We start from the raw sequence: 72089 nt of genomic DNA, 5'->3' as shown, positions 1-72089 counted from the left end.
GATCTGCTTGATTGCCGCTTGGATTAGACAAAGAAGTGCTGGTGGAATCTGTTGTAGTTGTTGCTTTTTCAGATGATTTTTTCTTCCAAGGCCAACTTCGACGATCCATTTTCAGCTAATGTAGCCTATAAAATGCTTTAAAAGTCAAAACTATTATGACCATCAGCACATCAGCTAAATAACAGAAATGAAGACTAGAAATATCGACCAAAAGAGTCAAAATAATTGGTGATGACAGTGAAGCTACAGAATGTCTAAATGAAGGAAAAAGAGAACTCCGAGTTTTAAATTTATTTTTCCAAGGACAGAAACAAAGAGAACTATGAAACATTGCAAAACAAGTTCTGAAAATTATATTCATATTCTGCTTTTTTACAGTAATCATAAAGGAATTTATAGAGTGTTGTGAGAAGATATTGGTCATTAAATGTAAAGTAGAAAATTAGGAAGAGTGGAGCTGCAGCTTGTCTAGATGAGGAGGAAAAAAGAAACCTCCAGCTCCAAGTTTATCACTTCTGATGACAGAAACAAGAAAACTATTATCATAGACAAAAGAAGTTGTGAAAATCTTTATTTATATCCTTATCATGGTTTTACAATAATCATAAAGGATTTACCGAGTGTTGTGACAGTTTTTTGCCTCCATATTTCAAATATAAAATTAAGAAGAAATGAACGCCGTGTGGGTTAAAAATGTCCAACAAACCCCAAGTTTCGATAAAATGTTGAAATTCACTGAATGTAACTTGGAAAAATGAATCATGCACCTAAACTGACATTGTTAAACACAAGCATGAATTATTTCCTATTTTGGATCATCCCAAACAAGAGATCAGTAAATCAATTAAGTTAAAATATTTATTAAAAATAATTGAAGAAGATAAGCAGTAAAGAAGTGCTGACAAAAAGTAAACATGGTGAAAGGTAGTTGCAAATCTTTAAGACTAGTGGGGCAAGGAGCGTTATGACTTGCGTAAGCCATCAAGTGATTACTGACTGTTAGCAGTAACCATCCATTGCCCAGTCCACTCTGGTTAATGCCTATCTCAAGGAAGAGCTTGGAATTACTATCCAGCGGATCGAAATCTTACTTCTAGTAGCAAACTTTGTTCGTTACCATAAACTGCCACTGCCAGAGCAAAAGCTTGGCAGTGGAACAGTAAACCAAAGTTTCCGCGATCCCGAACCACAAATCCAGAGCAAAGTTGGAAGAAAACATAAATGGAAAGAAATAAAAATGGAATTCTAAGAAGAAAACAAGGACGCAGAAATCTCAATGACGATGATCGCACAATCTATTCCATCCGACAGATCGAGTGCATCAATTATTGAGAATTACTCAAAAACATCACCGAAGCATCAGATCGATAACCTCATCGTTTGGTTGTGAAAAGGTCAAATAACAAATCAAGAAACCAACAATAATCAAAGAGAAAGGAAATTTTTTTCAGCAACTATTTAAGATCTCCACAATGTGAAACATCTGATCAACTAGGACTAAGAATCCAATCAAACCTCACCGTATCAATGAACCTAAAACGAACAATGGATCAGCCAAAACGATGATGTCCTCGAAAAATCCATGCCACCACCATCTGAACTTCCTTAAAAAAAAAAACAATAATCTTTCATCGCCAACAAAATCCAGAAAGAGCCAATCATCGGCTTAAAACCTTGTAAATGCCGGCCGAAAAATCAGAAAAAGACAACAATACCCCGCAAAATCCTCCCAAAAGCCAATAAATTTTGCCCCAGAAGAACCAATTAAAATCGCCCGCGTCTAAAACCAAATAAGAAGAGAAGAACGAACGAATAGGCCCGAAGTCTCTCTTCGACTCGCATTCGAAAACGCCGATACAGAGATGGAAGGGACAAGAGGCAATGGTAGCTTACCAGATGGAACGTCCTGCCGCAGATCTGGCAAGTGCTATACCAAATCTCTCAGAAGAAAAATGAGTTCATTGCTATTTTTATTCCATTTTCTCTTTTTTTTCTTTAATTTCGATCTCTCTCCCGGTTGTGAGGTAGATATAGAGAGAGAGAGAGAGAGAGAACGAGAAGAACGTAGTTATTACTCGTCCTGCGCTCCTTCTCTTTCTGTTTCTCTCTCTTTTCCTTCTCTCATCTTCTTCGATACTCTGCTGTCTACTTCGGGCCGAGAGAAGGGCACGGCAAGGTGGCGGTGGGTGGAATAGAGGAAGAAGAGAGCCAGAAAAGAGAGCAAAAGGGCGAGCTGGAGCCGCTCCTGGGTAAAAATCCTTGCGTTAGGTGACACTTAAAAAGGCAAGGCGTTCTCGCAAAGGATCCAAAGATGCCCGCTTTGTTCCCATTTTTATTTTTATTTTTTCGTCCCATTGACACGTATTATATCCACTTCAGTCCCCCGATTTTATAAAATAATATAAGACTTTTCTTTTTAAAGAAGAAAAGAGGAGGGGAAAAAAAAGAGAGAGAGACAAAGATGGCTCACTGAACGGGGGTTCACGATTTGGACGGTGGTGATTGACGCCGCCTGGAAATAGAATCTCCCGATCCATCAGTCGGTTGCGACGTCCCTTTCCCCCCTTGCGTTGTTTTTTCTTTTTTTCTTTTTTTTTTTTTTTTTAACAATGGCTGCTCATATCACTTTAGTATAGGTGCCGGAAGAGAAGATGGCGGAGCGGTAGAGGAGCAGTTCCTGACATAACCAGAGAACCTCTTCAAAATATTGGACAGTAAAGAAAGCGAACCAACCAGCAGCCTTGTTCGTCTTCTGGTATATATCTTGTGTTGTTTTTTTTGTTATTTTCTTGATACTATATAGCTTTTCGTATATGGCGTCATCACACTCCATCGCCACCGTCTGATCGGTGCTCCCATTGCATCCATGGGGCTGACTTTGAGAGCCACGGCACCATGGGTGTCACACCGTTGGGAGAGCGGAATGGAAACACCGAATTTTTCTCGAGTTTTCCTCCTCCCGGCGTGCGGCACTTGACTGTTTTCCTGCAAAACAGCAAGTCAGCCTACCTTCTTCTTTTCTCGGGCCAGGATCACGCCCAAGACTCCTTGGCTTGGCGCTGCAATGCCTTACCAATTTCCTTCCAGCAACGCTCACACATACACACAGAAACTTGGGGAAAGAAGCTTCATTGATCTCATCAATGGAAATCCCTCACAAGCCGAGGGACATAGCCTTGCAATCAGCCTACTTCCAAAACCCCAATGCCACCCACACACAGTGGCTCGGCCAAAGCCCCTTTGGCCGAATGGATCACTCACATACAATGACCCAAATCCTCACAGCATTCACTCAGCCTTTTCCCCATGGAATCCCCTTTGAGCCCACACTCAAGAACTCCTCTCACGGTGGGGAATAGCCTCCAGACTTCAGCTCCAGAATGCCCTCTAATGAGCCTCCCGTTTTGGCTTCCCTGCAGCCTTTTTATACTCTGCCCAGGTGGCAGCCACAGTCCAAATGGCAGCCCATCATTGGCTGCTGTCCAACTGCCCTTGCCATGTTGGCAGCAACTGCCCAACTGCCCAGCCAATCAAGTGCTTGGCTGGCCAACTGTGCAACCACCTGATGAACCACCTTGCCACCTGGCCAATCGTCCCCAAGTGACATGGCGTCCCTGCTGGAGTCCTGCTGGCGCCCATGTGGCTGACAGCACATGTGCTGCTGTCGGCTGACCTGGCCAGCCACCGTCTGGCCTGTGGTCCGCGCGCGCGCCTACCCGCGCGCCGTGCCATCTGCGCGCGCCCGCTCGCGCGCCGTGTCCTCGCCCGCGCACCGCCGCGCGGCACTGCCAAGCGCCTGGACGTGCGCCCCAGGCTGCGCACCGTCCCGCTGAATGCGCATCTCCCGTGCGCAAAGCCCCGCGTACCCGCCTGAGCCATGCGAGGTCTTTGCCCAATGTGTGCCCATCGCGCACACTGTTTCATGGCTTGGTGCCGCCCCAAGCCAAGCCATGGCACTGCTGAATGCCTGTCCGTGTCGCGCGCCCACGCGCGCGTGGCTCTGTGATGCGCGCCGCCTGCGCGCTACCGCATCCGGCCGTCCTGGCCTGCTGGCCGTGCGCGCCGTCCTCGTGCCCGCACGGCCGCGCATATGTCCTGCGCGCGGTGCCCGGCCGCACCTGGCCGCGTATGCTGCCGTGCATGATGCCTGGCCGCGCGCTCCGCTGCGCGCGGCTGCTGCTGAAATGGCAGCGTCCCAGCTCGCCTCCGCTCATGGGCTAGGACCTGTCCATAGGGTGCGCGCCGCCTGCGCCCACCTCCGGCCTGACCCTGCTGCGCCTCCTGCGCATGGACAGCGCAGAGTCAGCCCACTGCGCGCACGCCCCGCGCGCGCCTAGGCCGAGGGGTGTGACAATCCTCCCCCGGCCGAAGATGTCGACGCCCTCGTCGACTCCCCCTGCAGATAAGAGAGGATCTGATCCTCAAACTGCCACAAATTCGCTGCTTGCTCCCAAGTAGCGTCCGCCACTTCCTCGCCTTCCCATTGAATCAAAAATTCATTGGTTCTCCCCACCTTGCGCTTCCCAAGTACTCTTTGAACTTTCTTAGAGTATACCTTGCTGACAGTGGGTGGTACCCTCCTTGGCACCGGTCTACTTGCGTCTCCTGATTCATAATAGGGGCGCAAGAAACTCACATGGAAGGTGGGAAAAATCTTCAGCCTTTCCGGCAACTTTAGCCGATATGCCACAGTCCCAACCCTTGCTAACACCTTGAAGGGTCCATCATACTTTGGCATCAGCCCCCGATGGAGCTTAATCTTCCCCATCTTCTTCCATAGTTGTGGTGTGATCTTTAGCAAAACAAGATCACCCACTTGGAACTCTAAAGCCCTCCTCTTGCGGTCTGCAAACTTCTTCATGCGGCTGATAGCCTTTGCAAGACTCTCCTTGGCCTCTTCAATGAGTTCCTCCTTGTTCCGAAGCAAACGGTGGGCAGCTGGGCAAGTGTCCCCATCTCCTTGGAGTGCCACCTCCAAAGGTGACATGGGCTGAAACCCCATGCTAAGCTCTGCGGGAGTCTTGCCGGTGGAAGAGGATCTATGGACATTGTAAGAGAATTGAGCCACCTCCAACAAGTCTACCCAATTTCGTTGGCTCGCTGTCACATAGTGTCGCAGAAATTCTTCAAGTAGCCCATTGATCCTTTCCGTTTGCCCATCAGTTTGCGGATGGTATGCTGTGGAAAACAGCAATTCCGAACCCATTAGCTTAAAAAGATGAGTCCAGAACTTACCAGTGAACCGTGGATCTCTGTCACAAACCACATCAGCTGGGACTCCAAAATACTTCACTATCCCACTGAAAAACAGGTCTGCAGCCTTCTCTGCTGGGCAAGGAAATGGTGCTGCCATGAAGACAGCATACTTAGAGAACCTGTCCACAATCACATACACCGAACGCATCCCCTTCACCTCCGGCAAACCAGTGATAAAATCCATGGAAAGGGATGTCCATGGCTTCTCCGGAATGGGCAGCGGCTGTAACAATCCTGCCACCTTTCTGCGTTCCACCTTGTCCATTTGGCAAATGTGACAAGTCTTGACATAGTGCTCAATGTCTTCCTCCATCTTTGGCCAATAATAGCTTCTAGACAACAAAGCCATCATACGCTCGGCCCCCGGATGACCTGCCCACTGTGGGTCATGACTCTCTTTCAGAAGGGACTGCCGAAGACCAGCTCCATTTGGTACAAACAGCCTCCTTCCTCGTGCATACAGCAATCCATCTTCAGTCCAAAATCTGCGCGTCACACCTCCCTGCACATCCTGCAGAATTCTTGCATACTCCTTATCATTAGCAGCAAAATCTTTAAGTTTAGCTAGGAAAGTGCTTTGGAAAGAAGTCAAGGCAGCAACATAGCCTTCAACAGTCTTCCTACTCAGCGCATCAGCCACCAGGTTCTGCTTGCCTGGTCGGTGTACCCAGTCAAAGGAAAATTCAGCCAAATATTCCTGCCATCTAGCTTGCTTTGGGGACAATTTCTTTTGGGTAGAGAAGTAGGTATTGGCCACATTATCAGTGACAACTCTGAAGTATGTACCCAGCAAGTAATGGCGCCATTTTTCCAAACAATGGAGGACTGCAGTCATTTCTTTTTCATGGACTGAATACCGCTGTTCAGTGGCATTGAGCTTTCTGCTTTCAAATGCAACAGGATGTCCATCCTGTGATAACACCCCCCCAATGGCAGTATTAGATGCATCAGTGTGCACCTCAAAAGGGTTATCAAAATCTGGCAGCTTGAGTACAGGTTCAGTTGCAATTGCAGTCTTCAAATCAGCGAATGCCTCACTGCATGCTGCCGTCCATTCCCATGACTTGTCCTTCTTCAAGAGATCAGTGAGGGGACTTACCATCCTTGAGTACCCTCTTATGAATCTCCTGTAGTAATTTGCTAGACCTAGAAAGGCCCGCAACTCACCAACTTTGGTAGGGATCGGCCAATCTTGAATTGCCTCCACCTTGTCCTTCTCCATATGGATCCGGCCATGGCTTATGAGATGACCCAAAAAGGATATCTCTTCTTGGCAAAATTGACACTTCTCTTTTTTGATATACAACTTGTTGGCTCTTAGGGATGAGAATACAAGTCTTAGATGTTCTAGATGTTCTTCAAGACTTTTACTAAAGATGACAATATCATCTAAGTAAACAACAACAAACTTGTCTAGAAAAGGGTAAAGAACATCATTCATAAGGTTGCAAAATGTAGCCGGAGCATTTGTAAGCCCGAAGGGCATGACCAAGAACTCAAATGAGCCATACCTCGTAATGCAAGTAGTCTTGGCCTCATCCCCTTCAGCAATCCTTACTTGCCAATAACCCGATCTCAAATCCAGCTTTGTAAAATATGATGCCCCTGCCAATCTGTCAAAGAGATCTGAAGCATTAGGTATAGGATATCGGTTCTTGACCGTTACCTTGTTAAGAGCCCTATAATCAATGCACATTCGAAGGGATCCGTCCTTCTTCCTTTGGAACAACACCGGCGCTCCAAAGGGTGCCTTAGAAGGTCGGATCAGCCCAGCCTCCAAGAGCTCATCCAGTTGCTTGCGTAACTCAGCCAGCTCCAAAGGTGCCATGCGATACGGTGCTTTTGCTGGCGGTATTGAGCCTGGCAGCAGCTCAATTTGATGGTCCACCGGTCTTCTAGGTGGGAGCTCTCTTGGCAAATCACTTGGCATAATGTCCAAGAAATCAGCCAACAGTTTCTGCACCGATTGAGGGATTTCTTGCTGCACCTCGGGCTGAACTTCCCTGACAGCAGCAAGGAAAGTGTTTTCCCCACACTTCAGTCCCTTGCTGGCCTGCTTAGCCGTTATCATCACCCCCTTGCCCTTAGGCTTAGGAGCACTTGCTTCAGTCTTCACAAAACAAGGGGACCTTTCATCTCCGATCAAGATGCCACCCAAGAAAGGCATAAGGCTCACCTTGGCAGCCACAAAGAACTCCATACCCAGTATCAAATCAAAATCATCAAGAAGTACTATCATGAGAGTACATTTACCTCTCCAAGAACCGAACTCAAGGGTAACATCAGCAACTCCATTCACTGGTGTGGCCCCGGAGTTGACAGCCTTGATCTTGCTTGGGCAATTGGACACCTTCAAACGCATGCGCTCAGCTTGGCGTTGTGACATAAAATTATTGGTTGCACCCGTGTCCAACATTGCCCGCACTCCTTCCTTGTTGATTCGTACCATGGTATACATCAGCCCTGTGTAGAGAGGAGGGACCTTTGGCTCTGCAGCCATTGCACTTACCATTTGCAAAGGATTGACACGAGTTGTGCCCCCTTCCTCCCCATCAGGTGCTGCTGCTTCTTGCACCGGCAGCACATTAAGAGTCTTCTTCTTTGGGCAATTTCGGGCTAAATGGGGTTCACCACATATGAAACACCCCCAAGAACTCTTGCCCTTCTCTTGCTGTTGCTTCTTGGACTGCAGAACAGCAGGTTTCTTTTTCTTAGGATCGCCATTGGCCTTCCTTTTCTTCTGCCATCCTCCCTTGGCCGGCTTGCCATCTGAAGGCTTGGACTTAGCCTTCTGTCCCGCACCCTGATTGCTGGTGCGGTAGTCCACCAGAGCTTCTGCTGCAGCCATTGCCGAGGGGATATCCCGGACCCCTTGGCGTCGAAGCTCCGTCTGCGCCCATGGCTGCAAGCCCGACAGAAAATTGAAGAGCTTGTCTTCCTCGGACATGTTCGTGATGTCAAGCATGAGGGAAGAAAACTCCTTGACATACTCACGAACAGCCCCTGTTTGGCGAAGCTTCTTGAGGTTTTCCCTTGCAACCCAAGAAGTGTTGCAGGGAAGAAACTGATCACGAAGGTCCTTCTTCAGGGCCTCCCACGACTCCACATGAGGTCGGCCAGCACTCATATCATCTGCCACCCGAGTCCTCCACCAGAGTTTTGCATCACCATGCAAGAACATGGTGGCCATACTCACCTGATCACCATCAGGCACCTTTGCAGCCTTGAAGTAATTCTCGAGATCCCAAAGGAAATTCTCCAATTCCTTAGCATTTCTTGTACCACCGAAGGGTTTGGGTTCTGGCACCTTAACCCTTCCTCCACGATCGGCATGGGAAGAAGACGCTGCTGGAGCGTTGAGCATGTAACGCTTCAGCAAACCTACCTCTTCCTCCAAGGCATGTATCCGGGCTGACATGCTCTCCACCAAACCAGCTTGCTCCGCCCTTTGGTGTTCAGACCGGACCTCCACATCTTGGACCAGATCTTGATGAGAAGCCTCCAATGTAGTCAGCCTCTCTTGGTGCTCAGTGGATATAGAAAGCAAATCAGGGAACTCATCTTCCCCTGGGTTACCCACAATCTCTTCCAGCCGGGTAACTCTGTCCGCCAACGTCATAGTGCTGGGAGCCCACCAAGATCACTTCAAGAACTCACCAAGAACAGCAAGAACGCTGCTCTGATACCTCCTGTCACACCGTTGGGAGAGCGGAATGGAAACACCGAATTTTTCTCGAGTTTTCCTCCTCCCGGCGTGCGGCACTTGACTGTTTTCCTGCAAAACAGCAAGTCAGCCTACCTTCTTCTTTTCTCGGGCCAGGATCACGCCCAAGACTCCTTGGCTTGGCGCTGCAATGCCTTACCAATTTCCTTCCAGCAACGCTCACACATACACACAGAAACTTGGGGAAAGAAGCTTCATTGATCTCATCAATGGAAATCCCTCACAAGCCGAGGGACATAGCCTTGCAATCAGCCTACTTCCAAAACCCCAATGCCACCCACACACAGTGGCTCGGCCAAAGCCCCTTTGGCCGAATGGATCACTCACATACAATGACCCAAATCCTCACAGCATTCACTCAGCCTTTTCCCCATGGAATCCCCTTTGAGCCCACACTCAAGAACTCCTCTCACGGTGGGGAATAGCCTCCAGACTTCAGCTCCAGAATGCCCTCTAATGAGCCTCCCGTTTTGGCTTCCCTGCAGCCTTTTTATACTCTGCCCAGGTGGCAGCCACAGTCCAAATGGCAGCCCATCATTGGCTGCTGTCCAACTGCCCTTGCCATGTTGGCAGCAACTGCCCAACTGCCCAGCCAATCAAGTGCTTGGCTGGCCAACTGTGCAACCACCTGATGAACCACCTTGCCACCTGGCCAATCGTCCCCAAGTGACATGGCGTCCCTGCTGGAGTCCTGCTGGCGCCCATGTGGCTGACAGCACATGTGCTGCTGTCGGCTGACCTGGCCAGCCACCGTCTGGCCTGTGGTCCGCGCGCGCGCCTACCCGCGCGCCGTGCCATCTGCGCGCGCCCGCTCGCGCGCCGTGTCCTCGCCCGCGCACCGCCGCGCGGCACTGCCAAGCGCCTGGACGTGCGCCCCAGGCTGCGCACCGTCCCGCTGAATGCGCATCTCCCGTGCGCAAAGCCCCGCGTACCCGCCTGAGCCATGCGAGGTCTTTGCCCAATGTGTGCCCATCGCGCACACTGTTTCATGGCTTGGTGCCGCCCCAAGCCAAGCCATGGCACTGCTGAATGCCTGTCCGTGTCGCGCGCCCACGCGCGCGTGGCTCTGTGATGCGCGCCGCCTGCGCGCTACCGCATCCGGCCGTCCTGGCCTGCTGGCCGTGCGCGCCGTCCTCGTGCCCGCACGGCCGCGCATATGTCCTGCGCGCGGTGCCCGGCCGCACCTGGCCGCGTATGCTGCCGTGCATGATGCCTGGCCGCGCGCTCCGCTGCGCGCGGCTGCTGCTGAAATGGCAGCGTCCCAGCTCGCCTCCGCTCATGGGCTAGGACCTGTCCATAGGGTGCGCGCCGCCTGCGCCCACCTCCGGCCTGACCCTGCTGCGCCTCCTGCGCATGGACAGCGCAGAGTCAGCCCACTGCGCGCACGCCCCGCGCGCGCCTAGGCCGAGGGGTGTGACAATGGGAGAGGTAGCCCATCTGTCACTATAGGATAATGAGCGATTAATACGACGACAACCGCCTCTTTGTTCCCTTCCGGTGGACCCAATCGAGGGAGAAATAGATCAACGAGGGCCGTCCGATCGGGCACGGGATATTTTTTAACAGTGTTAAGAGAGATCGGTGTACCTCGATCGATCAGACGGTCGCTTTCGGCCCCTCCTCAACCTCCACTTCCATCATATGGACCCTACCTTTTTAATTCCGCATGATGGGAGCCGGTCCCCCACCTTCTTTTCCTAATAAAATCCTCCGTATAAAGGAAACGGAGACAGTTTTTACGAGATTTAACTGTATACCACACATATGGTGACTACACAGACTGCCTCGAGATTCGTGAAGTGCTGGCGTCTAGCCAACGGGACGGTCGTTGGATTGAGAGGATTCGAACGTTACGGTTGTCGTTTTGGAGCTCCATTTTTTCTTACCGCGAGCTCTGGGTGCGGCTTCCGTCGAGGGAAAACAAACGAGCGGATTCCCGCGTGGGGGCGGCGGTAGAACCCGATGCCCGGGGGCTTTTTCGTCGAGACAAAAGATAAGCCAATGCGCGTCCCCTTGGGCCCCAGGCCCATCTGTAAAATCTGGGCCAGACGTCCAAATGACCAAAATACCCCTATATATTTAAAGAGATAATGTATTTATTTATTTATTTATTTATTATAATTGGCTCACACACGACGGGTATGGGTGTAGCCAATAAAATCAGAAAAGAAAAGATGATACAGAGGATAAGGCACAGACACGTGATCTTTCCAAGTGAGGCCTTCAAAATGGTGAGCCGTAAAGGAGGCTACCCAATCAGCAGTACTATTTGTCTTCCTGTAAATATGTATAACCTAATAGAGACTATACTCATCTAAAAGTCTGGGGACGTCGTGGAGCAGGGGCTTAGAACCAACGTTGCGTCCCTACCCATGAATCCACTCGATCATCGTGGCCGAGTCTTTCTCAAGGAGGATACGGTTCACACCTAACACATGTCTCGCATAGATGATGCCCTCTCATGCAGCTCTGAGCTTGGTACTGACTACAGACGTGTCGAAAATCCATCAGCCCCCAGCCGCTATCAATTTGACATTATGATCTCTAATAATGAATCCCACACTTTCAGAGCTCTCATCCCTCGCCAATACTATCGTCGAAGTTCATCTTGAGAAATTCAAAAAATAGAGGCTTTCAGAAGACTAGCATAATTCTGGACGCTGCAGGAGCAAGAAGGGGCATGACTTTGATGGCTGATATCAATATTTTTGGGTTTTTTTTTTTTGACGGTACAAGCGTTGTGGCCAACAAAAGTCATTTGGGTGGTCGAAATCGATGGGTCGTTTTCGATTAACCAATGATTTATGGGTGTCAATGAGGGGTCAGATTGATTGCTTAGCGGTGTAATAATTGAAAATTTTGGGGGAGGGTGGTCGCTGTCTGGTGTTCGGAGTGTCGGGTGGGGTGTTTCCATCCCAACGAACGAGCCAGAATGCGACCGCCGCGGTGTCGGCTGAGACGGCGGGCGAGGGACAAAGCCGAACAGTAGGACAACGCGGCGCCGGCGGTGGCGCTGCCGCAGCCGGTGTGGGTCCACCGCAATTCGATGTACCAGCAGTCCAAATGCGTGGGCTGATTTCTTCTCTCTCAAACTCCTTTGCATCAGAGCGGTCAGAAAACAACCTAAATCGTTAATAGGTTGTCCAGGTTTCGGGGCCCAATTGTCCACTCTGGTCCCCGATTTGTACCTGTCACATGGTACAATGGTGTATGTGAGATCTTCTGGTGCAGCATGACCTGGATTATGTAAATATTTGTCGATAAGCATGGATCCTCTACCATGCACGGTTTGCACGATGCATCATCATTGATAGCTGTCTAACTCCTAATGGTAGCCATCGAATACTGCACAATACTTTGCAGTGCAAATCTAAGTAAAAGATCCCGAGTCTTCATCCATACCGTGCAATTTAATTTTTGTATTTATATCTTTTTAAAAATTTCAATGGTGACACCAAAGGAGGTGCAAACTTGGATCTTTCTCGAGCCAACAGAGATGCCAATAGATTAGAATGAAACTACAAGCATTCTATTTGAATATGATTCAAGAGGTTTATGTAATAGTCATTTTTGATATTAATGGTGACATTATCCATGTAAGTGCATATAGAATGCATATGATAGGATGCGGGGAAAGTTATGATTTAGAACATAATACACATTATACAAACCTAGGTACAAACACTTCTGCTATTTAGTTTTCATGATTTTAGATATTTTGTTGCATAGTATATAAAGGTACTTCTGATACTATGAGTTTACCCCACTTCTACTGAATTAGTGTATAATGTGTATTGTGTTCCTTTTTATTAATTAATAGAAGTAAAATATATATCTCAAAGAGTGTATTCATGAATTAAAATATTATTATATTATCAATTATATTCATAATTAAATAATAGTATATAGGTCTTAATATTGTAAGTTTGAGTATTAACCTAGATATGCACATTATCACCCTATATGAACATGTGTTGAACAAATTCAGTATTATTATTATGTTATTTTTATTTTATAAATATTTGAATAACGTTATTTATTATATATTATATGAATATGACCATGCTTTGGTTACATAAACTGATAATATTTGAGAATTAATTACTTTCTTAGTGTCTAAGTAATATTAACTAATATTATTATTAATAATCAAATGATGTCATTTTATTAATGAATACATGATAATTTAAATATTTTCATATACTTATTACTATGTAAATAATAGTTTATGTCGGTTATCAATAATTGTAGACACTATTCATTTTCACTAATAAAAATCAGAAGTTTAAACAATTTAACTTATTATAATCATAATTAATTATATTTGATATCATTTAATTATTTGTAATAATATTAATTATTTTATAATTAAAAATATTACTTAGTATTTCTGATCATGAAACATAACATAAAGCTTAAAATGTACGCTATCTTTCTTACATGGCATGTGTTAATTAAAAAGAGTATTATTTTAGTATTCTTAAGATATTTAATTATGTATAAATTGAATAAAATATTACTAATTTATTGATAATTATTTTTGTGATATTTGCAATCTATCCAAGTTAACGTCTATGGAGTCGCAACCAAACTTTTTAATGATCAACGTTCGATCTATACCCAAAGACTTGAATTTAAAAAAAGAATGATAATAGACCAAAGATATATATAAGTTTTTAGATATTATTAAAAAGAATATAATGTTACAAAAGCAAGGGAAACAAACCTATACCTCAAAAAAAAAAAAAAAAAAAATAGTGTACACTGCATGGCTTATTGGACAACTTTTAACACAAGATCCATATAGTGGTAAAATTGATTTTGTATGACATATCAAGTACAAAGTTAAGCAGAAGTTATGTAGTCCGCCATGGCAATTCTTGGTATCCTCATCTCATATGCAAACCTAAAAATAATTAGAAATAGAAAACAAACAGTAAGATATATGTAATAATCCTCTTTTAGTATATATCATGGATAAACATATGGATTGCATGGACTCAGACTATGAGGGTTTGCATCATCGATAGTGATAGAAAAGAAATCGAAACATAGTTCCTCTTGTCAACCATCTCAAAGCCATTCTATGCATCATTGCTCGATATATAGTGGTTGGAACAATAGCTCCATATGTTTACCTGCAAATTGCAACCATATAGGGATGATGACAAAATTGTGAGAAAGCTGGAACAGTCGAAGAGTGCGGCGCAGACGGTGGCGTTGCCATGACCGGGGTGGATCCACCGTCGGTGTACCAGCAATTGCAGTGGTCAAAATGCGTCGGCTGATTCTATCCTCTCAATCTCCTTTGCATCGGAGAGGTCAGAAAATAACCTATATCATGAATTACATGGTGCATGTGAGATCTTAGTGGTGATGCTACACCATGCGACTGTCAACCATCTCGAAGCCACTCTATGCGTCATAGTTTGTATATATTGATTACAACATAGTTTGTATACATTGATGTACTTGCGAGTTGCAACCATGCATGTGGGGATTACTGACAAAATTGTGAATAAGGCATTGGAGACCATATCCAAACCATGTAATCCACCATAAGAAAATCATGACAACAATAATGTTATAAGGAATTTAATTGTGAACAATTATCAAAGCTATATGACACAACCGTCTAAGTAACCTGCGAACAAATAGAATATCGAACCACATCCAAACCATGTAATCCATCATTTCACCAAAAAAATCATCACAGCAATCTCCTAAGGTGGCAAGATAGAAAACCACCATAGATTTAAAAAAAGAAGGAAAAAAAAACAAGTTTTAGCTTGTCCACAGCCTTTCTACCATTAACTCATGAACAGGTATAGGACAAGCAACACGCAAGAAGAGAGAATAAGAGCCGACAACAATCAAAAACTCGAACTTGCCAATTCTAAAATTCTCAGCGTCAACCAATATTCAAATAACCTAAATTGAACCAGCAGATAAAAGTTGACAAAGAGTATGCCTCAACCAACATAGAAAAAAGTTGACATAGAATTAGCTACCAACAATCAAATAATTGATGCACAAACAAAATGATACACAACCTGTCAATACAAACCGCCCTAGCAAACAAAAATAAGTTAGAAGTCTGAAACAAAGCCTTTAATAAACAGTAAAAATAACATAATATATGAGAAGAAGGCCGTTGTCCAAGTATGAAAAAGTTTGTTGATCATCGATGATCATTCGCACGAAGTTTGAGGGCTAGCATCCTTGAAAGCCACAAAGAAAGAACAACATGGGTAATTTCTCCACTCTAATTATTATGGCCACACACATAGTAACATTGGGAGTCCATAGATTCAATACCTTTTTATTTCATGACTCATGAGTTAAAGAATAGTAACTTTATTATCAGTATGGTTTTGTCTTATTGATATTTTTGAGGCAACATTTTCTGTAAAATTTGCAACAGTAATGTAGGAACTTCGGATCCTCTATCAAGCAATTTGTGCATCAGTTCTGTATAAATATCCTTCTAAATATCGAATTTTATATAAATACCTTCTTAAAATTAATATTTGCATGTATACCTTCGAAAAACACTTGTTTTGCTATTCCATCTTTTTTTTATCCTTGTTTTTGCATATATACCTATACCATCTAACGCCGTTAAATTAACGGTTTCAAATTAAAATGATTAAAATATTTTTAATAGATAGATGTGACAAAAAAAATATTTATAAGACGATTGCGATGGAGAATAAAAAAATAATTTCAAAATTTTATTTTATTTTTACTTAAAATAAATATTGTTTTTATCAACCGTGTTAGAAAAATCATTATATTATGAGTATTTGTGCAAAAATAGTATTTTATGAAGATAAAAAATAAATATAAATTTTTAAAAAATATTTGTGTAAATTTAAATTGTTAGGAGAATATTTTATGTAAAAAATTTAATATTTTTGATTTTTTTTTTTTTTGAGAGGGATAAAATGACAGCCATCCGAGGTGGAGGATCCCGTTCCATCGCGGAAGCCGGAATAATTTCTACGTTGATCGGATCTCTTCCCGCATCTGCACGTCTGACGAAGAAAGACGGCACCGACTCCGGAGTTTTCAGTCTTTTTCCTCTGACAAGCCGGCGATCTGTCCTTTGCCTGGACTCAAAATAATAATAATTTACAGCCACCGATTTGACCGCAAGGGACCACGTTCCCACGGCGGAAACGAGCCGATTCCCCGCCCCTTCTCCGTTTCCCGCTCCAGCGGGGCCCACAGGGAGCGCGCCTACACTCCCGCAGCACCGCGGCGGCACGGCAAGTTGGTGGATTCCCGCTGGAGGCGGGACCCACAAGCTGCGGGACACGTGGCATCTAACAGACCACCTCTGTTTTTTTAAACTTCAACGGACCACCTTAAGCGGCAACTTTTGCACCAACCATCTTCGGATGACGTGTCGAGGCCTGATTGGATTTGTAGTATGATTGATCCCGTAAGTCCACCAATGGGCATATTGCATAAAAGATATTGGTGCTGCGGTTGGGCTTCGTGCATTAACGAGAAAAGTCGGCCGCCGTGGGCAGAAAGTAAGAGGCAGCAGAAGAAAAGGAAACTTATGTCTGGACCACCAATACTACCACCATGGCAACTTCATCCGAAATGTCCAGGGATATCAGGGCTCTCGCTAGATTGCTACAATGCCCAAATTTATTTTTGTCTCTTCGCAGAAAAGTCTCTACCTTCCGATCGTCTCAAGATGAATTTTGATGATAGCATATCCATATATGGAAACAGAGAAGATAGAAATTTTATGATAAAAGATCACAACTTCTAACTGATTGTTTTTGAAGGGTGGCACACTTGCGACACGATAGTTATAGTGGCGGAGCTAGGACAGTATAGGATGGTATTATTACGCGAGGCGTGTTTTAGGGGCTGACAATATATTTTTGAAAAAGAACTCAGCTACGGTGATTAAGTGGATACAAGATAAGGATCGGCGGGACGATGGCTACCCACTACTTAGGGATATCTATAGAATGGCAAGAGATTATGATTTATTTCCAGCTGTTCATGTGTATCGAAAGACGAACAAAATTGCAAATTAGATCGTCTTTTTTTGCTGCTCATCATTCAGAAAGTGTTTTTTGGATATAGTTTGTAGCTACCTCTCTATCCTTATGCCATATTTTTTCTTTTGATTATGTTGGACGTACTCATCGTGTTTGAACCATTGTTACATTGAAAAAAAAAAAAATCCCGACTTTCGAAAATAACCCTAATGTCATTCAACCGGAATATCGGCAGCAGGCGTAAACTAGCAAATACTCTTTTTAACTTTCAGCGAGTGCTATGAGTCTGCCACGTAGCCATTTCGACAAGGATTCCACGCTGTACGGCCAGAACGGCCAATGCTTAGATCTAGTTGGTGGATACGATGTTAGAAATGGAGAGAGAGAGAGAGTGCGGCGTTGCAAGGATGTCTTCCGCTTCTGCGCCATCTTCCCTCACATGGCCATGTCATGTATGGTTGCTTATTCAGGGGCTTCAGGTACATGGCAGCTCAGTGACAGCTTGGTCCTTCGTGCCTCTTGATTCCAAGTTTAGGCATGAATAATAAATGCACTTTGAAGTGATTGTTTTTATTTTTTATATCATACAAAAATTATAAAAGTTGCCACTTGAGCCATACCAAATAAATCATATATTTTTATTGAACTTGTAGCAAGTGGTTGCAAGGATGAGCTTGATGTCTTATAAGGTCATAAGGTCATTGTCTATGAGATGTTGAAAGCTTTTGGCTAAATAATTTCTAAGTATGTAGTTCAGATGTTCAATACAAATTCTAGTAGGTTGGTTGAGGGTAGAGTTGAAGTTAAAATAATTTTATAATTTTTTATAAAATTATAAGCCCTAACCAACTTGAAAATCAGCATCGGATGATGAAAATTTTTGATAGTCAAGGCAACAAGGCTTACTATTGTCTATTATTTCTAGTTTGCACATTGGTAGCACACTATCCAGCCTAGCCATCGATTGTTTTTGTTTATGCACCCAAAATGGTTACCCATGTTCAATTACAAGATATCTTTTTTAGATGATGACATCATTTGGCTTTAGATCGACTCTTTTAGGAACTACCAAAATAGTTCAATCAATGTAAGAGTTCTTTAGCTTTCTTTCTCCTTTTTTTGGGGTGGTGGTGGTGGTTGAACCACTCTTCGTTCTCCTTCATAACTTGCTTCAATCCATTTTTTTCTCACTTTCAGCTCTTCTTGCTAACTTCTTGCTTTCTCTTTCATACTTCCTATCATGCTTCTTTAACATCCTTTTCTACTTCCTTCAATTGTTGTCCAACATCCTTAGTATATTGTGATAGAGCTTGAAGTTTTTTAGTTGACCACCTCTTTCTCTTGTTCTCTTTCTTTAAAGTCCATTTCGTTTGCCATTCGTGCACACATATATTTATTATCATTCCCTAGAAATAGGTTTCTGATCATGTCTTGCAATTAATAATGCCTTTTTATTTTCTCTCGTCTTTTATCCTAGGCTTTTTTAAACTTTATCAGCTTCATCCATGTCCTTGGGTTTCCCTTTTTCCTAGTCATTTTGAAAGAAGATTGGTTACAAAGGCTTAAAGAGATCGACTTTTGCCTTCTTGAAAATAATGAGAATTTTTGGTCGAGCTCTTCTCTTTCTGCTACTCACGCTTTTTCTTAAAAAATCATCACTGTGGGCTTGTACATTTAATCCCCAATTATCCTTTCTGAATTTGATAAGGATGAGCTTTCATAACACTTGATTTTGTATTCCCAAACCTTACGGCATTAAAGTTTCATTTTGACATGTATTCAATATAATAGGGACATAAAGAGGTTTAGATAGAAGGAGCTAAAGAATACCTAGTCTAGAAGACAATAGTGGAAAGGGATTGAGGAAGATATTGAACATTTGGCTCATACCCCATTTGTGGTTTTTTGACACTGAATATCTCTATGGTTGCATAGAGTGTGCAACTTGGGTTGAGCTTAACCCAAGCTTGCTCATTTAGCCTACTCATTGGGTAGGGTTGGATTGAAGTTTTGTAAATTTAGATTGGGCTTAGATTCAAGAATTCCAAATAAACCTTAAGTAGGGTTGGATTAAAATTGACTTTCAACTCAACCCGAGCCAGACTAGCAATAAGAATATGCACTATTCTTGTAACAACCCAGAACCTCACCCAAAATGGCTAGCTGAAGGTATTATTTGGGTTTCTTAATCCTGTACAAGTACCGAAGATATACCTAGCGAATAACCGATATGGGACTAAACACACGTCCGTACGGATTCTCACAATTCTAGTAAGCAAAAATGAATACAATTTCATACTTGTACAATAATTCTACCTGTGTCACCTAATTGAAAAGTCACCTATGGAGCCAAGAGTGAAAAGCTAAAAGAAAACTTGCACCATCTTACTCTCCAAGGGAAAATGCACATCGATCACATATATAGCAAGCAAACTTGCCTCGCTGCACCTTTCTCCCACCATCACTATTCTATCACTGCACCAATCCACTTCCAGCCCTCATCTTGAATGCCCACCACCCACCTCCGGGTTTAAAAAAATGAAAAGAAAAAAAAAAAAGAAGGTTCCTCCAACTCCATCCACCATGTCGTCCATTGTGAGAAGAAGGTGAAAGCCATCTGCCAGCTATTGTTCCTTAGCAAAACAATATATAATATTTGTCCGATAGGATATGATATCTGCAAGAGATTACAATTTTAAAAAAAAAAAAAAGAATGGTCAGACGAATATTGAAAGAGCTGTATCCCCTTTAGAGAGGTGGGCATAATAATATATTGTTTTCTTTTTCTTCAGAAGAACAAAAGTTATCGTGGTACCTATCACACCTCGAAACCATAGTGAAACAGATGCTGCATATCTGTATAGCAGACCATACAAGCATGCAAAGCTATAAATCATATCAAAGCAATAACAATTTTTAAAAATTTATTTAATCAAAAACTTATCCAAATAATTCTTATAGTAGTTCTATAATGATATAAGTCAACATTGCTGGCTATTAACATAAATCAAATAAAATATTATAATTAGTCTTACTAAAACTCTAATAATTGAAAGTATTTTTAAAAGAACCAGCGCACTCTCCAAGTTTCGAACAATCAAGCATCTAGATCTGAAAAATAGAGAAAATATAATAATGAGCTACACTAGCCCAGTAAGCAACATAACATCCCAAAGTGGGGTCAAACATGCCAAATAAGTAGTTAAAGGCACAAATATTAGCTGAAAAATAAATTATTTTTGCATAATACATATTTTCTTTTGAAGTATACTATTGTTTTCATAAAGAAATACCAGATTTCAGATATCAAGCTATGGCCATGTAACCCAGTAGCATCGGTCAGAATGCACAAAGTGTCAAATACCACTATTATTAACCACGGTGGTACGGTGTCCTAAATACCGCTATTCTAGTCACCGGTGAGGTGGTGTCAAAACCATTTTCTTACTTATTACAAGTTGACAGGGCCAATGAGTAATTCCCATTTACGGAGCCAGAGCATAGCTATGTTGAGAATGCATATATATACAAAATAAATTTTGCGCAGTTACACTTTTTCATATTTCAAAACATAATACATAACATATTTTAAAATAATTACTATCATAACGTCAACATGCTTAATCCATTTAACTAAGTATAAAATAAATACCATAATCAATATTTAATAAAATAATTATCATTTTATCAAAAATTCAGAAAACACACTTTAAAGCATTAGGTTACTTACCTCTTCTCGCTTCAAAAATCCCACTTTAGTTAGACGGGTTAACTACACCTATTTTAATATGATTAAAATATTATAATTTTTTTCATCATTCCAAAACTCAAGCAAAGTCAAAATTAAACACTATTGAAGAATAACCTTGTGCTCCCAAATCAGGTCGGTCAGGTGACAGTGCTCGACCACCCAGGTCGGTCCGAGCAAGAAGAATTTAATTAGTCAGGTGAAGATCAAAAGTAGCAAAATTTTAAAAGATCTAACTAGGAGTGTAGTAATGGATTGGTCTACAGCCTGGGTATTGGGGCAATTCAGGATCTCCGAACTGTGTCAACTTGGATCCGAGTAACTAGAAAAGCAAGTCTTACACTAAGATCCTTGATCCTGTCTAAAAAAAGAAAGAGGAAGAGGAGAGAGAATCTCGGCTCGAATTCAATCAGAAGTCTGGCTTTGGTCCGTCATAGTGGCATAGACATCACAACATCTAGCCCATGGGCTAGGGGGAGAAAGTGGTAACTAGGAAAGAACAGTAGAATCTATAATAAATAAATAAATAAAGCTATGGCGGCCTGAGCCCCAGCCAACCGGCAGTCGGCAGCGGCAATATAGAGAAGATGAAGACCAAAATAGGTCCCGGTGATTCACTGGCTCCAATCACGGAGAACAAGGTCATAAACAACAGAGAAGAAAGAGGAGAAGGAGGAGCCTTATCTCGGTCCAGTGAGGCGCTCCAATGGCTCTCCGACGACGAATCAGGGAAGAAGGATCTGGAAGAGAGCTTGGAATTTATAGCTCAATCTTGGGTGAATTCGAATGAGAAAGAAAGGGGATCTTAAATAACTGATCCCAGGCTTTATCCGGTCAATCTCCAGATCGCAATGAACTACTAATTCATCACGGTCGGGGAGGAGGATTGGAGTCTTCTTCTTGGTGCCCTCACGTGCGATGCATGTGAGGCTGGAGTTAGGTAGCTAAGCGAGCCCAATCTAGGGTCTCATAGTACCACCTGTGGAATACTCCTTAATCTCGTTTTTTTAATCTTTTAAACCATAATCATTTTTGTGTAGACTCACATGAGAGCCTCTAGTCCAAGCCATCCCGAGGGAATCCCTCTCCCCTCGTGAAACCAGAATGTTGTTGCCAGTCATAAAGTGGAGTCTCTATCATTGGGGGTGTGGGTGAGATATGATTGCCCTGAAACCTTTATCAATTAGTAGTGGAGGCTACAATCCAATTAGGTATTCAATCCAATACAGCAAGGGATCCAGAACGGATATAGAAAATGGTAAAATCGATTCCAACCCATTCCAGATATACATATTTTCTTATAAATTTTCTCTCCGACATAAAATAAATAAATAAATTTATACGTAAAAAAAATCTTTTTTTTTTTTTTTTGACTCTGTCTATCTTACCCGTCTATTTCATTCCATTTATTTAACTCTATTCATCCTGCTTTGCTTCACTCTGAAACAAGTATGAAACGCATATGGATGTGATATGTTGCCATCTCAGCTGGGAAAGGAGTCATTGTTTCATCCTTTTAGGGGGCTTTTACCTTTGCTTTTCATGTACGAAAAGCCTTTACACAGTATGAGCCAAATCATTACACTGGGGGGAGGCTCCCCGGAGAGCCTAAATTCCACCACACATTTGGGCCAAAGTTAACCATACTTTCCGTTCCACTAGCGTTCTTGGATCTTGCCCTGGGCTGTCGCTAGCCGGCAGCACTCTCGAAGTTCGAGCACATTCTTTCTCCAATCTAAAAAGCACATAAAGTGATCTATTTTTCGCAGCTTAGTGCTTGTCTTGCGTCACTTCATCTATGCACGAACTGGCCCTAGCTAGAAGGACCAACAAAAAAAAAAAAAGTAAAAGAGAGGATCTCTTCTTTTAGTTTGCAAATGCCAGTGTCTTTCTTTTGTCGAGGCTGATGATGGCTGCACCTCGTAAGTGTAAGTATGCTCATCTACAGAGCTCTCCACCACTACACCACATTATTATTTGCAAAAGAAAAACAGGAACCTAGAAGAAAAAAAAATACCTACTCTATCATCAATCATTACAATTCAGTAGGCTGTAACTATGAGAACTCAACCAAAACCTTTGGTGGTTTCGTGATGGTATCTCATCTTATAAATAGAATTAATGTGGCTACTCTAGATTTAGTAGATTTTTTTCCTCGAATACAATCTATAAATCATTAATTAAAACCAGCTCAACTGTGGATGTGCTCTTGTTAGAGGGATTTGAACCAAGGAAATATATGTAGCAAATAAATCTCAGAAGTTTTATTGTTGTCTTAACATGCTATGTCCAAAATGTGTGTATATATATATATATATATATATATATATATATATATATATATATATATATATATATATATATATATATATATATATATATATATATTCTGAATCTGTTCAGTGACAATAATTTTTCTATTGGTTCATATTGGAACTTCTTAGTAGATTTTTTTTTCTCGAAAACGATCAATAAATCATTACATTAGTTTTTTAAAAAAAATATAATCTATGGATTGATTAAAATCAATCCAAATGTGGTTGGGTTAGTCTGACTTATTATGAATATTAATTGGTTTAGTTCCAAATTTAAAAATTGATAACTGATGGAGATTGATTTAGCTTACAAATTGACTCCACCACCACCACAACTCACAAAATCACCCTTCCCTAGAAATATATATAAGAAAATATTGTTTTAATGGCAATAAAAGTTATTACTAAAAATCAAAATCTTGTCACTAGACTGAGATTTTGATTATCATGGTATCGTCACTTGTACCTCCACTGCTAAAACTTTTATCATTACTAAAAATGGATTGGTCCCTCAAGCTTAAACAGTCTTGCCAACCCTTACTATTAATTACTAAGACAACATATTAACTTGTAATATTGATGTAATAAAATATATTATTCTAAAGTATTATAACAATTTATTTGTGATTTTTGTTAATAAATCTAAAGTCTGTACTTTGTTTTGACATGCTTATTAGATAAAATAGAATGATTTTTCCATATCCTGGATAATACTAATCTAACCCATTTTATGAACAAAGTATGTTCTTTAAGTTGCAAGTAGGTGGTATCCTAATGTAAGAATTGTTTGAATATCATAGTTATCTCCTCTATACATATAGTCATAAATAACACAGGATATGTGTCATATATCAGTGTTAGAGCTAGAAAAGAGTCTACGAGTACTCTAGGAGATTTATCCAAGTGGACAAAATCTTTTCCACAGAGAGGATTGGATATTTTTAAATAGTCAAAATTTATTTATAACTATTACACCAGTATGTGAACAATCAATATTAGCAATCCATCTCATAAAGCATTGTCAGAGGTGAAAGTGCGAATCAAATATATAGCTTGTAGGTGGTTCCTTGACATGAAGAATAGGATGCCTTACTGGATTCTAGAGGATAGTAAATTTGCAGTTAAATCCGTTTGTCAAAAATGCTTCCATGGGCTATATTCTTAATAGGGATTATAGTGATTTATTAGGTCTAGATGCGAGGGTCCAGCTGCTCAACATAAAAAGCATTATAATAGCATAGTATCCATATTAAAACAGAGATATGGTCGGACATATAAAATCAAGAACCTTGGTCGTAAAAAGCTTTGAAAATAAATATTTCTACAAATTATTTTCGTAAAAAGGGTGTTTGACAAGATCTAGTATTCTAATAAGTCATGAGATTGTATATATGGCTAAGGGTTTGTAGGTGCAGTATTTGTACACTGCACTGGAATGATGGAGAACTGAATTACAAGATCTAGCTATTACAAAAATATGAAGAACTAGTTTCATCTAACTTACTAAGAGCACAGTAATACAATCTAAGAACAATATCCCTAATCTAGACTTGAAGGACAAGTTTTTGATGAGTGAGAATTTGAATTGATCTATCTCAGTAACACATCTAGCATGTGCTATCCATATTCAGGTCAATTAAATTAAAACTTCAGTTAAATATTTATACATTGGATTAATAAAGATCTGGATTTGATTATAGAAAATATTAGACTAAAGAAATAGTATGAAAATAGAGTTTGGGCTAGATTAGGTCAAGCAAGACTAGACTATGGTCAAATCCTAGGGTCACTCGGATAAGATCCAAGTAGGTGCGGTAATCAATGAATGAGCCGCTAATTTCTCTCTTTCTTAGCATCATCAAGAGTTTAGGGAGTGCCTTAGTTTAGATGTCCAAAGAAAACCCTGGCACCCCCATCCTCTATAAAAGAGGAGGTACCTTAGGGTTTCACATGTATGCCATTATGATCCCAAGCCATTAGAGAGAGGGGTGTATAAAGTTGGGGTGTTCCTTCCCCAAGAGAGAGAAAGAAAGATGGTATGTGGAGAGAAAGTTGAACAAGTTTTTCTAGCAATGCATCCTCTTAGCTTGTGGTTGGTAGAGATTTAGGGCTAAGTAACGCTCTAAAAGATAGGTATGTGGAGTAAAGTAGTTAAAAATAGTAATTCGCAGAGGGTCATGTGTTGGCAACCTCAATCTCTCCAAAGAAAATACACATCTCACTTATTATGCATGTACGTAATCTATGTAACAATGGTAATTTATTAAAAAAGAGTGATCAAGTTTAATCATGCAAATATTCTTCTAGTGTGTAACACCTTGTTGGATTGATTCTATGTCGTTTATTCTACAACCCAAAATTTTATTCTCTTGGATTGCTTGTGAAATGCATACAAAAGAATATTAGAATCATGCTTAATTTAGCTTTTTATATTACTAAAAGAGAAGATAAGTAGTTAAACTTTTCTAGGTCCAATTTCTAACAATATGAGATTTTAGATATTATATAAGTAATTTCTTTATTTATAAAATGAATTATTATTAAAAACAATTCATTTTTTTAGTATTTAAGTTAATATACACATGACCCCTCGCCTAAGTTGTTGACGTGTTCCTATTTTAATAACAATGAGCATTGTATTTATTTTAATATAATTAATATCTATTTTATATAATCAATTTCGGGTTCCTACAGTGAAGCCTATTTTTTTTTCTCTCTCATGATTCTAAATAACGGTATGATAACTGCTACAGTATTTTGAGCCACCCTCCATTATGTTGTTAGATAAATAATGTGAAAAAAATATGATAGCTGTAATTTTCCATTTTTTCTCATTATAATGGCGTCGCACTAAGACAAATAGTAGCTATTATTTTTACCGATATCTTCTTTTAAATAAAAATAATATTTTCAAATTCAATTTTGCATCTCAAAATTCTTTCCTAATGTGGTTGTCCGGCTCGAAAAATGTTGTCATGGCGATCAATATTAGAATTTTTTTAAAAATTCTTTTTGACAAATAACAACCATTATAACCATTCTAACAATTAATCAAAATTTGGGTGGAACTCCAGCATAATTGGATAACATGTTGTTTAAAACCTTATTTCTTCTTTTTTTTCCCGACAATATTATAATTTTAATTTCAATTTGTTTTGCATCTATTATGCTGCAACAGAGTCCAAAATAAAGGTTTGCATGTAAAATAAGTATTTTAAACAAATATACATATAAATAGTAATTTTATGGAGATATTCATATAATTTTATATTATTTTGGAGGGTATATATATAAAAAAATACTCTTGATTATATAATAAAAGCTATTCAGAGACCACCTGGACCAAAGAAAGAACCCAAACCATTACTTGAAGTCACGTTCCGGGTCGGCCTGGGCCCAGATCAACCGTTTTATACCCATAGACCGGTCCCTAAGATGCACCATCTTTCAGAAGCAGTTGATCCTTGCAACCCTAAAATGCCATGACGACAAGGTCCAAAAGTAGCTTGTGTAAACAAGATCATAAATGACAAGAAAGCCAGCAAAACAGGGCAAGATCATCAAAATGGTACTATACTGCTGGAGTTACCCAAGTATCTTTGGATTATTCATAATTGTTTCCATGGGTTCCTCAATTCATTCTGAAGTAGAGAAATTAATCAAGAAGTACTTAGTAGTGCATGAACTTTCAATTTATTTGCTAATCACTTTGAATTGCAATATCATGAGTCGATAAACACTCTATTTATTTATTTATTTGATATAATGGATGGTTCACACAATTCAGGTATGAATACATTCAACAGAGTCAAAAAAATAAAATATCACGAAACTAAATCAGGATGTAGCAAATACCCGTCCAAGTTATTTGACCTGTATGATCCGCAATAAAGCCACCCAGTTTGTTGCACTATCTTTTCCCGATAGACATATCTACGATAAAAGCAAGCTCACTAACTAGCTAACTTTCAGGTATCCATTAGCAAGGGATGACTATCAGCATGTCAAGTCTGTGAGGGTACCCAACCAATCATTGTGGAAGAATCATCTTCAACAAGAATGTGAGTGGTTTCGCACGTTGCAGGCCCTTCCATGCTCCTCTCAATTCATCATCGGGTACAGACATATCGAACAACCGAACTCCACCTGCTTATTTATTTTTGGTTGCTCTAGCTTAAAATTTTCCAAAATCTATGGTCTAGATTGGGATTGATACAGATGATTACAAGTACGAGATAAGGAAGGAGTTGGCTGTCATGAGAGTAATAGCCTTAGTGGACATACTTGTTAACACTACAAGATATGGATGGTCTGAATCTTTGATAAGGCCATCGCCTACCTAGCTTCTAGCTTTTGAACTAAGAAGGGAGAGATTCTATTTTGCTGCATGTGTTGTGCCTCATCTTGAGAGTGCATGACAAAGTCGCAATAATTCATATTTCTGACCCAACCCGATCTATTTGTAGATGGAAGCCAAGATAGAAGAATGATTGAATTTAAAAAAAAAAAAAAAAAAAGAGATCCAACCTAATCCTAGGGCCCAAAAATTGCTCTATCCGGGCCATGGACTGCTAGCCTTCAGGTCATGCCATAAGAGACACAGGAGCAGTACTATAAATGGGCCATCATAGCCCAAGAGGACTGGAAGCCAGGTAACTTAGTTAATTGTGTGGAGGCATCACACGTGCCAAAGTTGGACCAACCGCATATGAGAGGAAACCGCCGAGGTGATCGCATGCACCTCAACCTTTTCACGTGGGATGATGCTGTCCATTGTGGAGGGCTAATTGACAAGTACTAGATGGGATGACCATTATGATCTTAGATCACAGGTGATTCTTATTCCAAGATAATCTGATCCGTGATCACCCATTTGGTATGGTATGTTCCAGTAATTAAATTTTTTTTGGATATTTGTGAGTAACTTACTTGGTAAATATATATTTAGCATATATATGAATATATGGTTATTGATAATATCATTAATTTCTACATAAATTGTGTAATACTAATAAAATCTCTATTTAATACAATTTTACAAGATAATAATCTTCTTATTATTATATTTTGATAAAAAACTGCATTAAATAAGAGTCATACCTAGTATCCAAAGTAAAGTGATTAATAGCATCATTGATATAAGTATTCATAAGGTGAAGAGAGAGTTTTGCACAAATAAAGCCTCTATTTTAGTGTGCACACACCAGAATGATACACGTGCAATGCATGAGGAGATAATAAAAATTGAGAATAATTTGATGATAATAGAAAAATAATAACAATTCGAAAAAATAAAATAAAAAATATATTATAATTGAAATATATTTAATAATTATTAATAATTATTTTACTATCAATATCTCACTAACAAAATGATCGGAAATAATGGAAAAGATAAATTGTTCACTATAATAGTTTAATGTTTGTATTAGGATAAAAAAATAACATATATTTATATGGAGATATCTAATCATTTTTTATTTGATGCAAAAGATTCTGATTCCTTCTCTTTTAAACATGAGCAGTTGTTTTTGTTTTGGTTGGAGTGTTCATCTTGCGATTATTTCAAACTACAAAAAATAGAAAAGAAAAAATTAATAATGTGTACAATATTTTAAAAAATAAGTAGAAAATGGTAAAAAGTGCAATAATAATCAAAAACCTACCAAAATAAAATAATCAAAAAATATGATGATGATGATAATAATAATAACCATTAAATAATCAAAAGTGTTGTACATAAAAATAATGGGAATAATCAAAGAAATAATATAAAAATGCAATAAAAAAATCCTGAAATTTGAATATATAATAGAAATTCTTATCCATACTAGTTTTAGCTTCCTTTGTGGACTAAGAATACCTAGCCGGAACTCCATGCCAACCAATGGGGGGGATTTTTGTGCATGACACCTATATCAAGATTTTGGCTCGATATGATTTAATACAACTCCCTAGTATTGTTCTTTGCTCAATATGGTTTTATTGCTTCAAACCTTGGTATACTCTGAGGTTCATTCCATTGATATGGGTAAGGTTCAGAAGAAGTGGGGAAGGAAAAGGGAGGTTTAGAGCCAGCTAGCAGTAGAGCGAAGGTCCCAACAATCTCTTAATTTCATTAAAAGATATATTTATCTTCTTTTTCCCTTAAGAGCCCAAGTCGTGTGGTTTTCTTTTTTCCTTAAGTTTGAAGAGTCCAAGTCTTGCGGTTTTCCTTTATTACCTCATTTTTCTGTGTATTTTTTCTAAATTTTGGAAAAGCCTCTAACTTTCTCTTTCCTTTCTGTTTAATAGGTGTAAGGATTAGATATATTAAATATGTAATATGATTGGCTATTCTAAGATTATTTTAGGGGTGTTTGGATGGAGAATATATATAAGTAATTTTTGCGATAAAATTAAAATAATCATGAAGTTCAATGCAAATATCCTTTATTTCCTGCACTTTTCTTCTGCTATGATCCAATCGGTCAAATGCCAAAAAGTTCCTATTCTGAATAGGTCAATATTTTCAACAATACAAGTTCCCTTTGAAAATCTGTTCTGCAATGAAACATCCCCTCAAGGATTGGCAATCTTATGAATTCTACTTCACCGAGAAGATTAAAATTAGCCATCTAAGTCGAAAATTTGAGCAGTAAATAAAAATATATGGATTTATTCATGTTAGCCTCCATCTCTCTCTATTTGCACTAACAAAAAAAAAAAAAAAAAAAACATCTCTTCCTTTTTTTAGGCTAGGAGCGCACGAAATTATGTTCCAAATCCTCTCATGCACAAAAAATTATTAGATGGACCAAGTCCGAATCTTGAATGGTAAATAATAGGATGAATTCTCATCCTTGTTTTGATATTGAATAGTTTAAATATAATTGGAATAATATGACGAGTAACTATTGAACTAGTCCACCGGATCTGATCTATCTAATAATTTCTCGGATGACCAAATTTGATGGTCTAGTTTGCAATCGCCGGCGTCTGTGTGTTGCCCTAGAGTGATTAACTTCTCTGTCTTGGACGACAAACTAACTATCTCAGGGAACAAATTCAATTATCACTTTCAAATTTCAAGGGCACAAACACTCTGAACTAATGTTGGACCTTTTAGGTCCCACCTGTCTGTATGAAATAAAAAGTTATACACTTCTAACTAGAAAATGTGACAAGAATTTCTCTTGACATCATATAATCAAACATCACAGTAATCTTTATTTTATGTCTTGTTAGCAGTTTTTTTAACACTGGAGAAGTGGAGAACATTACACACTTCTTCTCCAATCTTTAAATGACGCCAAATCACGAACCAAACCGCCCATTCCCCACGAACTCCCCAGTCTTTTGAAACAACATTCCGGGCCCAAATTAACCCTCCTCCTCCAACCCAGTTTTTTTAACCGGAGCACCTGCGGCTCACCAGACCGACTTCTTGTTGAACCACCGGAGCAACGGCGAGGACTCCGAGCTCGACGATCTCCGTATGCCCACGTGGAAGCAGGAGAAGCAGCCATTCAGGTCGTCGAGATTCGCGAACCTGGTCGCAGACGATGATGACGAGGAGATTTGGCGAATGATCTCCTCGAAGCGGGACTCGTCGCAGGGAACGGCGAGGGGGCCGGCGCGGGCGGAGAAGCCGTACTCCTCCTCGGCCTCGGCGAGGAGCTCCCGGAACACGGGGTGGTTGAGATGTGCGGCGCGAACCACGAAGCGGCGCCCGCTGCTCCCCACGCTGATCGCCACGTGGCCCGCCGGCACGTCCACCGGCGCCCGCCACCCCGGTCTCAGCGAAGCCCTTGTACTCCACCTGCGGAGCATCAGACATACCCTCGCCACGTCCCGGATCATACCCCACTTCGCCATTGCCTCTCTCTCTCTCACTCTCTCTGTGACTCTGTCTCGGCTTGGTTTGCTTTGGTTTCATCAATATAAATATATGGGGGCAAAAGAGAATGGGCCTGGCATTGGGGTTAATTACGAGAGGAGGGAAGAGAGAGAGACTGAAAGCGCGGTGTTAGCGCGTGAGGATTGGGCGATGGGGGAGGCAAAGATTCTTGCTCTTTTGGTGCGACAGCTGTTTAATACGACGTACGTGCTTCATTTACTGTTTCATGTGACGGACGTCGCTTTGTTAGGATGCGTACTAGGCTTGTTCTACCTTTACTTTGACAGATGGAAAAATTGTGGCTTTTTTATTTTTATTTTTTCTCTGATTCCTCGGATGTTTTTGTGTTTTTTTTCTTTAGAAGTCATCACCTCATGATTTCTCGAAGATTAATTTCGATATTAGTGTTTTAAATGGCAGTGAGTCGAATAGAACAAGTTTTGTTATTAAAAATATGGGTGGTACGATAGTGATAGCACGTGGTATTAGATTGTTTGATACTGTAGTTTCTATGGCTGAACTGCATGCTGCATAAAAGACATGGTATATGTAAGACTGCAAATAAGTCGAGTTGATTCGTAATCCGACCTGATCTAGTTAGAACCAATCCGACTCGTTTTAGAAGATCCGTGAGGCCAGGTCGGATTCTAAAAATAACATTTTCTATTTTTCAGCTCGGATCTGGATTTACTGAATCTCAATCCGACCCGGACTCAACCCAATCCGTTACTTTTTCGGATCAATTTTGGATTGTTTACCAGCAATCCGATCCGACTCGATCCGAATGTGAATTACCCATTTGGGCCCATTGTCATTCAACTACCAAATGCAAATCTTCTCAAACCCTCTTTCTGCTTCCCTCTTGTTGTCCAGCCCAATGATGGTCTTGGTCCGCCCATGGGGCCGCCTTGTCGGCCCGATGGCAGTGCCGGCAGTGGCATCGACGAAGGCCTGCCGCCAAGGGCCGCGCAAAGGCTTGGAGTCGGCTTGGTCGAGGCTAGAACAGTTTTACAATCATATGCGAGGGGAGAATGGAGATAGTCTTGCCGGGGCAAATCCTACACTCCGGCAACTCAGCGGCAAAGGCCTCCTGCGGGTCCTTGGCGATGGGCGACGTTGCCGTCGGCGAGGGGTAGTAGACCTCCTTATGCTCGGCATTGTCCTTTCTTAAACACTAACGTAGAGGCTACCGTTTTGTCATTGGGCATGTTGTCCTCCCGGCCACCATCATACCTATTCCCATTGGCGAAGACGAGGGAGCCTTTGCCGTGGAGGAGGCCGACGCACCATTGGCCGACGTACTTGATGCTGTTGTGCCAGATGTAGTGCCCGTGACCGTCCTAGGCGCCAGACTGTCGATCGCCACTGGCGTAGGACTTCTTGCTAGGGTCATGCTTCAGGTTTTGACTTTATTCCTGATCTTAATAAGACTTCCATAATTATGTCTCTTTCTCCAAAATAGAGCATGTACTCATTTTCAAGTTGTAAAGCTCACTCATTTCTTCGGCTTATTTTATACTGATCATTTTATACCCGGATTTGACTTAGACCCGAACCGGACCCAGACTTGAATTTTTTGGGTCGGGTCCGGGTTATGCATGGACCCAATCAGACCCGAATGTCTTGTTAGGTCAAAAATTATAGCTGTAGACCCGACCCGACCTGACCCTATCTTCAAATGGGTTAGGTCTGGATCTAAAATTAGAATCCGAACAAGAAATCGAGTTGGGTCGGAGTCACTCAAAATACGACCCGATCCGACCTATTTGCACCCCTAGGTATATGTAATTAGAATTTTAAGGACATCTCATATTATTTTGAAGGGAGATTTCTCGACTATTATTAGGTAGTTTGCTAGTTCAAGATCATAAGAAATAAATATGCATTCTTTGAAACAAAATTATTTAAGAATTGGATCATCTCTTCGGTCTCTTGAAGTGAAATATCTTTATAAAGAACTTGATAGAGTTGCAGATTGGACCACGACATATGTTACTAAATATACAGGACCTACTCTATAAACAATTGAAAGGGATATTTTTCTAAATTGTTAAACATTTTATTTTCAAATGCTCACGGAACTATTTACTCTAGATTGATTTAACAATTCCAATTTACAAAAAAAAAAAAAATAATGATTATCTATATTTTTGTTGCATGATAAAATATTGTAAGAAATTAACTCGATATAATTGGACTTGAGGATCATCCAATCTAGAATTGACAGAAATCTTGCCCATAGTGATTTTCAATAAATAATCTAATCCAAAACTTCATCTAACTCTGTTATTCAATTTAGTTTGAAGGTGGACTAATGACTTGACTTAGTTAATCTTTGAGAAGCTATCCATGTACATTATTTTATATTTATATTTTGCGTATTATTGGTATTATTTCATGTTAATTGTTTCTATATAATTTCTCTATCAAAAAGATCTGAGTTACTCATCCATTCAACCCAAATTAAGCACATTGAGCATGGCAGGGGAAATGTAGGGTTCCCAAGGGTGGCATGAACCTGGGCCATGCCTCCAAGCCTGCAGTACCGTCTCTTTACTGTGCCGGCGAGATTCAGCTCTGTTTCCGTCGTGGCATGTCGGGAGTCGGCAACGTGTTAAACGATCGTCAAACGTTTAATGCCACCAAACTCTTGTCATTTGACCTTATAACGTCAAGTACTCGGACGGTGGACGGTCGGCGACTCGGCGGTCCACAGGGTCCATCGACTCGTCAGCAATAGTTGAAATATGTTTAGAAGATTTGATGATTTTAAGACCATCCATACTTATCTGGAAATAAACAGAATGGCTGACTGGGTTGCTTTCTATATAATGGCAGCATACTATAAACACCAGATGAAAAAATTCTAGTGCCCATCTGTTCTAATTTTAAAATATTTTATTTTCTAATTTTACTTAATGTACCGATGCTAGAATTATATTTTCCATACGATCCAACATAAAAAAACAAGAATGCACTCTCTAGAGCTGATGGAATTCTCTGTTGTATATTTTTGCACCACAGTGACAGTGTACGATACCATCATTTGGAAAAATCCAAATCATCTGGAAGATGCTGTTTCAAGAGGCGCCCGATGCAAGGCAGCCACCTCGGCCAGGCGCCCGACCAGAGGGCGCCGGCCAAGCAACGCCCGGGCCGCAGGCGCCCGACTCAGCTCGGCCCGGAACCCGACCAGAGGTCGCCGACCAAGCAATACTCGGGCCGTAGGCGCCCGACTTAAGGCAGCCAGCTCGGCCAGGCGCCCGATCAGAAGGCGCCGACCAGGCAACACCCGAGCCGCAAGCGCCCGACTTGGGGCAGCCAGCCCCGCTCAGCGCCCGGCCGGATACCAGGTTCCGAAGCATCCCACCCTAGTACTCGGCCTCCGCCTGACACCTTTCGGGAGCCTGACTCCATACTCAAATCTCGCCATATCAGGCTACCGCCAGACCATTAATGCGCATGGCCTCTGTAGGCCTCCAGTGCACTCAACCATTAATGAGCACGACTCAAGATGATCTCCGGATCACTCGACCATCAAAGTGTATAACCTTCCCTGATCACTGGTTCGCTCAACAATCAATGCACCCGTTATCTACGGACCCCAGGCCCTCCACAGCGGGCGGTTGAACCACTCCACCAGGTCCGATCAACCACGACAGTTCACTGACTCCGGACTGATCCGGTCTCATCCTCCACGACGCCATTAATGCACATGATCGTGCTCAATTATCACAAAGAGGACAACCTGCCCCGTCACCTCCCAGGTAATACAATATCCCTCTATAAAGGAGAACCCCTCCATCGGGGGAGGGGGAGAGAGACAAAAAAACTCGGAAAATAAACATCCTCCTTTTTTTTCTCCCTCTTACTTTTCCTCCTCTGACTTAAGCATCGGAGGGCCGGCGCCGGAAACCCCGGCCACCAGCTTTTTGCAGGTCCTCCGAAGGACGCCACCCGCCGACGTACCGCCGCCCGCCATTCCAACAGTGGAGCTCCTTTCTCCTCAGCCGACGGTCGCCTCCGGGTCCAACTTCCAGCAACAGCTAGTATTTCAAATTACTAGCATCGGATCGAAAATATATTGCTTGCTCAGTCTACTCCAGCATGGCTATACCTTAATTGCAATAATTTCTCAGTGACAAAAACATGCACATATTTGTTGGTTGACCACCCAATAGTGATTAACCTTTTTGGTACTGATGGTACAACGTGAACAGTGTACTAGCGTGTACAACTCATCATGCACCGTGTCAACTTGTTGCAACGCTTCTCCATATCCAAAATTAATTTAAAATATGTGCCAGATGATCCAATCAATCAATCAATGGGCAGAGATTATTTAAGAGATATGAAACAAAGGAGGAAGTATCAAGTAGTAGTTGTCGTCATTAATGTTTCAGAAGCCATTTATGGTAGATATAATCCTAATGCATAAAAAATGCTAAAGGTCGTCTGAAGGTTTTATCAGGAATGGAAAGCTGATTAGATCTTCAGATCTAATCTTTCCCTCAAAAAGAAATAGATCTTATCTTGGATGTCTTCTGATCATGTCCATCTTGCTCAAAATATGTCAACTCGAGACTTTTCTTGCTAGAAAGTGTATAAGACATTATATTATCATATAATTGCACATGCTTCGAAGACTTCAACGCCATGCATTAATTTGCATACTAGAGTTCAAAACATTATGTTTAATTTGGACGCAAAACAATATATAGGCATGTGCTGCAGCCACTTCTCCAAACTATGTTAAAAAATATTACCTAAAAATTACTATATTATCATAAAATATTATTATAGAATATTATCACACAAAAATAATCTATTAAAATAAATTAAGAAGATTGGAAAGATCTTATCGTCATGCACGCTATCCTAAATACGTGATCACTCCCTATATATAGATTTGCAGCAATTTTGTCCTTAAGATATAATAATCCGGCTCAGCCCGATCCTTCTCTAACGAGCATAATCGCTGGAAAGATTTGATCCTATCAACTCCTTCATATATCCAAAAAATAAAAAAATAAAAAACAAAAAGTTGAAGGATGAAAAAACTCTTAAAGACAGTACAAATGAGAGAGAGAGTTTGGATTGTATTGGATTAATTCTAAAGGAATCTATTTATAAACTCTATTTGAAAGATCGAAAAGAAGTGATAGTTTTAAAAATGCATAATGTTTCGGAAATGATGTTTTTTTTTCAAAAACCAACATTCGTTTTCGAAGAATTGCAACTCTTCCACAAAAAGCCATCTGACAAAAAAATATTTTAAAATATTTATAATAACTAAAATTTAGAAGATAAAAAAATTAATTTTTAAAAAATTAAACTACAATAAACTGGGTAAACTGATACCATGTCGGTTGAACTGATGCCATGCCGGTTCAACCGACTATGCAAAAGACAACTGAGAGTAACCCTATGTTATATTAGTTTAGATTTTGTCCAAGTTGACATGAACCAGTTTTAGATTGTTTAGATATCATAATAATTGGCATCCAAAAATTCTGATGGAGAAATTTATACTATTAGTTGGGTTTTTGCATCCAAAATGGCCTTAAGACATGAAAATTTACCGAACAAAGATTAATCAGATGGGTTAGAGTACCCAACATAAATTTTTAATCGAATTTAGGACGGATTTGGATAACTAAGACTTCAATAACTTGCAATCCAAGACTTCGTCAGTAAATTTTCATGAATATATATATATATATATATATATATATATATATATATATATATATATAAAATTGGGTTCAAGTAGCGAATACCCAAGGGTCAAATCTCAAATCCATCCCAAATGCTAAAAGATTTTAATTTTAAATCCTAAAATTGTTCCAAACTTTATAAAATTTTACTAAACAAATCCTATTAGGCATGGAGACTGGTTGAATACCCGAAAAAAAACCCGCCGGCTATCATCTCTATTCACCTACATCATCTTTGAGGATCATAGAGTGGTGGATCAAAGGATCTTGTACCCTAACCGTCATGAAGGAAAAATATCATAAATATAAAGAAAATTAGACTAAAATAAACCTTGAAAGATAGAGAAGGATAGAAATGGATTGGATTCACTCATAAGGAGTTACATGACATAACAAGAATAATATGATATACCGCATATAGAATCAGATAAAAATCCAAAGTGAAAGGGAGTATCACCATGTTGTGATGCATAGGCTTTGGGCATTCTTTTATCAACGAGGATCAATATCTTGGCAGTGATTATTCCTTGTCCTAGCACTATAAGGAATTCAAATTAAGTTGTTTAGTTGGCTGCGGGCGTCCACCAAACTTTAGAGTCAAGGCTTGGCCATGGGCCAAGTGGTAAAATCCTGGTCATAATAGGATCTATAAGTATTATTGGGGAGCATAGATGGTATTGTAGAGCTTTGGTAGTTCTATACTATTAAGACTATGATTGGAAGTGATCATTCAGCAAGAAGTCAACTTTTGTAAGGTACTTGGATATCATCTCTGAGGGTGAGTACGAGGTTGTTTTTGGTGAAATTAAAAGTACTTAGCTTGATAGGACTTGCAGAGGTTCTAGTTGAAAACAAGTCCCCCTTAGCCTAGGATTTTATCCATTGTTTGCTATCATAGATGAGAGTCTACGAGACCAGTGCATATGTCCACAATTAAGTCTCCCATCTCATTTTCTTTGTGAAGTGCTGAAGAGAGAGTGTATTTAAGCTGAAAAAATAATCGGTAATTGGCCAACTATAGTAAATGGAAATATTAGACCGTTCAAGGTTTTGTTATTATTTATTGTGGGTCACAATTCCGAGTAGGACTGAGCAATGGGTGGGCCCTTTCCTCTTGGTTAGTCCTCCTTCGAGTTCTCCTTTCAGTACTTGAGTCATGTACATGCAAAATAGAAAAATAAATTTTCTTTTTGCATATCTCCATCACGCTTTCTTCAGATTTTTTTTTTCTTTTGAAAGGGAAAGTTGAAATAGCTCTCGCTCCAAGTAGCTCGATTGTAATAGATCATGAAACTTTTTAGTTAAACTAGATTTACTGCTAAGTTGGTGGACCAGTCCAACTGCGAAGCAACATGAATAAATGCATGTATATCATGCTCTTTTTCTTTTTGTTCATCTTTTGTGCGCATGCCTCTATGGTTGAACTGGTCCATAGCTCAACGGTAGATCTGGTCCAATCAATAATTTCTCCAGTGTCATAGAGCATGCTCGCAGTCTCTTTCTCCGGTGTAATCACCAAGCTAGGAGTGCAAGTCCGAGGGGAGAGAGAGCTGTTTTTTATAATATAATCTACTCCACACGCCCTATTTGTAAAAGGAACGCCAGTCTTCCAAGCAAAGTCCAATGAATGTCCTTTGCCGAGATGAAAGCCCTTCTCTTTGTTATGGTTCTTTACCAACTGCATGCTAATACTTTGTTACAAAGAAGGTTCTTTAACACTTAGATCCCTTTCCAAATGCATATTAGTCTCAGTGGTTTGGACGAGTACCACCTGCATGCAAAGGGGCTTAATGCACGTATCGAAGCGTTTGACAGTAGCAGGGCATGAATATTGAGAAGTGGATAATGAATATGGAAGTAAACTGAGCTAAAACTTGCAGCATGGATGCTAGCTAGATCTTATCTTAGATTCACTGTCTTTGACACCGTCTATTTTATTCAACAAGCAAATAAGTATCAGATCATTCGCACCAGCATGCAACTTCTATATATCTTCGACAAATTTAGTTTGGACATCCATGAAATATTCATGGAATGATCCACGCAACGAAGTGCCATTTGGCCATCCAACTGCTAGGATCAGAGGGAACAAGCACCAAATTGATGGCCTTGTCATGGTAGCGAAGCCAAAATCGATGCTGGAGCTGGGTCCTCAATAGATACAACAAAATATGGGGTAGGAAAAAGCCAAACAAAAGCTCCTTAACCTTGTCTTCAAAACAAATATTCTCTCAGCAAAGCCATCCAAATATATCCTTGATTGCCGGTTGGTTGCTTCTTGTTCGATGTGAGTAAGGCTGGAACGCACGGGGGAGCGTTGCCCAGTTCCTCTGAATTAAAATAACCAACATCCATATGGACAAGAATCGACCATCTCTAACCTTGTCTTTGGGCATGCTATATAAAAAAGTTCCCTTGCCTCATCCTTTTAGCTACCAAACACTCGGTTACATCTGTTACATCCATCACCTTTTCTCTTTGAATCTTTGAGGGAGATGGTAGTGTTAGGATGTGGTAGGATTTTATATATCCCACCTTTGGCTGTACCTTTTCCTTTGTACTGCTATCCACCGACCATTCCACCCGTGAAGTCATGATAGCCACACGGTTCATAGAGAGCAAACATTGAGTACTAAGTATAGTTGGAATAGAGCTTTTGAGGTTCCTTTTGCGAAGTAGACTGCTGGAACATCCTGGATAGCCACCACATCATCTATTCCGGAGGACGGCTAGCAGTGGCAGCTGTTCGTCTCCGAGATGGATGGCATGGTGGCTATCCAGCATGGTACAACACTCTACAATGCAAAAAGGTTCATTGCATACATTGCAATTGTAGTAAATCTGTAACTAGGAGAGTGATGATTGCTTAACAAGTTGAAATTTCAATAAATGTTGTGCATAAATGGTTGCCCTAGTACCTATGGTCTTATTTCCGAATCTTGGCTTGACTGAGGCCATTGTCTTTATCCTGACCTTTATAACTTTAAGAGCTTAAATTCTGACCAATAAGGTTGATTTCTCTCCCTGCCTATAAGCAATATAGTTTTCTTAATAATCCCACCTTTTGACTAATTTGGCCTTAGCTCAAAATTTGACCAAACCAGCCATAATATTGGCTTCCTTGTTTGTTGGAGTTCTCTCAACTTTGAGGTTGCTCTTATATCTTGACTTTAAGATTAATGGCAAAAGCACAACATCAATTCCAATAAACTAGTAAAATAAAACCTTTTGAAAGCATGGCATCAAAGCTTGTCACCAGCTATCAAATTCAAATTAACTAGTAATAATTCCTTCCTCTTCTCTTTACAATGGAGTATCAATCTTCACCTTAGCACGTATATTTCTGCTGGATGTGGGCGCAACCTGAGCCCCAAAGCTTCTTCCAACTCCAATAGATCACTCTAAATTAGCCCAAGTAAGTATTGCCCATATAAAGCCCTTAGATTTCCAAGCAGACCTCTAATGGTTCAAGCAAGTTACAGCTTGATTAAATCAAGGTCAACACTCGATAACTTTAAGGAGACCACATTGCACATATTCATTAGTTTTAATACACAAACGAAGCTGGATCATGCTTGTAGATTCTCCAAAACACGACTTTTTAATGTTATATACTTAAGATCATTTGCACTAATGTGAATCCTCAATTAGCAAAGTCAATATTTTCCTCAAAATAAAATCAATAATCTCCAACTTTGGTACTGCATCAATTAGATTGATCAATATTGCATGAAGAAATTTTTTTCCCTTTTTTTTGTTCAAGAGACTATTTTTTCTTGGTCATCAGCATCAGTTATCTATTAATGCTACCATGCAACATGCAAATCAATATTAGAATATATGCACTATAATCCGTTCGGAGAGAAGGCTATGGTTGATTGCCTAAAAAAATAAATTAAGTTTGGTTGTGAACCTGAAAAACAAATGTGCTATAATCTAGGTTACAGATTATATTAAAATTTTCAAGAAGGAAGTCTTCAAGAGTGGACATAGGTGCAGGGTTGGCACCGAACTATTATAAATTTATTGTGTTTGTATTGCATGATCTGTTTACTTTTATCTTCAACATATTTACTTATTAGTTTACTACTAAAGTTTATATTTTTATATCAAGTATTTAATAAAAGTGTATCTACTTAAAGTTTTTGAAAAATCCAATTCATCTTCCTTTTTGGGCCGCATAGCTGGGTAACAAGTGGTATCGAAGCTTGGTATTCAGTTGCTCATCGACCTAACCACCAAGAATTAAATATCTATGGCAACCCTTGTTGGTACCTCTTTTGTCGAAGGAAAATCCATGAACATACCCTCATTTTTGTATAGATTAAATTATACTTATTAGAAAGTACGCATTCATATTTTTATTCAAGTACTAGATTATAACATGTGAAGTGTCATAGTTAATGGACCTCACACGCTCCCAAAGATTATTGATGATGTGTCTCTTTCCAAACTCGATAAAGAATGGAATGAATTAGATAAAAAGATAGCACAACTGAATGCTAACTCCATGAATATTCTTTACTATTTTTTAGAAGCTAATGAATTCAATCGCATATGCACTTGCTTTTCTGCTAAAAAAATTTAGGATAGGCTGGAAGTAACTCATGAAGGTACTAACTATGTTAAAGAGTCTAAACTCAATATGCTTGTACATATATAGTGAAGTTCAACAATAATTGTTCAATATTCTATTATTTATCAGAATAAAACAATATTTAAAAATTGATCTTTATGCTAATTCTTTAGTTTTTTTATCCTAAGAGAAATGGTTTAAGCTTATATTGCTGTTATAGCTCTATTGTCTAGCATATTGGCAAATAACATTTGTTATTTCATTATAACAAAAAATGGTAACCGAGCTATGAATTGTTTAGAAATATTTATGTTACCAAAACCACTTTACAAAGAATACTTATAAAAGGAATATTCATAAAAAACAAATTTTTGAGGGCAAGCTCCAATCTCGGTCACAAGTGACCAAATCCCTGAATTGCATAAAAAAACTATAGCCTATGAAAGTAGAGATAACTAAGAACAATATTTATAGCAAAAAAAGTAAATTCAATATGGAGCTCAATTACCTGCAACTTCAGCTGGATGCAACTTAATTGGTAGTGCATCTTGGATCCAAACAGGCCTCAGACTTAGGGCACCTGCCCAGTGAAAAGAAGCCCTATTTGATGCGTTTGCATATACGGGTAATGTGGTTGGAGTGAACTAAGGGAACTTAATATAAAGAAGTTTTAATAAAAAACAAATTATACCTTGAGGGTAAGCTCAAATCTCATTAACAAGTGACCTTATCTCGAATTCCATCAAAACCGTACCCCGCAAAATTAGAGATAACTAAGTACAACATCTACAACAAACAAAGTAAATTCAACATGGAGCTCAATTATTGCAACTTCAGCTACATACAACTTGATCGGTAGTACATCTTGGATCCAAACAGGCCTCGGAGTTAGGGCACCTACCTAGTGAAAAGAGGCCTTATTTGAAGCATTTGGATATTGTGGCTAATCTGGTTGCAGCGAACTAAAGAAAATTTAATATAAAATAAGTATTAACCAAAGACAAATTATGCCTTGAGGGCAAGCTCAAATCTCATTAACAAGTGGCCTTATCCCTGAATTGCATCAAAACCATAGTCTGCAAAATTAGAGATAACTAAGTACACCATCTACAACAAACAAAGTAAATTCAACATGGAGTTCAATCATCCCCAACTTCAGCTGCATTCAACTTGATTAGTACATCTTAGAACTAAACATGCCTCAAACTTAGGGCACTTATCCAATAAAAAGAGGCCCTATTTGATGCATTTGGATTTGCGGGGTTGCGGCGAACTAAAAAAAAACTTAATATAAAAGAAGTATTAATAAAAAATTAATTATGCCTCGAGGGCAAGCTCAAATCTCATTAACAAGTGACCTTATCCCTGAATTGCATCAAAACTATAGCCTTTAAAATTGGAGATAACTAAGTATAACATCTACGGCAAACAAAGTTCATTCAACATCTTAGTTGCAAGGAACCAAACAGGCCTTTAGCCCAAGCCCAATCTTTTATCGGATCGGGTCTCTTAAGCCGGCAGCAGGACCTTCTCCGAACCCTAATCCGAGGGTTACCTCCTGCTCCTCTCCCTGTCCAATCCGAACCCAAGTCCGATAACCAAACCCGTTTTTTGTTTGTTGCCACTACCCGGCCCACTCGTTTTCTTTTCTTCTGCTGCGCTGGGTTTTGCTAGGGTTTTGTAGCCGGAGGGAGGAGGGAAAGGAGGCAAATCGGACGGCAAGCTATCAAGGGCTTCCGATCTCGGGCGTTCTCGCAGCGGCCGCGGCGGTGGAGCGATGGAGGGGTTGACGGTGGCGGAAGGGGATCTGATGGTGTACATCCACCCGTCCAAGGCCGCCAAGATCCGTCATGCCATCCTCCGTCAACTCAGCTCTCTCCTCTTCACGTCAGTTCCATTCTCCACTCGCCCCCCACGCTCTTCTTCCCCTTATCCTTCATTTTTATCCGTTTTTTTTTTTTTAATTTTGTGTTTCTTTCTCTTTTAATGTTTTGATTGTTTCTGTTAATTAATCATTAGTTTGATGTGCTTCTCCGGTTACGTGTTGGTCTGATAATGGGTAATGTTTGATACTGCTGCATCGTTTTCTATCTTGTTATAATAGATTTATTGATTTCGCTTCCAGAATCTTGGTTATGTTCTTGAGGAAAATTTACAAATAACAGTGGTAGATGCAGTAGTGATCATAATTTGGATTGATGTCCTTTACAATCTGAAGTTCCATTATCCTTCTCGGTTGAATAAAAATAATTAATTTTTTATATCTAGAGCTGCAAAAAATTAAGCGTTCATTCTTTTGGAGGAATGTTGGGAGAACTTTTAATAAATTTCACTGAGAAAGTGTCGTTGATAGAAGAGGGGACGAGGAACAGGACCAACGGTGATAAAAATAGCAACTACCAGTAGAAAAGCTGACCTCTGGGGCAATAATAGAATCCCTAATGGGCATGCCTAGTATAGAGAACATGGGTTTTATCATCTTTATAGTATTTCATAAGGCCAGTAATTAAGCACATTCTCATGTCATATGGAAGTCAGCAAGAGACATTCTTTTCTGAGTCCTATCTGTAATGTCACATAGAGTCATGAATTTTTTGTATGAGGCACTTCCTAAAATTCAGTGACTTCAGGTTGAATGTTAAGGTAGAATACTATTGATTGACTGTAAACATAAGCATCTAGCTGTGCCCAGCTGGCTTCACAGCTGATGCTTTGGCATTGTTAATATAAGCCTTTTCAAATTCTTTCTGAAATCAAGGAAGATTGAAAGAGGTCTTTGGCTCTTTGCCTTGCTACATACACATGTGATGAAATACATATACTTCATAATGTAAATGAGTGTATAATTTTCTACTAAAATGAATGAGCATATGATTTCAAATCAGGATGAGGTTTGTAGAAAGATGATCTGTAACATCTTGAGCCCAAGAGGTTTGACCCAAACTTCGCAGAATTGTTGCTTATATGGTTTTATTTTTAACCGCAGTCTTAGCATACAAATGACATTCATTTGCTAACCCTGTATAGCCATTAATAGTGCGATGTTTGCTACCTTGTAGCCTGCAGGACTTTTCTTCCTCAAGGATCATCACATTATGAGAGAACTATTATCTTCGATGATGCATCTTTAGAACTTGCATATTGGTCCCCTTGACTCACCAACCCTCAAGGATCATGAATTTAGTAGCTTATCATCCTTAAAAACCAAACCAGCATCCTGCTCTCCTGATTTTCAAAATATAGTTCCACAGCCTCAGAGTTACCACAAGTGCTTTACCTGTGTAATGATTATATTAACTAGGACACTCTTGACATGGCTGGTTGGATGTCAGCACTAGTGAACTTGTATAGGGTGGAAGTTCCTTCGCAGTGGACAAACTTCACATAAAGCAACTTCACCTTCCATGATTGTTTGGGCCCTCACTAGCTGGATAGTTAAAGAAATTCGCTCTCTATTATGTAGAGAGATTTGGAAGGCAAGACAAGAACCCTCTAAAGATTTCCTTATCACAATTTAAGTAACTTGTAAACTTTTCTGTATATATATTTAGTGTGCCTATGTATGTATAAGCATATATGCATGTGTTTTTGTATTTCTACATATAGTTCTACAAACAGTAGAATTCAATGCATAATTCAGCATGCTGGTGATCATTGTGCTGCAGAAAAAAAGGGTTAAGTGATTGAAAGTTCATAAATCTGGAGATACAACTTCTTTAATTATATATGGTGAAAAGGAGGGTTCACTGGCGTATCTTTTAACATTTTGTGTTTTCCTCTTACAGATATGATGAAGTCTTTGAAGGTGTGCTCTTAGCTTATGAAGTGAATATTCAAAGTAAACATGCAAAGATTCTTCCAGGTTTAATACCATATTTTGGAGTAAAACTAAAAGCAAATTTGCTGATCTTTTCCCCAAAGCCAGATATGCTATTAGGTATTGTCATCATCTGATTCTTAACAAGTTCTGTAGCATGTTGCATTGCTTCTCATCCATTCTCTCACAACAGCTAGTACAATCATACTTGAAATAAAATTAGAAAACTGGTGCTTGTTCAGAAGACCAATTTGATTTTCATTTATTGATTTATGTGTGAAAGAAGTTTGCATCACTTGTACAAGGAAAGAGAGGTAAATGAATTTCATCGTAAGATTTTGAAAATTATGTATAAGCACTAACAAATTATATCGTGCTTTCGTTTTCTGGATCAGATGACATAAGGATTACTAGATCAAAGTAGACCAAATTGATCAAGTATTTTGCCTATTCATTTTCTCATGCTAGTAAGGAATAATGTATAAGCACTAACAAGTTTGCATCACTTATACATGGAAAGAGAGGTAAATGAATTTTATGATAAGTTTTGGAAAAGAATGTATAAGCACTAATAAATTATATCATGTTTTCATGTACTGGAGCATATGACATAAAGATTACTAGATCAAAATAGACCAAATTGTTCAAGTATTTTGATCAAGTGTGAGCACTAATAAGTTGTATCATGTTTCCTTTACTGGAGCATATAACATAAGGGTTACTAGATCAACATAGACGAAATTGATTAAATATTTTGACTATTTCATTTTTCTCATGCGAGTAAGGTTCAGCTGAGCAAAATTGGTCAACAATGTCATTTAGGTGGTTGAATCAAAGTTTTATTGATGATGCTGATATTGAGATAATGGTTTCCTCTTTTTAAGCTAACTGCAACTCATAATATTGCTTGCAGCCTTATAAAATATTAGTTTTCTGGAAGATTTCAGGTTTGTTATTGATACTTGTTCCTATGATCCCAAAATTGTTTCAAGTTGTCAAAATACAAGTTCTGAACCCAAATGACTAACCTATCCATTTAGAACCCCTAATCACAACTTGACCAAGGCATTCTCCTTTGCCCAAATACTAAGATAACAACCAGTCAATGTTCTAGACGTAATAGTGATAAAGCTGTTCCTGTGATGATGGAAACTAGTTTTAGACTAAATGCAATTGTATTATACACGAGTACTCTTTTACAAAATCTCCCTCCCTTTTACCCATTAGGTAGAGATTTCAAGTAAAGAGAGATATGGTGATTATAAACTGTTCTTTCCACTTTTCTATTTAAACAACCATTTATGCATACATTTAGGAACTGATGGAAGCTATCAAATAAATTAATGGGGATGAGTGTGCAAAATAACATGTCAATTTACTGGTTGACTGTAAAAAGGTTAATATTTGGATTTTTAAATTTGTGGCAGTATCATCTTTAATATTCTTCCCTTTTATGATCTTTAACACTTTCTGATCACCTACAACTCCTTGGTTCTTTGGTGTGCATCTCCTTTTGTACACTTTTCAGTATTTGATTGTATCATTTTGTGTCAACTTATTTGATGAAAGTTGCAATATTCTGACTTGAGCTTTAAATTTCTGGTCAAAGAAGGTGGTGCCTCTATCAACTGTTTGACTAAGCAGCATGTCATTACAATCTTGGTTCAATTGTTGGTCAGTCCATCTTTAATATCTCCTTAATTAAGTCCATGCATCAATGCATAACCTTCATGGAAGTTTGCTGATCTCATTTACCTCTCTCTGTCTTTCTAATAAAAGCATATATAACTCAGAGTTTCTATGCTGTTAGAAGAATTGAAGGGATTACTTCCATCATGAATGTTTTTGAATTATGCAATTTTTGGGCATACACTACTTCTTCTTGCTCTTATGAACTGTTAAAATAATCAGTAAGATAAGATGAGTTATGTCACAATTAAATTATTCTGGCATCCCCATGAAGATTTGACTTTCTTTTATTGGTACTGCAGCAGTTCAAATTCATTAACAAAATTAGTCCTTTTGAAAATTCAAAAATCATACATTCACCAGAATTTAGTTACTTTCAGAGAACCAAAAAATACTCTGTGTTTTGGGATAATTTTCCTCTTTTCAGCTTTATCTTTTCAACCAGTTTTTTGGAATCATGATTTTTCTGATAGCACCCATAATAACACTACAATCTTTTCTGTGACAAAAATAATCCATTGATCCGTAGTTGAGAGACTCTTTGGTATTTTGTTGGTCATGACATGGCAAATCATGAAGTTTTCAATTTGCACAAATCATATTCTCTTTACTGGGGGGTACCGCCCCCTATCGTCTTGTACCTGTAGTGAAGCAGTTCTTTGTGTGTGTGTGTGTGGGGGGGGGGGGGGTGCCGAGTGTTAGTGCCATGAATTGACCCATATCGAGACTAAACTAGCATGGTATTGGTACAAGTATTGAAATTGGTACTATGAATCATGGCACAAGTAGCAGGTTGATCTTTATTTGTTTCATTTTAGAAAATTGGTTTAGGGAAACATTTGAATGTTCTTGTCCCAGCACATATCGGTTGTGGTGCTCATATTTTTTGTAATAATGCCATGTGACACACATAATACGAGGCATTAAGCATGGCCATGTGGGAGTCATATTATGGTGGGAGGGATCAGGTCGTGCCTCAGTCTCAATGGAGTATTTCAATCAGCACCCATGTTATAACCCTCAAGATACTGGTCTCATCCTTAATTGCAAAATATAGGCCTGTCAAATAATGAATCATGTATTATATCTCATCTTTTTCATTCATATAATTTGTGTTCGTATATTGTAGAATACCACTTTGGAAGCTTTCACACTTATGAACTCTGCCATCAGCCACAGAACTTAAGGTGTGTCATCATATAATCAGCCAAGTGAATATGATTCGTAAAGTTCATATTCCATGTGTTTGTTTTTGTCTTGCCTTTCTGGGCTCTTTGTTCATGGCTTTTTCATCATTAAATGGTGACCTCCTTTTATTTCATCTAGATGAATGATTCTTTGGGCTCTTTGGATATGGTTTTATGCGTAACATTGCTGTGTATGTTGTTTACCTATCAAGTTAATTCCCTGCAAGAGTCTTTTTTTTTGATCTTTTTGATTTTTAAATCTTCCTCATCATTGAGGGTTTCTCCTGATATGTTGGTTCTTCATGAATGATTCTCTTGGATGCTTCTATTTTTTTTTGATACAACGGTAGCTCACGTCAGTCTAGCATGAGTACTACTACTAGAGTCAAGGGAAATAAGGTGACAGGGGTGAAGGGGTAGAGTTGGACCCTGTCCACGAGACCTTTTCCGAATGATGAGCAGCAAAGGAGGCAACCCAGTTAGCAATCCTATTCGTCTCTCGATAAACATGAGCAACCTGTATATAGCGACATCCGGACACCAATCTCTGGATATCCCTCAATAGTGGATGGCCATCACCTTGTCGCTCAACCTGATGAATCCACTCAATCACCATAGTAGAGTCTTTCTTCAGGATGATGCAGTCAGCCCCTAGGACATTTCTCGCATAGTTGATCCTCTTCCATGCTGCCCTGAACTCGGCTCCAATAGCAGTAATATCACAAGTGCGCCGCCTGCCTGCCACAACCACCCTGGAACTGTGGTCCCAGATCACAAATTCCGTCCCTCCGCTGTCTCCGCCTGCCAAGACGCTACCGTCGAAGTTCACCTTGAGATAGCCAGGAGATGAGGCCTCCCAAGAGACACTCGGGGCGCTGTAGAAGCGGTGTGGAAGCTCCAGATGTCCCTAACCCACCCTGGTGAAGGTGACTGGGTAGCAGCGATGATCTTGGTCACATGGTGAATGGCTTTATCTCCCACTGCCCTCGGGATGTCCTCTCCTCAAAAGTACGGGCCTTTCTGTCTAGCCAGATATGATACGCCATATAAGCAACGATGATACCTTGCTCCACGGTCTCCGGTCTACTTGCTCGCATCCTTAGGTGATCCAGCAAAGCCTCCGCCGACCCCACGTCCCGCGGTAGGGTAACAGGTGTCCACCGCCAGATCTGCGCAGCTCGAGGGCATCCCAGAAGAGCGTAGCTAATGGTCTCCTCCGTAGTAGTGCACTCCTCACACATCGGAGTAACTCTAATACCCCTTCTTGACAACGCACCCCAGGTTGGTAGACATCCCCAAACTACCTTTTAGATGAATAAGGCCACTCGGGAGTGCATACGCACTCCATATCCACCTGCCCTCAATCTGCCAGGTAGCCTCCCTACCCATCAATGCCTGCCAATCTCTGGACGTACCCTCGCCCTTCCTGTTGGGGCCCACAGCAATCTATCACTCGCCTCGCCACCAGGTAGTGGAATGGCCAGGACCCTCTCTACGAACTGCTCCCTAAAGGTGTCTCGGACTAGTGCCTCATTCCATCTGCCCCTCAGGAATAATTAGGTTCCTGACTCTGCACCCGGTTAGTCTCGTCGAATCTACCATTGTGGGTGTCATATCCAGCGGTTGATCAGTCACCCAGGCATCTCAAAGAATATCAATAGACCGCCCATTGCCAATCGCCCACCTAATTGTTGGAAGTACCATCGGAGCGTGGTCACATTATCTCCTTCCAGATGGAGGCATGTTGGCCACCTGGAAGTCAGACATCACTGAGCACTCTCTATACTTACCTCTCATTAGAGCACACAGGCTATCCAGCTCCAACAAATATCTGGCCACATGTCTCGCTGCTAGAGCCTCTTGCCTTATCACTAGAGAGTGCGCTTCCAGTCCGCCTATCCTGACCGGCTAGCATATCCACCTCCCACGTCAGTAGATGGATGCCTCCTCTGCTCTGTCTCCCGCCCCAGATGAAGTTTTTGAATATCTGCTCCATGGACCTCATCGGCGCCACTAGCACTATGGTGTTCGATAACAGGTATGTCGGCATAGAGCTGAGAACTGACCGAACCAATGTCACTCTGCCCATCATTGAAAGAGCATCCATCTGCCACCCCTCAAGCCTGTGTCTGACACTGTGCTCAATGTCATAGCAGTCGCTGTGACGCAGCTGACAGCCAGTAATCAGAACTCCCATATTATATAGTGTGCCATCCTGCTCACCCACTTTCATGATCTGATTGATGGCAGTCTTCACCTGAGGCTTGGTCCTCGGGCTGAAATAGATGGCTGACTTGGCCAGGTTTACCCATTGGCCTGAGGTGGCACAATACTCCATCAGGACCTTTCGGATAACCAAAGCTGCTTGCCTGGTAGCCCGAGCCAATATTCTGTAGTCATCAGCAAAAAGGAGGTGCGATACCTGAATGGACTCCGGCCCCGGTCTTTAGACCTCTAGCAACTAGGTCTCTACAACACGTCAAAGAGCTCTGGACAGTGCGTCGGCACACAGGATAAATAACAAGGGGGACAATGGACATCCCTACCGAAGACCCACTGAAGAGGCGAAGAATTGGGAGGGCGTGCCATTCACCAGAATGGCGAAGGATGGAGAGCTGACACACCCCATGACCCAATTGATCCACCTCTCATGAAATCTAAAGCTCACAAGCGTGGTCCTCAGAAAGCTCCAACTCATCCTGTCATATGCCCTTTCCATATCCAGCTTGGATGCTTCTATTTGCTTGCTTTCTAATCGAGGTACCTTCATAGAATCTTATTTTGACAGTGGCTAGCTGTCAGTCTCATCTAGTTTTTTCAGGTTCTTAAATGAGTTGAATGAGAAACTCATAGTGCCTTGGACCATGGTGATACTAACTTCATGTATGTTAATGAACAAAATTCTTTCACCACTTCAGAGCTCTATGTCAGAAGACTATCTAAGGCAAGATATGTCATACCGTATTGAACCGGACAGTATAAGATGTACCATATTATACCAGTTCGTTACTAGTATGAGGTACGGGGGGCATACTAACACTCAATACACTGAATCAACCCCCGTATCTGGCGTGCTGGCACAGTAACAAGGTGGCACCGGTACCGGGTCCAGTATCAAGATGGCGTACCTTGATCCAAGGTCTCTTTATAGTGGTTACTTTTTGCTACCTTTCTAGGGTCTCAATGCATTCTGTATGTGAAAGGTTTTGCCACTCATGGTGATTATAAATTCTCTCGCTTCAATGTATTATAATGGTAAGGACTTTCATAGTTTTATTACTCATTATGAAGTCTAAAAATACATGGTTATGCGCTATGAGAAATATGCACAATCAAATGACAACTTTTTTATTTTCAAGAAACCCATTTGACTCTAATTTTCTAAATGGGAAACTTGCTTTAGAACTGGTAAATCGGTTTCTTAGGTTGCTGAAGAAAATGTGGGACATCTTTAGATATTGTTCTGGGCTTCAACATTTTGCAGTTATCGTTGAGGAAGTAAAATGACAAATGCGATCTTCTGTTTTAGTTGAAAAGTTGATTCTGCCTCCTACACTCGAAGAAATATAACCCACTTTTCCTGCTAGAGGTAGGTTTTGCCCAATTCTACTAATGGGCAATACTTATCCTAGCATAATGAGCCTTACATCTCATCCTGCAGCTTTCATAATATTCACTGTCTTTATGTTTTCGTGGCACAGCCCTTGTCTCCTTCATCCTCCCTCCGCCCCTCCTTCCTTTCCCTCTCTGAGAAAAGGGGAAAAAAGGATGCAGCAATTGAGTGGTACAGAACAAGGAGAGCGAATTTGATCTGCACTATTATCTTGATGGTCCCAAAAGAAGATGGTCGTGCATGTCAGTGTTTGCTGCTCTTTTGAAGTGTTCTAGTTTTTTGATATGTCAAGGTTTTAGTTTATTTTTAGACTAGATTTGTTATTTTCCTTCATAAAAGCCATAATATTTTATCATGGATGATAGTTTTTTATTTTATCAGACAGAAATTTCCCTCATTAGTGATGTTGAGAATTAAAACATTTATTGGTCTTGCATGCCAGTGTTCACTGCTCTTTTGAAGTGTTCTAGTTTTTTGATATGTCAAGGTTTTAGTTTATTTTTAGACTAGATTTGTTATTTTCCTTCATAAAAGCAATAATATTATATCATGGATGATAGTTTTTTATTTTATCAGAGAGTAATTTCCCTCATTAGTGATGTCAAGAATTAAAATATTTATTATTATGCATAGTTGCATACTATTTTGAAGTTTTTTAAACTTAAAGAACGTTTAGTTTAGTCAATGTTATTTCAATGATTTTTCTGGGTTTTATGTAAGATTTTTTGAATGTATACATTTTGTTGTTTGATAGTAATTTTTGAACTTTCTGAGGTTTAAGGCATGTTGCTTGCTTTTGATAATCTTTCTTATACCTGTTGATCTTTCTTAACTGCATAGGCTAGGCTTGCATGAATCGCATCTAGTCATGTATATATCTTTTGTAGCATATGATTTCGAAGTTGGAACACTCCATAGTCATATGTTGAATTGAAATGGAAGACCTTTTGTTAGATCTAAGGTAGTGCTAAGACTTGGATGTTCTAGCTATAATAATGATGTTTATCTACTTAGACATATGGTATCTTTATCATCAAGTACAAATGTCTTTTAGCATATGATTTTGAAGTTGGAACACTCCACAGTCTTATGTTGAATTGAAATGGAAGACTTTTTGTTAGATCTAAGCCAGCGCTTAGACTTGGATGTTCTAGCTATAATAATGATGAGTATCTATCTACTTAGACATATCGTATCTTTATCAACAAGTACAAATGTCTTTAATACCATTATTTTGTCATGGGCCATTGTTCCTTGTTAACGATCAAATGTAGACGCAATTAAATTATTTTGATGTTTTTGGACTGGTTTTCAGGGAAAACATGTATTTCTAAAGGTGAATTACATGTTTAGATAAATCTTAAATCCATTCCTAGTCAAATTTTTCTTACTATCTTGTTTGAATGAGAATGGTGTATTGTCAATTTATGAATTGTTTCCCTTAAGCAATTTCTTAATTAGCATGATTTATGGCGTTGAAGCTTTATATCATGAAGTAAATTTGTACTCTGTGAAAGTCAAACCATCTAAGCTGACATCATTTGAGTTGTATTGTCTCATTATGGAATCAGGTTAAGGTATATGTTAATAATGCATAGTGAATGATTTGGTATACTATGCAACATGATAAAAATAAATTTAATGGGTGTTCTCGTGGAAATCTAGATTTTAGAGGTTGCACTCGGTTGAAAATGAAAATTCCATGTTCAATTAGCTGTTTTGGCTGACAAAGTACAATTTATTCTGGTATACTTGTAGCTGGTGTTTTTGTGCCATTCACCTTTGGAAAAATTCTGATATCACAACTTAAGTTGGATGTTGTATACCTTTTTCTGTTTCTTATTGGAAGACTTGGAACTAAAAAATTGATGGCTACTCAGGATGTCTGGGAGGATATTTTGGGTCTGCGAGACATCGAATTAGATTGATGAAGAGATATAAACATGACAATTGCTAATTTAGTTATTGATGAATTCAGTACATCAGTTTACTTTTGCTCCTCTATTTGTGCAAATATTTCATTCTAGATGCATATAATTTGCTTTTAGTTCATTTCAACTGCTCCTTTTACTGTGTTTTTAGTGTCTTCAGTGTGTGTTCATCTTTATTACATTAATAAAGATATTAATTGTTGTTGCTCGATCTTTTTTTTAGAGGAGAGTATAAAAGTAGCGTGGCAGTGTGCTTTATAGATGGACACAGGCATGCGTAATTCTGTTGTCATTATGTTTTGCTTGATCGTGTGAAACTGAGTGGACACAACGTTTGTGCTGGAGAGTAGTTGACTGGTTCATCTTGCTTGGAGCCAAGTGTAGCTGTAAACTGGTAGAAAGTTTAGGTATTGTTGACTACATTAAATGAATGAAAATGTATTAAAATTTTTAAATGATATTTGGTAGCCTACTTACATATTCTGAAGCTTGAATCTGGCACTTAGATGTTCCGGCTAGTTTAAATTTGTGTAATCATTTCATGATGATAAAACCTGTCCTTGCAGCATTAATTACTTAATTTTCTGTGTTTTGTGAATTATCTCCAATGTTACTTTGCACAAGTATTTAGGAAAAAAGATACTGTTCTTTTTATTTTGGTGATTAAAGTGAAGAAAATTGTTGGATAAGTTTTTTGGAGAAATGGCTTATTGCATATATACTCAAGATTTTGTTTTTGACAGAATTTAATTAGGCTTCTGTGATAAAAGCTCAATTTGGATATATCTTGATTCATCATATAATCAAATGTTGTGTTATTACTCTAGAAGGAAAGGTTGTAAAGCTGGGAAAGGAATCCATTCATGTCATTGTACTTGGCTTTTCTTCAGCAGCCATTATGTTGGAGGATATCCGTGAAGAGTTCAAGTATAAAATTGTAAGAAACAATAATTCTTTTCAATAAGTTGGATGGGAAGGAGAGTTCATTTGTTAATTCTTTTCATTTGACATTTTCTTTCACAGAAACATGGTGCAGGAGTTTTTGCCAGCTTGTCCCATAAGCGACATGTGATCAAAGTTGGGAGCATGATACGGTTCTTAGTCAAAAGGTGATATAGAAAGAATTAGAAATTATTATTGAAGTGACCGGATTCCCTTTTTTTGATACTGCTTTTTATTAAGTAAATCCTCCAATTTATGCTACCTTCATATGTTAATTCACTAGAATATATATTTGATATAAAATATTTGCAAGACAGTAATATTAGGCATAAATTTCTGTAATTGATCTTGATATATGTAACATGCACTTATACGTACATATGAATTTGATTTCATTGTAATAGTTCAATAAATATGAGGAACCGAAAGCAAATTCTTTGGCTATATTGGTGTTATATTTTTTTTTATACGATTGATAGTAGTTGTAAACATGGGAGGAGGATTTTATTAAATGGTAAATTATATAAAAAATCACTAAAATGTCCACTTTTCACTTTGACAGTTTGACCACTTTTTGGTATTTGTTTCACTTGGGGGCTTTGCTCGAAACAGAAGATCGAGTTTGCCCTTTCAACCTATTGAGAATTGCAAAGCTACCGCATCTCATGCTTTATGGGGATGGATAAAGTCCATTTTAGCCTTCCATTTTGTAAATAGGGCCACTTACATAAAGAGTTTACTCTCTTTAGTAAATGGTGCCAGCTAATCTATCAAATAAATCTAAGTTGAAGAGAGTTTCAAACAGCCAGCTCAATAAAATAATAAATCATGCATCTGTACTACAGTAAGAAAAATTCTTAAAATATTAACATCTTCAAAGAATAAAATTTTACATTCTCACTGAGGTTGGCAAACTAGAAAAGTAAGGTTATAAATGAATCAAAAGTATGCTTTAATTCGGTATCTATATCTGATCTGATTAACTATTAGAGCAAATATATTTTGACTTTTAGTTACCATTTTTTTGGAAATGGATCTCGTCATGCTTTCCCATTTCAAATATGGTCATGGACAACCATATATACACAAAATATATGTAAATCATCTTGTTCAGATTCAGGTGTAAGTAAGGTTATGGATTAGTTTTTAAGACATACAGAAATATTCGTATACATACAACATACACATGTTGAGCCCATCATATTTGAATTCATGCTTTTAATTTTGAATGTATATGACTTTTAGCCAGACACAGAGTAGACATGAGCTTATTAAGATTGATTGCAACTAGATTTCTAATGTTGCTTTCTATACTTTTAGAGCTATCAGCTTTTGAACTAGTAGGCACCTTTTGCCACAACTTAGGCAGATTCCCACAAAAAGTGTACCAAGAACCTAGGCAACCGATGATCAAGAACCATAGCCATAACCATCTAGCCTTGTCCCAATTATATGGACGGTTTTATGGATCCCCTTTTACCAAGTAGTCCTACTTAACTCCAACTCTGATGTTATTTCAAGCTTTTCTATACCTTTTTATAACCTTCAGCCTTGTTACTTTAGATCTTCCCCCCGTGCTCCATCTTTCATGCAACTTAAAGTATATTTTTTTTACTAGAACTTGCTCAAATCTTCACTTTATGTCCCTATATCAGTCATTTATCGTTAGATTGTGCAAATTTTGCATCTTCTCTAATGTGTGCAATTTGCAATCTATGTTTTCTAGTTTGTTTACCTGTCCAACTTAATATTCTTGTTTATTGTTACACTTGGGTTTTTTATTGTTACACTCGGGTTGTTTTCTTGAACCCTCTTTATTGCCCAACATTTTGAGCCATACGACATTGCATATTGTTCTATAAAGTTTCTGTTTAAGTCTTAGATAGGCATCGATCATATAATACCCTAGAAGCACCTCTTCATTTCATCCAAGAAACTTGAGTTCTATTACATACATCTGCATCTCTCTTTCAATCATTTTGCACCATAGATCCTAAATAACAAAACAATTACCTTGTGGCATATATTGTCCATTGAATCTCAAATGGGTCCTTATATTTATTTTCATTTTGTTAAAATTATGTTCTAAGCTCTCTCTTTGTTTTGCTAATTTTTAAGCCTTTATCTTCTAAAACTTTCTTCCATAAACCAATTTAGCATTTTATCTAGTTTGTTCTTCATCAATCAACACTAATTGTCTGCAAATGCAACAAGTATACATCATGTTGCATCTTCATGTAAAATGCTTACAAAGATATGGTTTTGGTTTTGATCTTTGGTGCAAACTTGTTGTGAGTCAGTGTTTTAAAATGCGGTGCATGAGACTGCATATGAAGCTGCAAATGCGTATGACCACACTGCATATGCTATATGAGGCTACTAATGTGATCAGGCCATACATGAGCCGAAAAGATGGCTTGCGTAGCACTTTGTTGGCAGAGCAGTAGGATTAGTATGATGTGACTACAGATGCAGCCTGCTTATGATTTTCTGACTGCATATGTGGCCCTTTTAGCATTGTGCAAGTACATATGTGGCCACTCTTTTATAGGTTCATAAGAATAAGGTGGGTTCATGCTAATGGTTGGTTTGAATGTGGGTTTCAAGCAAGGCAGGTGCATATATGTTAACACTACAAATATTTTAATTATGCTATAGTTATTGCTAGCAAGAGTCAAGAACTAAGCACTAATTGCTAGATGTTGTTATTGTTAATGTTGCTGTTATTTATAAAAATTTTGCTATTGTCATTATATATATTGTATTTTATTTATTTTTAAAGATTTAGAATACTAATTGCATGTGTGCCTACATATGCAACCTATGCACATGTGCTCTGTGGTTCCTTGGCTGCTTATATGCTACAACTATCTTTTAAAACAAATGCGAATGGAAATACACTTGTACCAAAATAACATCTAATACTTGTTGAATCTTGTACATAAGGACTATTGTGCTGGTTCCGGGCCCCGAACCGGTTTTCTGGCAACACGGGTTGGTACGGTCCCCTGTCGTGCCATGTTGGGCCTGTAGCGACACAGTAGAAGAAGCGGGGCAGAGGGAGAATGGGAGAGAGAGAGAAGGAGAAGGTCGAGGGAGGCCAACGGAGGGCCGAAGAGCCGCTCTTTTTTCCTCTCCCTCTCCCTCCCTCCCCCGCTCTCTCTCTTTTTCTCTTTTTCCTTCTCCTCTACCTCCGTCGCCGGGTCTCGTTTTTGTTGCTAGAACCGTCTCGGTCCACCGCCTGTACGGCTCGGGACACTCCGAATCGGGCGGTTCGGGACGGTTCTGCCGACCATGCTCATTCATGTCCTCCATGATTTTTAATATACTATGTCTGTACTCAAACTTGTGTACAAGACACCTTCTCAATTTGTGTTCATAAGACTTTATACAATTGTCTCCCGTATCAGATGGATATCTAAATGTCGTATCCAATTGATGCCCTTATTGTTGTTACCAAATAAGGTTATTGTATTTCAGATTTGAATGAGATTGGATTTGTACTTGAGAATAAAATACAAATTAAAATATGAATATGAATGCCCAAATAAGGTCGTATACACAGATTGTAATATATGCTGTATATACGGTTAACATCAATGTAGGTGCCCACACCCTTGAATTTGGTTGTAATTTGTATGTGAGATCATATCCAGTGGCTCACATTTTTCATTTTTGGGACTTGAGGCGTCACTTCAGCAAGATAAGAGTGACTCAACATCAATGTGTGGTGTGGATGCTAAATTTGATTGTATCTAAGCACACTTAGGTGATTTCACATTCATGAGATACTTATACTGCAACCTGATATAGAATGAGAGTGAAGTAGGAAGATTTGGCAAATGAGCCTAAAGATTGAAGATGCATTACATGGAGAACACTTTAACAAAGATCTGCAACCCTAGAGTCCCAAGATCAAATAATTTACAGAAGAAAACTTGAGGGGTGAGGGGTAAAGATAAGCTATCTGATAACCTCATTATTGATATCCACAATATAATATAGGTGATCTGCAACTAACACAAGAATTACCAAATTCAGCTGTAATTAATCCTTCAGGAGAATGTCTGGATTTTTTCGTTGATGAGAGAATTGGTGCTGCTTAGTCATTAGTCATGGTTGAAGTCTAACATTATGATGTTCCATTGCTTGCTAGTTTTTAAATTCTGCCATTATATGCCATCCAATGGGTTGTCAGGTGCCTAGTGATCATTAAATAAAGTGCACCATCACTAGTTGGGAAAGAGAAACAAATTTGGTGCGTCTAAAACATTTATATTACACATGTCATCTGAGATAAATCTAAAGGCAGGAATGTGTGGCATCTTAATTTTCTTGCATCTTTATATTATTGTAGTTCAAATACTCAAGTCTGTCTTTCCACCGCAATCAATGTTCCACTGGTTGGCTAGAGGTGAAAGAAGAATGATAAGAGAATTAAACAATATTAAATACTTATATGGATGCATGGAAAGTAGAGCAAGAGATGAGTACATTAAACTGAGCATAGGGGACCGTTTATAACATATAAATTAGAGCGAAATTGCTTGTAAATGAAATAGTATCGGGCTAGGTGTAAAACAACCTCTATGTGGAAAGGAGTTTGAATTTGACGATCAGAATAGAAGAAAAGGGGTGAAGAGGAAAGGGGGTCTGGCCAAAAGATCAAATTGAGCAAATTAACTATGTCTGGATATTTCAAGCTGAAGAGTTGGATGGGAATCAAACTACCGACTGATCTTTCGAAGTTACAACCAAAGAAGGTTTGTCTCCGTACTTGCTAACTAGCTATATTGGTTTCATGACAAGCCTCTATCTTGCCTAAAATTACCTTAGTTGAGCAGACGCAATTTAGAAGGTTGCCATTAGGCTGAGAGCAAATCACAGAATCTGCTCAATCATTCCATGGAGCCATCTCAACTTTGAATTCTGCTCTTTAGCCAACCTCCTAAGGTATTGATGGTGGTGGTGGTGGTGGTGAATTACTTTATATGTCCCAACTCTCGAACCCTGATGTTCAATGAAAATCAAGAAAGATCATGACAACAATCAAAAAGGGGAAAGAAATCAAACATGCATTATGGTTTCGTGACTGATTTGTGTGTTATTTATTTGGATCTGTTATTAAATCAGCAAATTAGATCAAGTTTCTGTGCTTGAAAATTTCTCGTTTTTTGGTTGACAATGAATATAGATAGACATAACTGGCATGCCAAATGCCAGATTTGAATTGTCATAAGGATGAATTTGTTTTGTTACACTATCTGATCTTTTTTATTAATTTCACACAGTTTGGATGAAGAAATACTCCACATTTCGGGATCATTAATGCCGTCTCAAACTGGATGCATTCGCTGGCTGTCCAAACATGGTGCTGAAGATGAACCAGAAATTAATCGGTTCGAATTTGTTCTTATATCGATCTTCCTTCTCAATTTAGTTTTCCTAAAGACTTGCAGAATTATTATGCACCTAGCTTTACGGGGTGGTAATGGGTCAGTTTGAGCCAGGTTACTATATGTACTCTCATTGTTGCTCATATATCGATCTTCCTTCTCAATTTAGTTTTCCTAAAGACTTGCAGAATTATTATGCACCTAGCTTTACGGGGTGGTAATGGGTCAGTTTGAGCCAGGTTACTATATGTACTCTCATTGTTGCTCAATCCTTGTCCATCACTGGGTTTATCTTATTGGCCAGTTGCACCCAATCCACCTATCTCACTTCTTGAACTTGGCTTAAGCTACTAGAGGTTTTTAATATATATTCCAAGATGTATATTTTACTCTACTTGAAGGGTGCCTGTACCACTGAACTGTGTCTGACTTGGGTCGCTAGTGCTTAAAACCTATATTTGTCTGCATATGAGACATAGGGTGCCGTTCTCATATTTGAGCAGGGGGCTTTGTAGATCACATCCAGAATTGCCATACCTGTCTGAAACCATAGCTGCAGTGTACTGGCCCAATTCATTGGCACTTTGAACTTGACTTGTTTTCCTTGGGAGAATTGTAGTTTCCTATTATCTGTCTATTTAATTGGTGACGACAATTAACTTCAAATAACTTTGTTCCCTTTTTTCCCCCTATTTTCCTCTTACCAATATGTGATTGTATACATTTACTTCGAAATTTTGCAGAAGTCTCAAAAGACAAAGGGAAAGGGAGATAAAAATGGAAATTGAGGAGCGAGACTCCAAATTAAATAATGAGGGTGATCAGTCAGCGAATTTCAGCCGTGCGCATAAATCTAGAAAGAGAACTGCTGCAGAATGATTGATATTTTTAGTGGCTTCTCATTTTTGAGCGAATACCTTTTGGGAAAAATATTGTGGTAACTTATGTGTTGCTCTCTGTAAAATTCTGTACAAATACATGGACAATATTTTACTATATTAATCTGGGAACCATTTTAAATGCTACCTGTTTAAGCTATATCTACATCCTCCTTATAGTGGATAATGTTGTAGCAAGCTACTTATTATGTAGACAGATATATATGTTGGACTCTCCAGGAACTTCAAGGTTGCAGGGAGTAATAGAACTCTGATAAGCTGAAGTGGCTTAGAAATAGGTCAAGTTGCAGGACTCCAATTTCGGAAGCTTGGCGTATTCCATTATTCAACCTGAATTCACCATTTGATGTAATGCCCATTTGGTTTTATGCTGTGGTGCATCCTGTTCTACTGCTTGACAAAAACATGGGATTATAACCAGTGGATGGGGTCGGGGATGTGAAATTATTTTCAACGCTTAGGTTATGAGAGGCCTGCTATTTTTGTGCGGTCCGGAAACTCTTTTTTTTTTGGAAAGTGCACTAAAAGACAGTATAAGGAGCCTGCTTGCTAGCTTATTGTTTTCTTTAACTGTTCTCAAGTTTTATGCCGATTCCTTGTCTTTAATTGGGTCCTTTTAAGTTAGTTGAGTGATTCAATCTTGTCTTTAATTGGGTCCTTTAAGTTAGTTGAGTGATTCAATCTTTAATTGGGCCCACCCACCATTCAATGCCGTTGCAGCACCTTCTCAAACGATGATAAAATTCTTAGTTTTGATAACTCCAGAAAGGGCTAAAAAATCAATAGAAGAAACAAGGATCTATTACAAGGCAAAGAACAATAATGACCAAAAAGGAATTGTTATAGGGCCTTTTTTTCGAATTCTTGGCGTTCTCTTGGTCATGCCTTTGGGCTCTCGAACTACTTCACCCCTTCCTCCAGCATCGTTTAACGATCTCAGGTTCTCTTTCCCTTCGGACGGTACAAGCATAGGATGGTGGTGAGGCAATGTTGCTGGGTCCCTGAGGGCAAGAGGGGTGGTGTGTGGTAATAATAATAAATTTTAATTATGTAAACCTTTAGGTTGGTTCTTGCACAGCTCTCAAAGCACTTCAATTTTTTATATCCATCTATCTATCTGTATAGATCTCAAAGTGGTTATTGCCTGATCCAACAGTTGATGAAGATGCATCATTCTTTTGTGATACAATTCAGATCTGAAGGAGAGGCCACCAGTGGTACTTCTTCACACAAACAAACTCAATGTTCGGTGATGTGGCGCTCATCGCAGTTATTGATTCCCAATTCCCCTTGGTTCCAATGGCGATGAAAGCACCAAAATCATAACAATGTTGATGATATCTAACGTGCGAAGTGGAAATGCATGACTATATCAAAGTCTCTAAATGCTGGTTCAAATCACCTGAAGTAAAATTGAATGTAAAGTCAGTAGCTAACACATGTCATCCACAAGTTTTAATGAAATGCAAGAATGCATTACCTTTTGATATAGCCTTCTTGGATTAGCATATTTCCTTGCCTCATGATGGTTTGTGATTTAGTTACAATTTGTGTCTCCTTCTACATGGTTCTAGCCATCTCCATGCAAGGATTGGCAGCACAATTTGTAACACCAAAATTAGAAATCCATTGTATCCAGGCAAGGCCTCTATCTACTGCCCATAATGTATTCCTTTTTGGCCTTCTCTTATAGATAGAATCTACAATGAGTAGATAGGACTCGAACCTCTTTATTAAATGATACCAAGTATGTTGAGTCCTGAAAAGTATTTAGTATATCCTCTAGATATACACAAGACACAGTTCCTCCAAATAATGCTAACAGGAATGGACGAAAGGATCACGTTGAGTCGGCCGACCAACTTAAAAACCCAGTTAAAAAATTTTGAAGTCAAGAATTATTAAATGAAACTCATGCAAAGCCGAAGGGCCAAATTATAATTTTATCTTGTTCTTAATTATTCTATATTGAATTTTATTTAATGATTAGGTATTTTGCTAGCAAAAGTTTATTTTATTGGCATTTTATTTTGATAGCCGAGAGAACGGCTCAAGAATAGACCCTCTGAAGTGCTGCTTTGAGATGACACTGAGTCCATTCACTCTTGGTCACTTTGTTACATCGCCATCCAAGCCCGGGATTGAACGTCTTATTCACATGGCTTATCCTCTTAACCTGTTTGGTTGTCATTGTCGATCTCCAGACATCCAACTTGATCAATGCTTAAAATGTGGAAATGGTGAAGGGAGACTATCATGGAACAGGTGAAATTATCACGGAACATCTGAAATTATTTTTTGGACCACATCAGCTGAGCTGATGGACCAGTCTAACTGTGAAGCAATATATATAAATCAGTGTATATCATGCTCTTTTTATTTCCATGCATGTTCTTTTACAGTTGTACTGGTTCACTAGCTCAGCGATAAATCTGGTTCAACTAATAATTTCTTCATAGATTGGGAAGAGTTTGTATATCAAAAATAAATGTGACACCGATCATTCAATACGCCCTTAGAGCTTTACTCTACAAATGAAGTGATTGCTTTCTTGTAAATGAGCTAGGTCTCTAAATCAAGAGCCTGAACATATGTTGTTGTTCATCTTGCAATGATGAAGTTGATATTGATGTTGTTGCTCATCATAGTAATACGAATAAAGCTCGTAAGGACCGGTTATGGAGTTGATAATCCAATCAGGAAGAAATAAAAATTTTCTTCAACTTGCTTAACTCGAATCTCTAAAAAAAAAAAAATCGAAGATAAAAGAATTATGAAACTAGGGCTTAAATCTTCTTTTCTTTCATTGATAATCAATAAAATAAGATATACCACCTTTATTTATAATGGTGAGATCCATCTTTGCACATTTCGGATCGAATTCCTCTTTCTAATTCTAGTTGGTCTCTCTTTTCTAAAATAGACATCACTAGTAGAAATAAATTCGAAAAAATTAAATTTCTTTAGGCGGTAGATCTCGACTTCTAAATCAACTATACTTTCCGTCGCTCCGTCTGATTTTTCTCGAATGGAGAAATATATGCTGTCAAAATTTTATCTAAAAAAAAAATTCGACTTGATTGGGTCGTTTGAGGTGCCAAATAATAGAATTTTGGCTCGATCACTAGGAGTGCCATCTTTTAAACAGCATGGAGTCATGTCGTAAATCTCAAAAAACTATCTAATTTTAAATAGGTCAAATTATAATTAATCTAATTTAATTATTAAATAGATAAAAATGGGTTAAATAAATTAAAGTTCTGAATTCAATCAATTTAATAAATAAGTTTTGATAAATTTTTTTATTTATAATTTAAATTTATTTAAAAGATCGTTTACGGATTGAAATAATATTTTGGATCATAAACTACCAACCCTTTAGCTGCCGCCGGCATCTGCAGGAACTTCGCGTGCTGGGCCCAGCAGACAATAATTGATGACAAATTTTATTTTAAATAACTTAATCTAACTGCATGAGATGGTCACAGCCACGACTCTTGATTGTATCCAAAAAGTTTAGGACAGTACGGCATGAACGAGTCTTTTCAGTCCCCGCCAAGCCAAGCGCCAACCCGTGAGCGCCGAACAGCCCTCTTGCCTCCCAATTATACTTTACAACAGCCCAAACTTTCTTGGAGTTCTCAACTCCTCACCCCTCGCAAAAATTTAATACGCACTTCTTTCTTTGGCCGGATCTGATTCTATATATTTATGCAGAATTTACATATACTGTATATATTTATATTGATTCTTGCACAAAGTTATATTTTTTCTATACATAATTATATTATCTCTACACATAATATAATCAAGAGAAACTAAAAAAGTTAAAACCTGGTCCATGGAGGAACCGGTTATCAATTTACTATACTATTTTTTTTCATTTTATGGTTTATCTATTTAAATGGATGATAGAGTAATATCACCTGCATTTCAGTTTTCATGAGGAGTACCTGTACATAACAAAATATTAATATTTGATACATGCATGCCGTGCAAATTAAGAGAAAAATGATATTTGATATTGTCGCTTAAAATAAAAAGGTCAAGATCCAAGCATCACAAATCAACATTCTTTATATCGTAATGTATGATCGGCTAGTAATATAGCTGTTTCTCTTATTTAGCTCTGTCTTTCTTTTGTTCCTTTCTTCCTTTAGTTCTTAATTGTAGCCATTAATTACTTCGAACACTTGTATATATGCACAAAGCATACAGCAATACAAAATAAGGGGCACAGAGCATCTTTCCTCCAATCTGGGCTTTCTTCACATTTTGTCATTATAAAACTGAAAATTATGATTATCTAAAAATCTTTCTTGATGATAATACTAAAGATCTAGTTTAAAGTCTTCTTGTTGTCAAAAAATTTTCTTTTTTTTAAAAAAACATATTTATTATAAAATCACAAATAATAAATAGTAATAATAATGGAGATCAACTCTAGAATAATTTTACTTTCCTTGTGGCTTCACCACCATATCTAATTGCTTAAAACTCAATAAACTTGTGATGAGGGGACCATCCTTGTTAAAACAATGCATTGAATTGCTTAAAGCTCAATAAACCTGTGATGGGGGGGCCGTCCTTTGTCAAAACAATGCATTGACGACGAACATCCAACCAATAGAATCGATGCCATTTCTCTTTCCCACCTCCTCCTCAAGAATTCCGTTTCTAAAGAAAAGTATCTGATAAAAGTCGGCCTCTAGAAGCTGCCCGTCAAAGTTCTCTGGACCACCCAAATTTACTTACCTCGCTTTAAAACCAAAGTTGCACTCGTATTTGGATCCACATATTAAGAAATATCTAGGTTCCCAATCCCAATCTTTGAATCTTGAGGGACCAATCTGGAAAAACAGAGGACTAATAATTTTAGTTGTGGCCGATTAGGTTAAGGTAGGATCGAGCCACATGTTTGATGGATCAAAAATCTTTCAACCAAAACTCGATCTACTTATTAATCTGATTATTTTATTCAATCAAAAATACTCTTCATCTTAATCGAATTCTTCCATCTTATTCGCTGGAACAAGTACATATACCTCGTGGAAATATCTAACATATGGGAGATCTGGGTATGCCCGCATGAACTCTCTGTCCCTCGAATGGCATGGAATAATAGCTTTGACGGAGGAAGTCACTTATTATAATAGTTGATGTCAGAGAATAAGTTAACTTGATCAAGTTGAAATAAGTTAAATAAATTAAATAGTTAAGCATTGCAATTCCTACCTAATTGCTGATACATTTTTAGGCTTATTTGGCTCGTGGAAAAAGAAAGGAGAAAAGTATAATCAACAAAAAAAAAAAAGAAGAAATATTTTATTTGATTGGAATTTTCAAAAAGATAAATTAAAAAGTTGTTTTCTATAGAAATAAGATCTTCACATTTTGTAAAAAAAATATAAAACACAAAAAAATCCAATTCTACTGAAAATTAGAATAATTTATTTATAAAAATATATTTAAATTTTTAAATAAAATGGCTAAGATCTATTCCTTTATTAAGAGCAAAACAGGTATTTTACATAATTTTTATTAAAAAATAAATACTCAACCAAATATAAACTAATTTAAAATATATTATTTTTATCAACTAAATATATAAAAATTATTTTTTTAAGAAGTTATACTTTTGAATATTAATTTTTTAATAAAAATATTTCACCAAAAGAAATTCTTTCGACCAATCAGATGGGTCACGCGCTCCCATCACCACCAGAAAGCCGGAAGGGAAGAAAATCCCCCAAAAAAATTAATTAATTAATTAAAGACGTGGACTGAGAGAGCGATTGACCGAGTATGCGAAGCCTCCCGGTTCTCGAATGCGAAATAATTTTTTTTAACTTCGCTTTCCGTAGACCGAGTGAGAAGCTGGCGGGACTCTCACGGCCTACCTTACGCGGAACCACGCTGTCCGGGGGCTGGAGTACTCGAGACAACCAAAGGGTGCACGGTGGGGTGCTCAGAAACAGGTGTATTAAACTTTTATCCTTTTTGTCCTCGCGGCGTCGAGCCTGGGCGCAAGCTTCTGGGTCCAGGCCTGCAAACGTGTCGCACTCTCATTGGGTGTCCCGACGCACGGTTGCGTTGCCGACACGAAGTCGGTTCGAAACCACCCGGACTTGAAACCCCAATCAAATCCAACTTAAACTTTGGAATGAGAGTTGAGGGGGATCTATAAGAGAAGAGAGGGCGTGGAATTGGGGTGTAGGTTAAAGAAGAGGTAAAGGTAGAGGAGGAGGAGGTTGTGGGTTTAACGAGATCCCGGAGATCTCATCGTCGCCTTCGCCATCATCGGAAGAGGAGATGAAGAAGGCCAGGTTCCTCGCCGCGTCCATCGCTGCTGCCGCCTCTTCGGCAGCCTTCGCCTTCGGCCTCGATCGCCGCGCCGCGGCCGACCCTTGCTTCTCCCCCGACGAGGTACCCTCATCGATCCTTCGAAACCCGAACCCTAGATTTCGAGCAATCTTCGTCGCCTAATTCCTTTTCCTTTTTCTTTGGGGATTTTCTTCGAATGGATCGTAGGGATCGCGTGGTTCGGGGAAGGAGGCGGGATCGAGGAAGGGAGGGGAGGAGAAATTCGCCCCAAGATTCGATGGTTTGAGGTTTATCGAGACGCTCGTCACGGCGCACAGATAACATCCGTCCGTTCATCCGGCGGTTCCTGCCGTTGATCGTTAGAGTTCTTGATATCGTCGTCTGTGGCTTTTCTTTTGCCCTTTATCTTATTCTTCCTCTTTAATTAGGAAGAAGAGAGACTAATTTATTTTTCGTGGGATATATATTTTTATATATATGATTCGTAGCGTGAGATGGCTACAGGTTTTGTGAGGTACAACGTATTTGTTAAGATTATGATTGGATTTTTTTTGTATATACCGCGACTCACACGGGTGTGGGGGACTCACACCACATGGGCATGAGTGACCTAGACCTGTCCTACAAGAGAATTGTCCTAGGAATCGGAGGAACAGTTTCGAGGCTCTCGAGTGATGCGCAGCAAAAAAAAAAAAAAAAAAAAAAAAAAAAAAATCTAAGCGCCAAGCTTTTTTAAAATTTTGTAAATATTTTGAAGCAGCGGATGCTGATTGTCATTGCTGTGCCATTTTTGAATTTAATCGATCATTGTAGTTGAGTCACCTTCTGTGTTTGTGGGATTAGAAGGGATTGGTCAATCAGATGGATTCCAAACACAGCTAACTGTGTCGAAAACAAATCTGATTTTTAATTGCATGTGCGATTTTGAGCAACATGTATTTGGATTATCTCATTGGCGCGTGGAAGTTATCTTCACTTTGTATACAGCACCCAACCTTCGAGATCTCTAATGAGGAGCCAAATTTATCATGAGTAGAAACAGCTCTATCAAAGTTAGGGGTGGCAAAATATGACCCGACCCGCCAACCCGACCCGCGTTCGACCCGCCATAAACAGGTTTGGGTTTGGTTTAAACGGGTTCGGGTCGGATACGGATTTTAAATGTCTGACCCGTTTATTAATTGGGTCAGATACGGGTTTTAAATGTCTGACCCGTATCCGACCCGTTTAACCCGTTTTATTTGCATCAGCTATTCAGCCCAACGGCCCAACTTTCCGCGTCGGCCCAATTTCAGGCTTTTCAGCGCGACCCGTTTAAGGTTTAACCCGTCCACCGCCCGTGACTTGAGAGTTGAGACTTCTCGACTTCGTAATTCCGTGAATCGTGAGTTCGTGGCCTTAGGGATTTAGGGTTTGTGCTGCCGTCCGCCGTCGCCTCTCCTCCCGATTCTTCGCCTCCCAAGCTCTCTCCTCCAGACCACCGCCTCCGCCCTCTCCTCCTCCGTGTGGATAAGTTCGGCCTCTCCATCGACGGCCACCGCGGCGGCTCGAGGACCACACTCCACCGTCCGCGAGTTCTCCTTAGTTAGGGACTTAGGGTTAGGGTTTGTGCCCCGCCCGAGCTCTATAGTCTATTCCCTCCCTCAGTCTCTCTCGAGTCTCTCCCCTCTCCTCTCCTCCGGATTCTTCGCCTCCCGAGTCCTCTCCTCCGGACCTCCACCTCCGCCCTCTCCTCCCCCGTGCCGACAACTTCGGCCTCCCCATCGACGGTGACCGCGGCGGCTCGACGGGTCCTGGGAACCAAGGTTGAATCTCTGCTCGACTGCTCCTAAAGAGGTCGGATCCTCTGCTCTACCGAGGTAAAAATGATCCACCTTTTTTTCTTTCGGCTGGGGTGATCTTTTTTCGGTTCCTCCCTTCTTCTATTCTCTGTGGGGTTTATCCTAGGCTAGCTTCTTCTATTCTCTATGGGGTCTAAAATTTTGGCTCTGTTTTCTTCATTTATTTTTTTATTTTTTTTTTCGTTTACAGTTTGAGTTGCGAATGCTTTTTGGTATAAACAGTCTAGTAGAGACAGAGTAGTAGTTCTTGTGGAAGATTCTACATAGATTCTGCACAAGAATAATTATTTGTAAGTGGTATTTTTTTGAATGCTGGTAAAACCCCAAGATGCATGCCGTCATGTTATACAAAATACTGTAGCTTTTTTAGAATGAGAGTGTCATTTTTTTGGAAAAATAATAGTAAGATTTATGCTTAAAGCGTTGATCCTCTTAGTAAGACTGTAAGAGGGGCTTTCTTTGGCCTTAAAATCATTGGTTATAATAAGTTCACTGTCTTCATATGTTATGCTTCCTTCTGCTTTAATAACTTGCCTTTTGTTGATTTGTAATTTTGTATACTTCAACACAGGGTGGGATTTACATATTTGAGGATCTAACTGCAGAAGCAAGTATCACTAATGATGTCTATTTAAAGATCACAGACTTTCTAACTGTTATTGCTTAACTTTGATAATAGTTTCTGAAGATTCATATTTTTAACATTATTATTTTGTTTTTTTGCAGTGCATTTACAGTTGTTGGAAAGTAGAAGCAGTTGAATATCTAAGTTTTAGAGATTATATTGATAAATCTGACTCAGCAAAAGTAAATGCATTTACAGTTGTTTCCGTTCTCTTTTCAAATTATTTTCTTTCTAAATTGGTATTCTGATATAATTTTTAAATTATATGATATAGATGGAGTCAGAGAGTGTTTATGATATGGCAAATGAATCGACGCCTTTAGGTTTTAATACAGTTGTACGTGACTCCACACTTGGCAAACGTAAAAGAAAGTTGACCTCTTCTGTTTATCAATATTTTCATATAAATGAAGCAACTGCAAAATGCAAGTGTATAAAATGTGGTGCAGAATATTCATTTGGTGGTAAGGTTGGGACCGGAAATCTAAAACGTCATTTAGAGAATTGCAGAAAGAACCGTGACATAGGACAGATGATCTTATCACAATCTCAAGGGGCCATATCAATGTGTTCTACTAAGTTTAATCCCGACAAATTTCGTGAATTGATAACACTTGCAATTATTAAGCATGATCTGCCATTTCAATTTGTTGAGTATGAAGGCATTAGATCTTGTTTTGCTTATGTTTCTGAGGAGGCCAAGTTAGTATCAAGGAATACTGTAAAGGCTGATTTGTTGAAATTATATAAAAAAGAGAAGGAAAAATTAGCATTGTGGCTACATTCAATTCCTTCTAGGATAAGTTTAACTTCGGATTTGTGGACCTCCATTACTACCGACGGGTATTTATGTTTAACTGCCCATTTTATTGATGAAGAATGGGTGTTACAAAAGAAAGTTCTTAATTTTCGCTTCGTGCCTCCTCCACATAATGGCATATCTTTATGTGAAATAATTCATGCTTTGTTGATTGATTGGGGGATTGAAAAGAAGTTATATTGCATGACTTTGGATAATGCATCGGTAAATGATGTTTTTGTTGACATGCTAAAGAACCAACTTAATTTGAATAATGCACTGTACTTAGATGGTGAGTTTTTTCATGTCCGATGTTGTGCTCATATTCTTAACTTAATTGTACAAGAGGGATTAAAGGAGATAGATGAACCCATCTTCAAAGTTCGTGAAAGTATTAAATATGTGAGAGGTTCACAAGTTCGGAAACAAAAATTTTTGGAATGTGTTAAACAAGTTTGTTTGGAAAGTAAAAAAGGCTTAAAGCAGGATGTTCCTACAAGATGGAATTCAACTTTTCTGATGCTAGAGAGTGCTCTCTTTTACCGTCGTGCCTTTCTTCATTTGAAATTAAGTGACTCTAATTACAAGCATTGTCCATCTGAAGAGGAGTGGGGTAAAGTTGAGAAGATTAGCAAGTTGTTGTGTGTATTCTATGATGCTACTTTATTATTCTCTGGAGCTAAATATCCTACATCAAACATGTATTTTTCTCAAGTTTTCTTGATTGAGCTTACTTTAAGGCAAGAGATGCAGAGTACAGATGCTTTCATACAAAGAATGACACGGCAGATGTATGGAAAATTTGAAAAGTATTGGTCAAATCATAGCTTAATCTTGGCCATGGCAGTTATTTTGGATCCTCGATACAAATTTCAGTTTGTGGAGTATTGTTATAAGAAGTTGAATGGGTATGATTCTACTGAGAGCATGCGCATCCGTGATTGTATGTTTTCTCTCTTTAATCAGTATATGCTTGCTTCTTCTAAAACTCGTTCTACTAGCACATCAACTAATGGAGATATGGAGATCGGTACTTCATCTGAAACTTCTGTGGCATGTAGAAAAGCAGATGTTTTTAAGGTAATATAAAACTTTTTTTTCTAAATTAAATATATTGTACTTGTATATGATATTGTTTCTTATAAATAACTCATTCCATTTTTTTCAATAATGTAGGATTTTGATACATTTGAAAGCTTTGATTTTGTGACTACTGCACAGAAGTCTCAATTGGAATTATATTTGGATGAGCCTAGAGTTGATAGGAGGTCCAATTTGGATATTCTTGAATTTTGGAAAACCAAGCAGTCTCATTATCCTCAACTTTCTCTTATGGCACGTGATATTCTAACTATTCCAATATCTACGGTCGCCTCTGAATCTGCTTTTAGTATCGGTGGGCGAGTACTTGATAAGTATCGTAGTGCACTTAAACCGGATATTGCCGAGGCCTTGATTTGTACTCGAGATTGGGTGTTTGAAAAAAAAGGTATATATTTTATTAATTATATTTTTATTATTTTTTGAATGAATTTATTATTAATTATTGTAATATTTCAATGTAGATGTTGAGGAGGCCGAGCTAGATGAGATTGTAGAAGATGTCATAAACTCAAGTCCCAACAATGAAATTCAATCAACTCAATGCTCGGCCAATGTTGAATTCTATTCATAGTGAGGCTACCAAGCTTGGTTTGTTTCGAATCTTTCGATTGAATTGCTAACATGTCTAATAGTGCTTAGCTTGTGTATGTTCCAGTGCTTCTGACATTGGGTAGCTCTGT

General features: G+C 39.2%; 3 protein-coding genes across 8 annotated transcripts in view; 1 reads left to right on the top strand and 2 right to left on the bottom strand.

Annotated features, from left to right (window-relative positions):
* Positions 1–2385, bottom strand: part of LOC103722598 (filament-like plant protein 4) — a 15296-nt gene extending 12911 nt beyond the window's left edge. For 2 of the 6 annotated variants that reach the window (XM_039120196.3, XM_017846536.5), the window contains exons 1-2: positions 1894–2385; positions 1–125 (exon numbers count right to left, since the gene is read on the bottom strand). The exon at positions 1–125 is cut by the window's left edge and continues 2 nt beyond it. In XM_039120196.3, coding sequence (XP_038976124.3) covers positions 1–109 — 109 coding nt within the window. In that variant the 5' untranslated portion in view covers positions 110–125; positions 1894–2385. Of the gene's footprint in view, positions 136–1520; positions 1596–1893 lie in introns of all 6 variants that reach the window. The other 4 variants (XM_088717534.2, XM_089929421.1, XM_039120194.3 and 1 more) reach the window with 4 other exon arrangements.
* Positions 2386–13825: 11440 nt separating this feature from the next.
* Positions 13826–30927, bottom strand: LOC103722597 (protein SMALL AUXIN UP-REGULATED RNA 51). Its single transcript, XM_008813203.5, has 2 exons — positions 30485–30927; positions 13826–13886 (listed from the first exon to the last, which is right to left on the bottom strand). Exons 1-2 carry the CDS (start codon positions 30925–30927, stop codon positions 13826–13828), a joined length of 504 nt encoding a protein of 167 aa, XP_008811425.3.
* An 11963-nt stretch (positions 30928–42890) lies between these two features.
* Positions 42891–60837, top strand: LOC103722595 (DNA-directed RNA polymerase). The gene is made up of 6 exons (XM_008813200.5): positions 42891–43129; positions 45028–45179; positions 54307–54416; positions 54503–54588; positions 59713–59820; positions 60561–60837. The coding sequence occupies exons 1-6, from the start codon at positions 43020–43022 to the stop codon at positions 60694–60696; spliced, it is 702 nt and encodes a 233-aa protein (XP_008811422.4). The 5' UTR covers positions 42891–43019; the 3' UTR covers positions 60697–60837.
* Positions 60838–72089: the final 11252 nt, after the last annotated feature.

Source organism: Phoenix dactylifera, chromosome 3, assembly GCF_051530095.1.
Source record: "Phoenix dactylifera cultivar Ajwa chromosome 3, Ajwa_hap1_PhDact_Kaust_v1.1, whole genome shotgun sequence".
NCBI lineage: Eukaryota > Viridiplantae > Streptophyta > Magnoliopsida > Arecales > Arecaceae > Phoenix > Phoenix dactylifera.
The sequence above is the reverse complement of the archived record's forward strand: the minus strand, read 5'-3'. Positions and strand labels throughout refer to the sequence as shown.

Coding starts and splice junctions, on each gene's coding strand:
- LOC103722597 (XM_008813203.5), bottom strand. CDS start 30,927: ATGGCGAAGTGGGGTATGATCCGGGACGTGGCGAGGGTATGTCTGATG. Junction 13,887..30,484: donor TTCAACAAGAAGTCGGTCTG/GTGAGCCGCAGG, acceptor AATTATTTTTAG/GTTTGCATATGAGATGAGGA.
- LOC103722595 (XM_008813200.5), top strand. CDS start 43,020: ATGGAGGGGTTGACGGTGGCGGAAGGGGATCTGATGGTGTACATCCAC. Junction 45,180..54,306: donor AAAGCCAGATATGCTATTAG/GTATTGTCATCA, acceptor TTATTACTCTAG/AAGGAAAGGTTGTAAAGCTG. Junction 54,417..54,502: donor AAGAGTTCAAGTATAAAATT/GTAAGAAACAAT, acceptor TTTCTTTCACAG/AAACATGGTGCAGGAGTTTT.